This window comes from Manis javanica, chromosome 6 (genome assembly GCF_040802235.1).
Source record: "Manis javanica isolate MJ-LG chromosome 6, MJ_LKY, whole genome shotgun sequence".
Lineage (NCBI taxonomy): Eukaryota > Metazoa > Chordata > Mammalia > Pholidota > Manidae > Manis > Manis javanica.
Window position 1 is genome coordinate 49671966 of NC_133161.1, and position 72089 is coordinate 49744054.

Here is a 72089-nt window from a genome sequence, read left to right on the forward strand (position 1 = left end):
TTGGTTTTCAGTCTGGGTGGGTGACATTTTAACAACTGCCCTTCAACCTTTTCTCTCTGTCAATCTTGGTCATGTCCTACATCATAGAACAGCGAGAGGGCAACGGTGGCAGCCTGACAGAGGAATGCAGCAGGCATGCAGCCAGGGACCATACGTCACTGAAGTCAGCGATTTCTCTGATGCATGAGCCTTTCACTTGCCAATCAAACCTGATTAAGCTTTTACCTTAGAGTTATGCATGACTCTACCCAAGACACTAAATCATTTCTAAAGTCTTGTTTCTTACTTTCTGCAAACCTGTCCTCCCCAATTTTCAGGTCTATGGACACTGTTCACTCTAATAGTAATAAACATAACACTGTGGTTCAGAAAAGCTGGTGGCTGGGACAGGGCAGATGTGTCACTTCTTTTGAACTAATGAAAGCAATGCACTTTTAAAAATCAGGGCTAGTTACAGAAGAGAAAGGCTTCTATATTATTACCTACTGGCAAAAGTCTCAAATTGCCAGTTTGAAAGAAGCTGCTAACAATTATAGCTGCCCAGTAATAGATCTGAATAACATGAGCCATGGAAAGGTGTTTGAGCAAAGACTGGATGGTTATACGTCAGGAATATCACAGACGTCATTTCTGCATGGACTGTGAAGTTGTACTAATTTACTTCCAAACCTCACCAGTCTTCTTTTAATATTAATTTTATGTTAGAAAGAAATACATGCACAAAATTTTAAAAATTAAAGGAATTATCCAAGGCTTATAGTGACTGTATCCCTATTTTACAGGGACAGTTCTAATTTATGCTTATTACCCCAGTGTAATTTTAATAGTGCCCCCCTTTCACCCTTAAAAGTGTCCCAGTTGGATGAAAGCCTGCTGTCCCAAGCCCAGGAATAACTATGTTCAATTTATTTAAGATTTTTTTCTATATGGCTTCAAATTTCTAAACAAAAACAAAAAACATTATTCTACTACTTGCATCAGTTAAAAATTGCCTTTGAATTCAAAGATGGGAAGAGAGGGTGGAGGACCACTGACTTAGAGAAAAGGAGATGCCTAGAAGGTACATTGTTTGAAGACTTACTCATCTGAAAATTACTTTTCCTCCTTCACACTTTGGTGGGATTTTATAAGCATCCAAATTCTCCACAAAATATAGGGGTAGGAAAAGTAATGTCATTGTTAAGACAAGCTACCTAAATCTCCCTTCAAAACAGGATTTGGTGCCCAAGCTGTCAGCTCTGTCAGGGACTGCCTCAGCTGCAGAGAGCCTCACCTGGCCCCCCGTAACATCCTTCCCAGACCGAAGGCATCCAACATCTGACCAAGGCAGGGCTATAAAAGCCATTTCCACCCAAACTGGGACCACTCTGATATGTGCTTCAGAGCTCCCCAGAAGATTAGCCAAGGTTTTATCGGGCTCATATCACAAATGGACTTCTGCCTCTCCCAATCCTGCATCCTTTCTTTCCTTCCACAAGTGATCATCTTTAATCAACATCTTATACCCCAAATTCCATCTTAGCATCTGCTTCCAGAAAACATGTCATCCCTGCCTTTCCCTGAAGCCCCCATGCTCCAATCTGCAACAAATAGATAATATGGTTCAAAATTCAAAAGGTGCAAAGAATATGGTAAAATACCTCCCTCCCTCCACTGAGTTCCAGTTACTATGCACATATAAGAAAGGCACTTCTTTCATTTGCTACACAAACGGTAGCATACCCTTACCACTGTTCTGGACCTTGAGTTTTTTCCCTTCAGAGGTCTCTCAGAGGTTGTTTTAAGGCAGTAAATAAAAAGTACCATCATTCTTTCTAATGGCTGCGTGGTATTCTTCTGCATGGATGTAATATAATTTACTTGGTGGGCATTTGAGTCATATCAATTCTTTTCCTATTAATACAATGGGGTACTGAATCATCTTTGTGTATGCTTGAGCCCTATGTGTGCAGGTATATAGGAAAAATTCCTGGAAGGTATTTCCAGGTCAAAATGCAATCTGGTCATAATTTTGATAGATGTTGGTAAATTGCCTTACATTTAGATTGTACCAGGTTTGCACTCCCTTGAAAAATATATGAGTGCCTCTTTCCCTATACCTTTCCTTTATGTGTATCACTAAACTAATAAAATCCAGGATAAAATATAAACAAAAATAGAAATCTTAAACTTTAGGATAAAAAAGTATATGAGTTCTAATACTTTTTTCATGCCCTATTGGATAATTTTGTGCTGTCCTGGTGATGCTTTGCCCCGCTTTGGAAACCCATGGTTTACTCAATTGTAGGATTTTCTAAGATCATCAGACATTTTATATCCCCTCTGTTGGACACACCGTTTTTCAATTAACATACATGTAATGAATAAGGAACGTGGTTCACACTCATTTCTTGGCCGAGGCAGGAAGAGCAGAGGGAGAGGCGGGGTAAGGCGTTGGTAACTGAGGAAATTAAAGTGGGGCTAGGTCCCTGGGGTCCGGGTAGGGCAACCGCAGGCTGGCCGCCGGTCCATCACGTTTCACCACGCAGGGGAGAAGGAGCAGGGCTCTAACAGGGCGCAATCCCGGGGGCTGCGCTTGCAGAGTCCTGCGGAAGCCACCCTCGACCCGGCCGCACTGCCCCCCACTCCAGCGAGGGAGGCGCAGGGGGAGTACAGGTCTCAGGCTCTCGCCTCACCAAGGTCTCCGCGGCCCGTCTCCCCGGGCCCTGCGCTGTTCCCCCGCCCAGTCCACAGGAGAGAACGCCCCGGCCAGGGGACGGCCTGGAACCTGCCGCCCGACCGGGAGAAAGGTCGCCGCCGGGCGGAGCCGCGGGTGGAGGTGCCTGCGCACGCGGAGGCGCCCGTTGAGCCGCAGGACTGGGCTGTGGTCCTGCCTCACCGCTTCCGATCCTTATAGGGCCCTAGAGCTCCTGGCCGGGCTTCCTCCGAAACGCGGGAGAGCCGCCCACCGCCCCGCAAGAGTGCGTCACCGAGCGCCACGGTCACTGTCGCCGTCACAGGCACCCTCGGCCCCACCCCAGACCCGCTCGCGGTCCCTCTCTCTCCCTCACCCGCACCTGCCGGAAGCTCCGCGGGCCGCAGGTGCGGACCACGGCGGGATTCCACGCCCCGCGGAGGCCCGTCAGCCCCAGGGAGGGAAGGGGAGGCGCGGGCCGGAGCCGCCCCCAAGCTGATGCCCCGGGAGCGCCCGAACCCCGAGGCGCCGCCGAGCTGGGCGCCCTGGAAGCTCGGCCTTGGCTCCCGGGGCCCGCGGCCCTACATACGGCTCCTCCTTGGCTTCCCCCTCCGAGTCCGACGGAGGGGTGAACTCTCGCCCTTGGGGTCCTGACTCTCCCACCCCTCTGCAAAGGACCTTCTCTCATTCCGGACCTCCGAAGCCCTCAGAAGCGTAGTTGTTGGTTCTGTTGGATAATGAGTCTCCTGCTTTTTAAAAGATACAGGGTGGGAGTTGGGGTGGCAGCTGGGGTGAGTGAGTGTTAATCAGCTGAGCTTTCTTGAAATTTTCTATTACATTTAAGGAAGAATTATATTTCAGTCGATGCCCGCAAAGTAGTGCCTTGTATGGGCCTATATGTCCAGGTGGTGATCCCACTCTACGCAGGAACATCTGTCACTTTGTGGATTTGTTTCAGATGAAACTTATTTCCATAAAACTTAAGTTGCTGTTTATTACTGATATGACATCTGAGGGTCCACAGACAAGCTCTTGGTGAGGGCGGAGGCCCCTGATTTCTGTGCAGCACTGGACTGAATAATTTAGCAGCAGAAAGCATGTTTCCTGTCTGCCCTGAGGGAGAGGCAGTGTGATGGTGACCAAGTCTGTTAACTAAGCAACCATGTAGGCCTCCCTTTCTTTTCCAGATTGTCTTTAGCCTGCAAGCATGGAGGTCACTCACCGCAGGCCCTACTGTTGCAGGGAGCTTGAAGGAGCTGACATACTGTCAGACACCTTCTACTCTAATGAAGTGCACACTCCGCTACAAACAACTGCCCGTCCAACTGCCTCAGAGGACAGGTAACACAAAACCTAGAGCAAGCGGTGCAAAAGGGTGTATGTTTATATGTGAGAAAAAAACATTTACAGTTAATGGGCTCTTCATTTATCACATGATAAAGAAAGCATAACATGACAATTAACTAAACCTTAAACTGTCCACATTTGTTAGGAACTTGTTAAAAGTAAGTTGGTGTGTATTTCTAAAAGGCAGACATCAGATTTATCCACTTCATTGTAGAACTCTAGAATGATCACTTCCTTCGTTTGAAAATTTGTCCATTTCGATCAAATATTACTTTATAAACATAAGTGTAGTGGTTCCTTATTATCCCCACCTGCTCAAAAATACAGAATCTGTTGTTCATATCTGCTCTGTAAATTTTGCTTTACCAAATTCCCTGTTACATATGAATTACAGATTATGATTTAAATTGCATCTAACATACATTGAGTGATTACTATGTGTAGACACTATACCAAATGCTTTGTATATAGTAATTCTTTTAATTCTCACAAGAACCCTATGAGATAAGGATTATTATTATCCCATTTTATATATGAAATAACAGGTATAAATAAGGAGTTTTCCAAAATCTTAGTGCCAGCTTTTCTGTGTTGTTTTACTTGAATCATTTCAAGGAAAAAAATCTCAAAACACTTGGACAGTGAAAAAATATCTTATGTGGTTGTTTTCTTGTTTTTGTTTTAAAAAAAATTTCACTTGGTCTAATCTCTCATTGAAGTATTCTTTAAGAAATCAAACAAGAAGTCACCTAGCCTCAACTTAAACACTTCCAAAATGGGATATCAGTACCATTCCAACCTTGAATGCTCTTGATAGAGAATTTTCTTTCTACTGAGAATGTTTTCTACTGAGGAATGTCTTCCTTCCTTCCTTTCCTGCGATCCTGGACCTTCCCTCCAAAGGCATGCAAAATAAGCATAATCCATTATCTCCATAATAGCTGCCCTTCAAGGGTTGAAAGATTCTTCTGATTCTCTAAGAGTTCTCTTCTCCAGACTAAATACTGGCTCAGACTTTACTCTTCTTTCCTCTTGCACCTAGGCTTTCACTCTCTTGACCAGATGTCCGTGGGTCTACTACAGTTTGTAAATATGCTCTTTATATGAAAAAAGAAAGTTTTTTTCCTAATTATAAAACTAACATGTTCCTTATAAATAATTTAGAAATCATGGAAATCCATAAAGAAAACAAATTTTCCATTTTCCAACAGAAAGACAAACTATGAAATTAAACCTCAAGAAGAAAACCTCTGTACTTCCTTTTTCCAGAAATACTAACCACTAAAAAGTATAATTAATGTGTCCTTTCCATTTTTTTTAATTTAAAGATCAAATTCAACATCTGTTTTGTAAACTACTATTTTAACTTAATGAAAAGGAATGTTTTCATATTTGTAAGAAAAAGGACACAGCTCACGTCTATTGAGCCAATCCTTGCTACACCTGCTCTTCTGTTACCTGATTCCCAAAGGTGGCTTGTCAGTCCTAAACTTCTGCGCAGCTCCCAGAGCCATCAGATTAGGCAGAGCTAAACCTTCAGCAGATCATATGTGACCAGGGGATGAGCAACTGTCCCTGGCTCAAAAGCAGCAATGTGAGGTTTTACATTTGGCCAAAAGGGATCTGAGCAGGAATTTAGGACTGCCATGGCTGATTAAATTCATTATCCCCTCAAAAGCACTCCTCTAAGAATTTTCACTGAAATTTCTATCCCTTCTACCCAAATGGTCCTATGGTTGATTAGTAATTCACCCCCAAAACTGTTTAATTGACATTAAATTTAAGAGTAGCATCTGTGAGAAAATACTGCTTTTCATTAACTGACTATAAAATTAAACACGAGTATGTTGTAGTCACACATAAACTACAATAATGTATTATTTGAAGCAGTATCTAGGTCCAAGCATGTTCCTGATTCCTAATAACTAAAACCTGATTTCTCCCTTTTGTTTCATGTGAATTCTTTCTTTTCATATTCCCCAAATGGGAAAGCCAGAATGATCAGGTATTCTCAGAACCCTTCATTTTGACTCCCTCTTAAAAAGCAGTTGGGCAACAGGAAAAGAAGTTCTCTTTTTTCTCAGTGTTAATTCTCCTGAACTGCTCTGGAAAGTATCACCAGGGTGACACTGGGACCTCTGCTCTATCACTGCTGAGGCTGAACTTCTTCAGACTAGGTTCAGGATTTAAGGCACCCAACTCAAAACCTCAGGGTACCTCAAAAGCAAAACAAAACTAAAAGCTCCTGGCTTTTAGGGACTACCTTCATAATGGTAAGGATGAACATGTTTTAATATTTTAATATTAATTTATTAATAATGAATCCTAGCATAGGTTAGCTCTCAGCAGCTTAATTTTCTACACATGGATATATTTAAGGGGGTGCCTTTTTTAAATATCATAATGTATTTTGAACTAACCTGGCAATTTTAATAGCAATGCAAAATGATTTCCTCACAAGGTCCTATGTTTTTTCTTTTCAGAATAGGTAATGCAGTCTAGCTCCATTGTTACCCAGCATTGGTATACAGACAGGAACCATCAAAATCACCTGAGAAGCTCTCTAAAAATACACATTCCCATCTATGTGAAACTCATAGATAATTCTGACTTGGTGAGTCTAGGAAATCTGCATTTCTAGAAGTTTCTCAGCTCATTTTTAGAGCCACAGGACTAGCAGAAAGCAATAAAAGCAGACAGAAAACCAGGATTGTGGTTCTGGCTGACCCACTGACCAGGGGCAAGTTAATCTTTCTCCTTCAGTTACTTCCTTATTGGTATATTTTGGAGCAATTACAGAAGTCACAGTTATATATCTGACTTGATCTCCTTTGAAATTATTAATCAACAGTTGGTATTCTTTTTGTATTTCCTTCACTGAAAAATAAGAATGGCAGGTACAGCTCTGCAGAACCATCACTGATGCCTATCTCCCTTCCCATTCAGGTGGTGTCTCCTTAACTCTTGCAAATTCTGTAGCTCATTAGGCAAAAAAACATATCAGTTCAGGAAGTGCTTTGAGAATTGCTTCAGATTTCATTATACAGCCCAATTTTATTTATGGATGCATTCCATTGCTTTCTAATTCCTGCATTTTTTACTTAACTATTAGCTTTCTACCAACTAACAATGAGATTATGTTTGTTCTGAGCTTTCCTTTAATCATGACGTCTAATAATTACTGGCTAAGTTCAGCCCCCCACATTTAGAATGTAATGCTCAAAATTCTGTAAAGTGACTCCCAAGTGAGATGTTGGTTTATCCGTAGGGAACATATCTTTCTCAAAAACAAGTAAGCACTTAATTTTATATGGCTACAGATACAGCACTAATAATTTACTGTTTCTTTGTTATGGAAACATGTATTATTTAAGCTTTAAAATGATTTAATACTAAAACTCAATATTTATCTTAATTCCTTCTATAAAATGATGTTAGTATTAAAGTTAAGGGAGGGGGGAATGAGAGACCCGAAAATAAAAGAGAAATATGACTTATTTTTGCCTTGCCTTTTATTTTAAATGGTTTCCTGTAACTTACTGGCTTTTGATGGATGCCAACCCAAATGATTGATTAACATTTTCTACTGGCTCATCTTCCTGGGACAATGTAATATATGGGTGTCAGATATTGACAAATTGACTCATCTGATTTAAATGTAACTTTTAAAAACTTAGGTATTAAAGCTTAGGTTGTCATTAATCAAATATGTTTAAATATTTTTCGCTTGTCATGCCCCCAAACTGTGTCTGTTGATCATAGTCACAGAGCAGGTGAAGGTCTCAGAGGTCTCAGAGCTGAATACCACCATCCCTTCGATAGCACCCCAGATTCTCCTTGACTAGCTAGAGAACGGGTCTACAAGCTTCTGTAAAGGACCAGATGGTAATTATTTTAGGATTTACTGTCTCTGACAAACTATTGTTGCTGTGGAGCAAAAATAGCCATAGACAATAGATACACATGATGAATGATCATAACTGCATTCCAATAAAGCTTCACTTAGGAAAACAAGAAGTAGGTTGGATGTGTCCTATGGGCAGTAGTTTACCAACCCCTTTCTGGTGACTTTATGAGATAAAGCATTCCATGTATAAGACAGTCCTGAATGTTAGTTCTTAATTCCATTCAGCAAATACTTACAGGGGGACTTTAAGTCAAGCACTGTAGTGCCACAAAGAAGGAAGGAGTTCCCCGTCCAAACCTCCCTCTGATCTCCTCTCCCATGTTTCTAACGAGCTCCACATCGCTCAGACGATGCAGTCCAAAGGGCCTTTAAGGCCCCGCAGGATATTGTTCTTGTTTCCCTCTCTTGCTTTACTTCTCACAATAGCTCTTCTCTACTGGGCCTCAAATTCCTGAATTCTGTATCTACTGATTTGGCCCAAAATTCAACTCTATTTTCTCAGCCCTTAAGATCTAGATAAGTTCTACCAGAATCTTTATTCCATACCTCTGTAACTCCAAAGCCTCCCTCAGATTCCCAGGATAGAGGTGGGAGGTGGCCATTACTGACTTGGGGTTCCTGGTTCCACTTAGGCTGCTTCTGTTCAACTCTTTAACCCAGATGTGAAACTCAGTCATTCTTTAATTTCCTCTAAAGACCTCATGCACACAGTATTTGTGAACCTAGTAAACTTCACTGATCCTTTAGTTAGGGGTCAAGAGGAAGAAATCACATCACACAATACAACGTATAACTTAGAGCCCCTTCCAAACCCCTCCCATTGCAGAGCAGCATAATCAGTCTTAGGTTGCTTGATCTTTTACCAGCACCCATACTTGCAAAGTCTGTCTCTACACCAAGTGACCTGACAAAATATTTTATCAAACAAAGTAGATGCTTCCCTGAGAAAGATTCTGGAGCCAACATTGTTGGAATTTTCAATTCCATAACCTTTCTAACCTTTAGGCCATTATATGCTATTCCACCTACCTAGACTATTCCCTTTTTTTCACTTGGTGTACTATTCATCCTTTAGATGATTCCTCCAGGAACCCTTCCTCCAGAAATGAATCCTGCTGGTCCTGCAAAGTGCCTGGAGATATACTGTGTATCCTGGGCCACTTAAATCCAAGGTCAAATCCTGAGCAGCTATAAACTTGGGCAGAAGGCAACAAGAGAGCTGGTTTACTTCTATCTCACTCTTAACATGAAAGAGTAGCCTCTTAAGGTCCCAGCTTATTGTTCAGATAGCCTCCTTTGGATTCCTCACCTAGCTGATTTCTATACCCTTCACCATGCAAAGTCCTTAAAATGAAAATGAAATTTGTCAGAATTAGCACTGTCCTAAGGGCTTCTGTGCTGGTTTACCTCTGGATTCCCATTTTCCCTCTTACAGAGTCCTAGTATCCTTTCTGCCTTGTTAACAATTAGTTGCTTTTACACTTTTTCTTTTCAGCATTTTTGTTGTTTTATTTTATTTTGTCTTTCCAGGCAAGTTAATAAGGTTAAATAGAGAATTCAAATTCTCTAAGAAAACTTTACCTGAAGTACAGTTGGTTCCCTTTTTAAGATTTTCCTGTCATTGTCTACCCTCAAGGAAAAACAACTAGCCAATAAATATTTGTTGAACATCATGTATTTGTAAGACTCTATGCTATGCCCTGAGGGTTCAGCAGTAAGTGTAGCAGAGTCCTTGTCTACAGTGACTTGTCCTCTTTTTGCTGTGCTGTGTAAATTGTGATGAGTCAGTGTTCTTTGCTCACCAGAGCATTATAGTGTTCATCTTTTGGTGACAGGCTACCAGTTTATTATAAAAGGCTTATAATTCAGAAACATCCACATGGGCGAGATACATAGGGCAAGGTATGTGGGAAGGGGCATGGAGCTCCCAGGCTCTCAGAGCACACCATTCTCCCTGCATTGCCATGTGTTCACCAACCCAGAAGCTCCCTTTCCAGGATTTTTAATTGCTTTCAGTGGGAAAGTTAATCAAAATAATCTTGACTGCCATTACTGGGAACTGGAAGTCATTAAATCTTTCCTAATTAGGAAGCAGATCTTTTACCAGACATTCCTAAATATTTTGTGAGGCCTGAAGCTTTCATTCCTGTGTCCAGGAAACAAACCCATCTCTTTGGGCCTTGCTCATTCACTCATGTATGCATTCGTTCAATAGACATCCACTGAGTACGCCCATGAAGCATGCTTACAGCAGTGAACAAAATATCAGAGTCCCTGCCCATCACTCCCTAGTTAGCCAAAAGCAGAAAAAAGTCATCTGAACTACCAGTTTTCAAGATCACACTAAGCCCTACCAGCCAATTTAAGAAATTTCCATGTCTCTAGGCCATGGAATGGTACAGATGTTAGGGGTGGCACTATGGAGACACTATTTCTGTGAAAGGACACTGTTGAATAGGGCAATGCTTCTAAAATTTTGGCACGTAAAAGAATCATCTGGAGGACTTGTTAAAACAGATTATTGGGCCTTCCCCACAAAACCTCTGATTCCTAGGTCTGTGGTAAAGCCTGAGAATGTGTACAGAGATGCTGATGCTAGTCCACACTCTGAGAACCACTATTAAAGGAGCTCTAGAGAGAACCGAACAGCAAGTGGTTCTGCTCTTTTACACTACTCTCCATTTTTAAAAAGCAAACAATAATCTGTAGCTAAGACCATTCAGTGGGGGAAGAATAGTCTTTTCAGCAAATGGTTCTGGGGCAACAGGATATCCTTATGCAAAAGAATTAAGTACCTTATTCTTGTATCCTTATCTCACAACATGTTTAAAAACTAACTCAATATGGATCAGAGAACTAAGTATAAGAGCTAAAACTATAAATAGAAAATGGGTAAATTTTCATGATCTTGGATTGGCAATGTATTCTTAGATATGACACTAAGGACACAAAAAAGAAAAAAAGATAAATTGGACATCATCAAAACTTCATTAAAAACCGCTTAAAAGGACACTGTCAAAATTAAAAGACAATATGCAGAATAGGAGAAAATATTTGCAAATCATGTATCTGACAAGGGATTTGTATCTAGAATATATGAAGAACACTTACACCTCAATAATAAAAAGACAACCCAATTTAAAAATGGCCAAGTATCTGAATAGACTTTCCTCCAAAGAACATACACAAATGGCCAATAAAGCACATGAAAAGATGTTCAACTGCATTTGTCATTTGGTAATTGCAAATCAAAACCACAAAGAGAGACCACTTCACATGTACTAGAAGACTATTAAAAAAAAGAAAGAAAATAAGTGTTGGCAAAGATGTGGAGGGGAAACTGGAACCCTTGTACATTGCTGGTAGGAATGTAAATTGGTACAGCCACTGTGGAAAACAGTTTGACAGTTTCTCAAAAAAGTAAACATAAAATTACTGTATGACCCAGGATACCCAAAAGAACTGAAAGTAAGTATTCAAACAAAAACTTTGCCATGAGTGTTCGTAGGTGCACTATTCACAACAGCCACAAGGTGGAAACAACCCAAATGTCCATCAACTAATGAATGGATAAACAAAATGTATCATACCTATACTGTGGAATATTATTCAGCTGTAAGAATTTTAGTTATTTGTCCTAGTCCATTCGGACTTCTATAACAAATACCACAGGCTGGGAAGCTTACAAACAACGATTCTGGAGACTGAATGTCCAGGATCACAGAACCAGCATGGTCGCGCTCTGGTGAGAGCCTGCTCTCCCGTCACAGCTGGCGCCTTCTCACTGGGTCCTCACAGGATGGAAGGGGCTGGCAAGCCCTCTGGGGCCTCTGTCACCAGAGCTTAGTCCCGTTCATGAGGGCTCCACCCTTGTGCCCTGGGCACCTCCTAAAGGCCCCACCTTCTTACACCATCACCTCGGGCATTAGGATTTCAACATCTGGGGGACACAGACCTTCAGCCTATAGCATTCTGTGCTGAAGCTGCTTCAAAAGTTTCTCTTTTTTCACAGGTATCAGGAATTAAGGGAGTCACTCCCACAATGTAGGCTTCTATGGGGCGCTGAAAGGGAATATGGAGGGATGATACCCACTTAACTCCCCGAGGAACACAGGCCAAAGTGTGAGCCTCCTCGTGTCAGGGGCAAAGGACATCAGCATTACGGATTTGGTGGAGACATCTGGCCAAGGTAAACAGACCTTCTGCACTTCACAGAGAGTTCTTTATTATTCATTTCTCTTTATTTCTATTGTGCAGTCCTCTGTTAACTAAAATCTACCTCCAAATTTGTTTATTTTACTGTTTATGGAAAACTATATAATTTCTAATTGTGAAGTCAGTAAAAAATCTGTTTATGGATGTATTTGCCATCCTTGGAGATGTTCAAGTATTATGATTAGAGATTTTGATTAATTTAATTCCCTTGCTAATCACATTTTATCTAAAACTAAGTGGGAATATTTCAGAGAGGGTTAAATAAAAAATGTTTTTGCTTGAGCAAATAGCTGGCCTAATTTGTACAAATATCCTTGATTTGGGGAACTTCTGATTTCTAATCTGTTCATCAATTTATAGTCATTAGGATCTATTGGGCATTGTTCTCAAGTATTAAAATAGTTCCATAATCATTTATAAACCTTAAAATCACTCTTTCAGCCACATAATTTGAAACATATAAGAACTGAAGAGAAAGCAAAAATCAAAATCTGCGCAGCCAATTAAATGTCACATTAAATATTTACTAAAAATTATGACATTTACTCAAAGCAAAATCCATCAAACCTTCCCACAGAGCCTACTTACTTCTGCTGTAAGTAACAGTCCTAGTTACCGAATTACTAACAATCTAGCTAACTAGTTTTTTGTTCTAAAGCAGTTAAAATAAAGCAATTTGGAAAGGCAGCTGCAGCTAGAGAGAAACAGTAACAATAGGGACACATAGTAGCCGATGACCTTACTGAAGCCTCAGTAAAACAATAAAAAGCAAATGAAAAGGCCTGTCAGTCCAAATGGAAAAATGCAAGTATAAACACATTATAGATAGTGAGGGCCTCAAGTTCATTAATTAACCCAAAAGATTTTCTTAAATCCTCTTATGGAACTTACTTTCTAATACAGATTTACAGTGTGTTTTTAAAATGGATATTGTTTCCCTGGTTTTATAATAAACAGAGACCCAAGAGATTCAGCATTTTTCCTCAGGTCAAACAGTTATGAAGTCGTGAAACAGATGACTCCATGCTTATTTGATTCCAAAGCCCAAGTTCTTTGCATCTGTTCATTCACTCATTTACCCCAGCTATTTGTTTATCAGTTCAGAAAACTGAGTGTAGCAAGCACTGTTTTAGAGACTAGAGATAGAGCTCTTTGTGGAGCTTACAGCTGTTGTCCCCAAAATCTGTATATTAAAAAGAAAAGCACAATAGTCCACAAGATTTAGAATTATACTCACAGAACCCAAGTGTGTATAAAGAAAGCACAAAGACTGATTTCTTAAGGGAAATCTAGCTTGAAATCAGAGGTTTATGTTTGGGGCCTCATGGAATTCAGCACCAGACACTGGGAAAATAAATACTTGTTCCAGTTAGAATGCCAGTAATCCCTGACTCAGAAATGACAGGAGTAGAAGTCCAAATATGAAATGGCTGAGCATTAAACAGTAAGCATTGCATCCATTCATGATTGGGAAAATTATTACTGTAGAACCAGGTAAATGTTATAAACCCTGGCAAAGCAGAGATTATATAAACAACCAAAATGGAAAGACCAGGGATAGAAAGCAGAAACAAGCAAAATAAGGTTTATCATCTTAATCTTTCATGCCTGAGTCAGTATTATCCAAAAAATAATATTGACTCCAACATTTTAAATTTTTCAAAAACTTTTTCTTAATTCTACACAGATCTCTTAGAAATTTATATCTGTGTAATGAAGAGATACATATTCAAGAGTTCCTTCAGTTTATTTTTTATCTGTTAAATAGCAATAAAATTTTTAATTTTTAATTTTCCTTCAAAAATTGCATGAACTATGATCCTATTCTTGATATTTTAGTACTGACTAAAGCTGTCCATCTCTCCATTCTTACTTGTTACATGTTTTTTAGAGAAAGATCTCTAAATCATGGCAGTATTTATATATAATTTTTTGTAATTATCAAACTTTTATAATGAGGATGTGCCATTTCCGTAAAAATAAGAAAACAATCTCTTTTTTAAGCAATAGCATTAATCAAGTACTTCTATATGATATGTATTGTGCTGAGTGCTTAGTAGACATTATCTCACTAAATTAAATTACATTTGCTTTTTATAGAGTTCATTTTTTCAGTTAAACTACTTTTATTCTTTTTTAAGTTAAATTTTAACTCCACAAATTACTCATTTATATGCATTAGGTAGCTTAGTTGCAGATGACAGAACCCATTCTGGCTAGTTGAAGAAGAGGATTCATTAGAGGATATCAGATTAACTCAAAAAACTATGGGAAGGCTAAAGAAATATGCTCCCTGCTAAGCTTCCAGGAATAATAGCCAGACTCATTCCCAGGCCTGGCCTCATCCGGGGTTCTGCTAAAATGGACACCTGCCCTACTACCTTATTAGCAATGTGGATGCCCACTTGCGGCCTGTGTTCTAAGGTTACTACATCCAAATCCAAATCTAGTACGATATGGAAGACTGGCAGAACTTGGTGCCCACGTTTAGATTCCACCTGCTAGGGAGGCCAGGAGATGGATTTTCTAGATTCTACCTGGGGAAGTGGAGTCTTCAAAATGTAGTAAACTAGCAAAATGTAGAGAGGATATTGTAAAGATGTTAGATAGCCATCAGTGCACGTAGACTGTCCTTCTAAATAATAACATGTTTTTCTATTCAATATGTGGTCCATGGGCCAGCAGTATAGAATCACCTAGGAAATGGTGAATGCAAAATCTTGGATCCTACCCCAGATTTGCTGAAACAAAATCTGTATATTAACAAAATCCCTCAAGTAATTCAAACATGCAGCAAAGTTTGAGACCTGCTGCTCCAAAGTAAGAAAATGCCACATTTTTTCAAGCAAATGAGAGTGTACTCACCTCCCAAAAAGGGGAGACTCAAAGTCTCATCAGGCCCACATCCAGGGTGATGATCACTCCCTTTTAGGTCAGTCATCATCCCGTCCTGAGAGTCCACACCTTGCACTTGATAAAGTAAACCATCGCCAATACACCCTATATGAATAATAAGGATAAAGAAAGGGAAAAAAAGATTACAGTTTATATATATATAAGCATATGGGACATACCAAGAAAAAAAAAGTGGGAAGTGTCTACAGTCCTCATTTCTACCACTGATCATGAAGCTATTGTTGGTGTTATATTCTCTTTCCTCCACTACCCACTCCATTTGCCTACCAGTACTTAAGCTTGTAGGAGTTCATTACCTGATGGGGCAACCCCAGATTTTGTACCTGGGAGATCTAAGCTCTGAATGATTCTGGCTATGTGTGGCTGCTACAGTGTTGCATTAACTTTATGCTATTGGAAGCAGTCCTAGGAGGCATCTAAAAGATGCTTTAGGTTATGGAAATACTCCTTTTCCCCGTCCTTGCAGAGCAGCAATTGCTCTTGACCTTCATATAATCATCATTTGTATAATCCTTTCTTGCCTCAGTTGCAGAGTCCACACAATAAGTTCTGTCCCTGCCCCTGTGATAACTTGTTTATGAAGCCATTGAGCAAGCATTGGGGTGCCTGGAGAAAGCCTGCCTGACACCCCCATAGTTTGTCAGTTTATCTACCTAATTTTTAAGAACATCCTCAATTGTGGGGTTCTCTTGGTAAGTATTCTTGTGGGCTACAAATAACCCTCAAATTTTGGTTCACTCTCAGAGGCTAAGAAAGTAAATTTTTTGCAATCTACACTGAATAGATGAGCTATAGGGTGGGTGTTCAAGATAATCAGTAGCCATGAGGAACAGTTGAGCATTACAACATATATTAAAACATAAGCACCAAATTATTGACTTAAGGTGACAATGGCGTGTCTGTGTAGTTCATCAGTTATAGCAAATGTATCACTCTGATGGGAGATATTGATAATGGGGAGAGGCTAAGCATGTGTGGAGGTAAAGGATGTTTGGGAAATCTCTCTACCTTCCTCCCAACTTCGCTATGAACCTAGAACTGCTCTAAAAAAAAAAATTAAGTCTTCTTAAAAATATCAAAGATAAGGTCCAGTCTCCTTTGACCATCACTCCACCAATCCATTTCCTTCCTAGAGGGAACAAGTGTTACCACTTTGGTGTGTCTCCTTTCACATCTTTTGTTAGACATTTACATCATTACACACGTACCCATTGAAAACGTATGGTATTATTTTATGTGTGGAATCATCTGATATATAGTATTAGGCAACTTGGTTCTTTTTGCTCTCTACAATCTAGAGATTGTAAATATAGATCTGTCTCGTTCTTTTTAATTTCTCATAGTGTTCCACAATATGCATTATAGATTATTTTGGACATTCCCTAATTGTTTCCTGTTTTGTTTTGTTTTTTTGCCTGCTTGAACTCATACATAAATGTTTCTCTAGGGAAAATCCTAAGTGAAAGTTATAGGTCACAATACGTGAGTATTATTTTAGGATATGAGTATTGGGTATTTTTAAGTTTAATTTTCCAGCATTGTTTATTGAAAAGGAAATCCTCTTCCACTGATTTAAAATGCCACCTTTTAATATACTGAATTTCCATATACATGGTTGTATTAGTCTAATTGTCTTTTACTCTCACCATCACAGTGTTAATTTGAAAAGATGTTCAGTTTGATTTTTCTTTCTTTTCAGAACGCTTCCTATTGAACAATTCTATTATTTGACGCAGAACAAAAAAAGCAATGTCTATGGAAATGATTCTTCGTAAGTTTGGAGTTTCTTTTCCTTATCCTTATATGAGCTCAAGTAACATTGTCAAATGGAAATGAATTATATGAGTAATTTTAAAAAACCCCAAATGGGAACTTTTAGAAAAACAAAAGTATTCCTTTTTTTCAATGGAGATTATTAATAATAGAAACCAAGACCAAAGAAATAACAAAAATAAAACACATAAACCAAAATCTATTACTAGTTTGTAGCATTTGAACAAGCAAACTGAAAATAAGAAATACAGCATAGTAATCCTAAAAGGGATTCATCCAGATAATCTTTGATCCATTTTCCTGCCTTTGACCTAGTTACTCACACGAATTAGAATCTGTTACATTTCTTAAAAGGCTCAGAGAAAAATGCCTCAGCACCCTCAACAAAATTTTAATCAGAATTTTATGAGGAGAGAGGTTCATTATGACACTCTACCAATAACTCAATAAAATTAAAATTACACCCTTAGTCTTTTTTGGATAAGGAATCCTTAATTTACCCATTGCTTACAGGAATTATTTTCCAGTATGTTAACTTATTTTTTACTCTTTGATATAGTCTGATGTATCTGTTACAAAAGCATACTTAATTTTCAGATAAAAATAAACACACCATTGAAGAAAATGAAAATATCACCTCTTTACCTTTTAATTTTTTAACTGTTAGGAATTTCTTTGTAGGTAAGAAGTTAATATACAGGTCAGCCACAAGAGGGAGCTAAAGAGACATGAAATTTGTAGTTGGTAGGGCCTGTTTATCCCTTTGGGATTAGTAAACTGAAAAGTAGATGCAGTATGTGGCAGTATGGACTGGTTCAGGTCAAGGAACTGATGTGTCTGAGAATTTTTAATTTTTATTTTATCCTTTCAAACTTTTAATTTTTTTAAAAAGCTTTCCTTTGTTTTACATTTTTAATCAAATCAATTTTAGAAATATACTTGTCAATATCAGAAATTTGTCATGAGAAAAATTGTAGATGTTGATGATGTTTCATATATAATAACCAATATAGGAACTCCAGAGCCCTTGCTTTCTTATTGTCCCTCATTCTCCAACTCAACCAGAATATAACTGTAAAACAAGACATGCTTTCTCTTAGTTCCAAGTCCACAGACTTGGAGTCCAAATAAACAAAGATATAAACCTCTTATGTTTCACATGAATTATGTGTTTATAATGCATTATAGAATAATAAAATTTTATTGCTCATGTGCACTTTCTAAGTACAGAAATATATTTTAAAAATTAAACAGTATACTCCACTTTTCTCATCTTTACTATCAACTGATAACATTTTGTTCATTTTTCATGCCTGGAGTATTCCAGAAATATTCGCAGAGGCTGAAACTAATTGTTGAAAACCAATGGAAGTGGATGATAACACTTCCCTAGTGTGGACTTTATTCCTGACTGCAATATTATTTCTTGGTATGCAGGACTCAGAGTAATTAGTAAATACACAACCTTCAAAATAACTGAGTCAGAAAAGACACACCTCCAAGAACTTGTTCAGTTTTTTTCTAGCCTCTCGGTCAACTGGGCAACATCTACTGTCACGACAGATCAGCAATCATGGACAAAGGAACTTAGCACACACAGTACTTACATGTCTTCAGCCAGGCCACACTCAGTTCATGTTAGTTCATATAATTGTACCACATGCCTTAGAGCACATTGGCTGCTGCCTATGAGGGTGAATGTCAGTAAGAACCAGAGGTCTATTATCATTAGAAGTTGTTAGTCTTGTGTCTACCTTGCAAATGAGAAATGCCAAACAGGTGGTGAGTAGGACTGAGGTTAGAATAAGCATGATGGAAAAAAACTGGTCAGTAAACAACTGAGATGTAATGGTATCCTATCTCTCTGCCTGGTCAATATTCAGTGGTCCAAAAAGTCAGTCAAGAATAATATCTTAGAGACACTTTAGTTTGAGAATGGAATACATCTTTATTCTTAAGTTCATTTTTAACAGTTTGAAAAAACCCTTAATATAAATTAAATTTTATTTCCTTTTTTTATTCTAGGATGCCCAAACCACCTAATTCTACAGTAGGGTAAGTGTACAACTTATATTTTCTTTCCCTCTTATTATCAAGAAAAAAATATTTGCAATCCATATAACTTGGACAGTGTGAGAACAAATCACACTTTTCAAGAAAGATTTTTTTTTTAAAACAAGTAAAAGGAGAAGCTGGTACAAATCCAAGGTAGCAGTATTCCTAATTCCCCCAATTAGCCCCTGGTGATCTTTAATAAACTTTTTAATTTAGTAGTTTAGATTTACAAAATTAATGGGAAACTAGTACAGAGAGTTCCTATATACCTCATACCCAGTTTTCCCAATTAACATCTTAAATTAGTATGGTACATCTATCACAATTAATGAGCCAATATTGGTACATTACTATTAACTGAAGTCTATACTTTACTCAGATTTCCTCAGGTTTTTCCTAATGTCCTCCTTCTGTTCCAGGATCCCATCCAGATATCATATTACATCTAGTGATCATGTCTTCTTAGCTTCCTTTGGCTGACAGTTTCTCAGACTTTCCCTTTTATTTTTTTCTTTTAATGACATGGATTGTTTTGAAAATTATTGGTCAGATATTTTGTAGAAAGTTGGGATCTGTCTGATGTTTTTCTAATGATTAGCCTGGGGGAGTATGTTCTGGGGAGGAACACAACAGAGGTCAAGTGCCAGTTTTATCACATCCTATCAAGAGTATGTGTTTCAACGGAACTTATCACTGTTGACATTAACCTTGATTGCCTGGCTGAGGTAGTGTTCATCAAGTTTCCCCACTCTACAGCTCATCTTTTTTTTCCCCCTTTCCATTCTGTACTCTTTAGAAGAAAGTCACTGTGTGCAACCCACACTTAAGGAGTCTGGAATTATGCTTCCAGAGTACAGAGCACCTACATAAATTATTTGGCACTGATCTGCATGGGAAATTTGTGCTCCCCCATTTATTATTTATTCAATCACTTGTTTATATCCATATGGACTCATGGATATTTATTTTGTACGTTGGTACTTTAATAACAATCCTGTATTACTTATTTTGTTACTCAAGTTGGCCATTGGGAGCCCTTTCAGTTGACTCCTTTATCCATACCCCTATAACTGTGGGGGTTTTTTGAGGGGTGAGGGTTGAGTACTTCATCATTTATCTTTGGTTTTTTGTTTTTTGTTTTTTTTCCCTTTTAACACTTCCTTTCTAACACAACAAGATGATGCAAGCTCCTCTCGGATAGTTCCTTGCCCCACTCCTAGAATCATCCATCTCTCCCAGTAGCCTAGTTGCCTCTATTGGAGAATAGTTTAACAAACCAAGATCTGAATATTAAGTACTCTTGGCGCTACTGGAATAACTATCAATTTTAACTGAATATTAAGCTGACATTTAAAAATTGTGCTTCAATTAAAGCAAAGATGTGCTCAAAAGTTATTAAATTTTGTTTTGGGTTTTGTTTTTTTAAAAACAACTTTGTGAAGACCCTTATTTTAGACTTTTCTTCATAGCAATGTGAAAAGTAAAGCCCTTTTTGTTGGTTTCATTTTCTCCGGTCACCTTTCTACTTGTAGTCTAAGTTCCAAAGTCCCTTCCTTTGACCTGACCTCCTCAACATCCTCCTGGGAGAACTATGTAACACCTTCATAAGCATCTTAGTAGAACTTGCTCAGCAGGGCAGCCTGAGTCCAGAGAATAGCCCATGCCTCTAAATGAATGATTCAGAGAAGAGAAACAATTCTTTTATTTAAATGTGTATGTGGCTAAGTGTTTGATGTTCTGTCTTTTCCTTATTACTTCTTCTCTATTTAGGGGCTCAAAACTAAATGAAAAGTGACCTTTATAAGTCATTTAATGTAATAGAAATATAATTATTTTCTACATAGTCTTGATTTAAAGGAATAAATGTACATTATTGCCATTTAATACAGTTGTACTCCTAAGTTGAATGGGATCCAACTTGAAAATTTAGTTGAAGGTATAATTTTGCAATTTTTTAATAAACAAAAATAAACTGCAGTATATACAAGATACTGAATGAAATCTTATAACATATATAGACTCAAGATATACAGAGTCCAAAGCTCTCAGGTCTTAGAGTAAAGTATGTTTTCCTAAATCATTACCAGATATAACTTAATACTGTTAGCTAGGAAATAATACATTTCTAGAATCTGAAATGAAAGAAAATTATGCCTCAATTCCAAGTGATCAGAATTAACTGAGGCCACTCCATGACTTCTTAGCTCCCACCTTTTACCCCTTCTTCATGAAGCCAAAATCTACAAAAACCAGAAGATCCTGAGGACTACATAGATAACATTTTGTGAATTCCTATCAGGAGAACCAATTCTCAGAAAGAAATAAATGGGTTTGGGAATTCTTGTGATTATTTTTTTATGATTTAACATGCTCTTGGCCTTTGTAACCTACTTTCTAAATTAACAATTTAATCTCTACTTTCTGGTCATATCTTTGTAATAAAACATGATATTAAGAAAACAAATGTAATGGCATTTGTTCAGGAAATCCTTACCAACATCAGATTAGGATCAGTAGAAAATGGAGTCACCTTGCCCTGGCCTCTGGCCTCGTGCTAAATGCATATTAGCTTTTACTATGTTGAATGATTCTCAGAAAAAGAATATAGATAAAGCAGTTAGCACAGGGCCTGGCACTTAGGTGCTTTGTTATTGTTATAGTTATTGTTGTGGCTTTAAACAACATTTAAAGGCAATGTCCTCTCAGTATAATTCCTTCTCATGCAGCGATTAGTGTCTCAGAACTCCACACCCCCAACCATCCCCCACCAAGATTATCTACTGAGATACTTTCTAGGGAGTGTGATCAGACATGACCATTTTATGAAATAGTCATACCACCTTTCCTTAAACGGCTTCAGGTCTGTGGGAGACGGTATCAGAAGTTCAAAAATTAATCCCACTGATTTCACATTCCACTGACTTTTAAATGTTAGCTCAACCTGGCACTATGGAGAAGAACCCAAGAGAATCAAAATAAATTGTCTATCCAGATAAGTTCATTGGCGCATATTAGACAATCAATTTACTCCATTAGCCAATGTTTCTAGTACAGTTTGTGACTAAATGTCTGCTGGCTGTTGGACAATATATGAGCCCCAGCCTTTCTCATTTCATTCCTTGCCATCCAAGGCTCTCCTTTTTGTCCAGGTCCTCCGCTTCCTGCCTTCTCCACCTGAAAGCGAATGAGGCAAACCCCCAAAGCCTTGAACATGCAGGAACCTCCCTTAGAACATGGGCTTTTTACTAGGTCACAGCCAACTCCATCCTTTCCTGACTCAAGTCAGGACACCCTCTCCATAAGCACAAATATGTTCCTTCCTGCTTTATTCACACAAAGTTTGCTCAAACCATACCTCATTTGTTTTCAGATTTATAAGGGGAAATTAATTCAAGTGGGATAGCTCACTATAGAATCCACTGAATTGGACACTGGAAATATTTATTTAGAACAACAAACAATGTGTAGTACATAAATGAAGTACAGTATGTATTGCTTCATTGAAAGAGCAGTTCCTATACTAGTGTTTCCATGACTCCAAGGGATATCAAGTCAGCTGGGATTCAGGAAAGCCTTGATTCTGTGTTCCCAAGACGTCACAGAACCAAACCACTTAGTAGTTGATGTGCCACTTTTTAAACAAAGTAAATGGTTGGAAAATGTTTAATAATTAACAATAAAATGCTGCCATACTCAATTCAAAAAGAGTTCAAGTGAGAGAGTTTGTGACAAGGCGAGAAGATGGAATACTTTGAACAAAAACAGGAAGAGCTGACTGGCCTCATAAATGACTTTTGCCTGGAATCCAGACTTTTACTGTTACAAATTAATCTTAACTTCTTGTGAGATCTACAGAAGACCAGGAACTTGCTAAGACTCTTGAACTTCTGGGTATTTCAGAAAGCCCAACAAGGTGCCAAGGCTGTTGAATTCAGTACAGAGTTCCTTAAAGTGTGCTGCGGAAGTGGTCTGGATCTGGGGCTTCTTGTCTACCATAACAATAACTACCCACACCAGTCAGTTGGGTGAGATCTGGGTTTGAAATAGCAGTTTCATGATACAACTTATAATACCCTAATACATTTGCCATTTTAAAAATGTTTCTTACAGAAGATGTTCTCATTATTTCACAGTCATGTCATCCATAGTGACTAGCAAAAGTTTTAAGTCTGCCAGTACCTAGTTAGACAATAGTGACAGGAAAAATTCTGTAACAAGACTCTAACACTAACAGGCATGGCATTATCTGTACACTTATTTTGACCTGCCAAATGTAGATATGAAACAGCTTTCCCATAGATTCTGTGGGTTATAATTGTTAGCACTATAAAGCAAGCTAATCTTTTAAACTCTTTAGCTGTTCTGTGCGAACCCAGAGCATTCATCCTCCTGTCACGTGTACTTATCACTGCTTGCATGTGCTGTATTGGAAGTCTCCCTGGTTATATTTGCTGGAAAAACACCCAGTACTTTACTACCTCACAGTTACAGAGACCAGAAGTCTGAGATCAGAGTTTTAGCAGAGTTGGTTCCTTTTGAGAGCTGTGAGACTGTTTCATGTCTGACTCCTACTTCTAGAGGTTTGCTGGCACTGATGTTCCTTGACTTGTAGATGTGTCACCCCAGTCTGCCTTCACCTTCACGTGGCCTTCACCCTGTGTGTGTGTCTAAGTTTCCCTTTTCTATAGAGATGCCAGTCATATTGGCTTAGGGGCTCACCCCACTCCAGTATAACCCTATCCTAACTAATTATATCCGCAGTGATCCTACTTCCAAATAAGGTCACATTCTGAGGTACTTTGTGTTAGGACTTAAACTTACAGATTTTGGGGGAGCACAATTCAACCACTAATAATGGTCCTCCTTTTTTAAACTTTATGGTCTAATTATATATAACATCTCTCTAATCCATAGACTTCCTAATCTCAATTTTCTTATCTCTTTTCTTCAATTTTCTTTCTACTCCTTGCTTTCTTCTTCTCTAATAGAGAAAGTGCTTGTACAATTTTTATTAAACCTCTGTGAATTCTTTTAGGAGCTCTGCTTCTTCAAAGATAGAAAAAGTATATCCCCATGGCCTTTTTAACTTGTTGGGTTTTTTTTCCTTCAATGTACTAGCTATTTTTGGCTTTTTATTTCCAAACAGTATTGTGTACATAAACAGGCGCTATATTTTGCTGATTGACTGCATAAAGAAAAAGATGGCCTGGGTTGAAAGTTCATTCCAAGATGTCTAGAGGTCCGAGATGATTTGCACACTGAAGCTCAATGCCGAAAATAATTCCATAAAATACAGTAGTGGGATCCTCTTAAAACAAGATGCAGGAATTGAAAGCAACTAGAAATTCTTCCTGTAGCAGTCTTAAAATTACAAAACTCATATCTTCTTTATATTTTATATCAGTTGTGAAAGTTACTCACTGGTACAGAATTCAGTATGATTTGCTTTTAAAATAAAATTCATTTTTTATTTGCCTAGAAAAATTAAGAAAATTTATTACCTTTTATAGTATATATTCTATGGTATATATGGTATATATTTTATGGTATATATTCTACCAGGAGGCTGACTCTCTGAATATAGGGACTTTGGCACGCTGCCATATCCACAGGGACTAGAACAGTCCCTGCCACAAAGAAGGGTTCCCATTAAATATTTCATGATTAATTTGTTTTCAATTTCATTTCTTTCTACTCTGTTTTCTTTGCCCACTAAATCTCAGAGAAATCTGCTCCCCGTACCCAACTGAACACCCCTACCACACACACATCTCTCGGGGTGCCAGGTTCCCAACCTTTACCTCACCTCAGGACCTCTACACCAGCAGCAAAGCTGGGAGCCAGCAGCCGTTCCCTCCCACTGTGCCAGTAAAGGCTTATGACACAACAAATTGGAAGATAAGAGGTAAAGTGTGATATGAAATCAGAATAGTATTGATTCTTCTTGTATTTGGAGTTTATTTAGTAATAAAATTAAGGGAGGTCACAAAAGTGTGATGCATCAGTAGATGTGGGAAGTTGTTCACAGCTGTGGCTGCACTTTAGAGTCAGGTGGGACCCCACCACAGACCAGTTAAATCAGGTTCTCTGCAGATGCACTTGACTTTTCTTCTTTATATAGAGTCTCCCATGGTAGAATTGGAAACCAAACTCTGTATAATTGGTTGTTTTTATTCTACCTATATTTTCTATTTTTATTTCCCTCCTGCTCTCTCTTATGGTTTAGCTTTTAAAAAATCCATATTGGCTCAGGTGATCAGCATGAGGGGCAAGGTTTGGTTCAGAGCATCAGAGTCTAGACAAGGATGCAGCAGTTGTGATGAAATTGAAAGATCATCATTAAAATAAGACTCACAAAGTAATGGGAGCAGTGTGTTCAGTTCCAGCTTAACACCTTGGAGCGTCTTCTCAGAGATACAAACCTGGGGTCTCCCGGATGTGGTTCATTAGGATGGTAAACCCACGCACCAGTCATTAAGTCTCTCCCACACTAGACACCTCAAAACAGTGAAGTAACCTATGGAAAAGACTGAATATACTAAAGAGAAGGTAACTGGACGTGACAGAAAAGGTACCTGGTAGGCAGAGATAAATATTTGTTAAGTGAATTTAGGCTGTGAGGTAAGTAAGATCCCAGAACTATCCTATAATGCAGTTCCTCCTCACATGAATATTTGGACTCAAATGTAAGAACAGAATACTGCCATAATCAATATCAACCTCAGTCCCTTATTAGGTAGGAGACAGTGTCATTTTGGGAGACACGATAGTGGAGTGTGTTTGGAGTCAGAAATACATGGGTAGGATTCTGGCTATGCCACTCAATCACCATGGACCATAGGAAAGTTTCTTAATTCTCTGTCTTCATTTCCCAATCTAAAGTGGGAATATTATTACCTACTTCATAGATGACAGAGCTTAAGTGTTAGTACTTATTATTTTTATTACTCCATGACTGTAATAATGATTCCAGTATATGTGCAGCATGCTGAACTTTCCATTACCTCTCAGTCCAGTCAGCACTGACAACAGGTAGTGAAAGTCAAATTAATTATAGAGATTCATATACATGTATACATGTATACACTCAGCACCAAGTGATGCATTTAATGTTGAGTGCTATGACTAGTTATACTGGTGAATTGGGTTGGGGGGGGGTGTTGTGCAAAAGAACTATAAGACAGGATACCTAAGCAATTGAAATTGTTGTGATCTCATTAGGTAAACTCAAATTTTTCAATCTCTGAATTAGATAATTTCTGAAATTATATGAAGTACATATAGTTAGCAAGAAATCACAGAAATGTGTGTTAAGTTTCTAAAAACACTTCAGTGCAGTTATGGATTAGGGACTGAAGAAGTAAGTTACCACCTTAATTTTCTGCTTTTCTGAGCTCTACCTATCCCTGACCAGTTAGTCACTCCTAAGGGATTTTAAATCATGAGAATATTCTCATAGCCCTTATAAAGTACCTTTCTAGGATCTAGTGCTGCACTAGGTTTTCTACTGTTCCACTTACTCCAACTCTATTTGAAATAAGTAGCATATAGGTTAAGAGCACAGGCTGTAGAACCACACAGCCCAGGTTTGAACTATTCTACTTAATAGCCGTGTGATCTTGGGCAAATTGCTTATTTATTTTGTGCCTCAGCTTCCTCATTCATTAAGGTGGAAATAATAGTACCTTCCTCATACTAATATGATGATAAAACAGTGCAGTATTGACACACAGTAAATGTTCAATAAATGCCAGTACTTTTTCTTATTACATCTGAGAATGGTTGTTTCGGGCACTCTTGTTAACATGGTCCTTATCACAGGACCAGAGAAAGCCATGCTGTGTTTGGTAAAGCTTATCAGACTACCACCAATACCTAAAAAGATGTATTTTTTTTTTGCTTTTTTTTATTAAGGTATAATTGATATACACTCTTATGAAGGTTTCACATGAAAAAAACAATGTGGTTACTACATTTACCCATATTATCAAGTCCCACCCATACCCCAATGCAATCACTGTCCATCAGTGCAAAGCTATATTCTTTAAAATGTTCTCTTTCAATACTTTTTTGTTAGCAAACACTAATTCTATTTCTTGATATTTAGGCAGGGAAAACCCAAAACAGGTTGTATAGAACTGTATTTGCTGAGCCTTCAGAGGCCAGAAAGAAGATCCAGGAAAATTTATGATTTACCAAAGAATCACTTTCATTAACAAGAATGGTCCAGACTAATGCCCCTTCCTACTGCTGACAGCATTGGGGTTACAGACTCATTCTCACTCTCTGTGGCCTACACTCTGCTCATTCAGGGGAGCAATTCAAACAAAGCTGTAACTGTGTAACTAAAATGATCACTCACACCCTCATCACGTCATTCAGGGAGAAGAGAATCTCTTTGGATAGCTGAATGGAAAAAGCTGCTTGTTTTCCTGAGGCCAGAGCAAGCACCCCCATATCCTATTGGCTATGATTTGATTATGTTCCCAACCAAGCCAGTAACTCTAGCCAGTGATACATGGCTCAGGTCAATCAGAACCCACCCTGAAACTATGAGCGGTCAATCCCACCCAAACCACATGGCTGAGGATGGGAAAGGGGTCATCTCTACAGAGGGCAATCTGGGGGAGCTCAGAGGAGCTAGGGTGGGCAAAGGGCAGTAAGGAGGCTGTCACAATGATCCAGGTGAGCACTGTTTGGGACTAGCCTGGTGCTGGGCTAGAGGCAGCAAGAAGAAAGAGGGTTCAGGAGAAATTTTTTTTAATTAAACATTAAAATTTATTGATGTTTCAATGTATAATCATATTCCTCTCTATCTCCTATTATCTTTCTATTTATTGAACCCACAAATCCTATTAGTTAGAAGACTGTTTTTGCATATTCAGTGTAACAGTGCTTTTCCTGAAAATTTCAGGTAATCCTTACAGATACGAACTGCTTAATTTTCCCATGGATTCAAAGAAGAAAGCCTTGAGTTGGCCAGGGCAGGGTGTATATTATGATGTAAGTATCTTTTAAAATATGTGCTTAAAACAAAGTAAAAAAATGTTTTTACTCTATATGTCTATAAAAATCCATAAGATGGATTGTTTTCATTTTTTATCTGGGTGAAAAATTGGAGATTTTGACCATGACTCACATTTTTTTTGCTTTCTTAGCTGATTTCATATACTTTTGGCAGTTATATAACAATTCCAGTAACATAAAAGGTTCCTCCCTGAAAGAAGGTGGAGGAGGACTTTTACTCTCTGTGTATTTCACTATGTGTCCCCCTAACCCATATATCAAGTAACTCCAAATACACTACATTGGCAGACTTTCAGGAAGATTTGAAATTTACTGTCCCAGCCATTGTGTGTAAGTGTCAAATCAAAGATAAGGTAAAATAGCCACTGTTTGAGGAATTGCTGCACTAACCACTTTAGATCATTTAGCTGTTACAAGAACTCCAACAGGTTAGTCTCACCATCCCCATTTTTTTTTTTTTTTTTTGAGAGGGCATCTCTCATATTTATTGATCAAATGGTTGTTAACAACAATAAAATTCAGTATAGGGGGGTCAATGCTCAATGTACAGTCATTAATCCATCTCAAGCCTAATTCTCGTCAGTCTCCAATCTTCTGAAGTATAACGAACAAGTTCTTACATGGTGAACGAATTCTTACAGAGTGAATAAATTCTTACATGGTGAACAGTACAAGGGCATTCATCACAGAAACTTTCGGTTTTGATCATGCAATATGACCTATAAACCATCAGGTCAAATATGAATATTCATTTGATTTTTGTACTTGATTTATATGTTGATCCCACATTTCTCCTACTATTATTATTATTTTTATTTTTAATAAAATGCTGAAGTGGTAGGTAGATGCAAGATAAAGGTAGAAAACATAGTTTAGTGCTGTAAGAAGGCAAATGTAGATGATCAGATGATCAGGTGTGTGCCTATGGACTAAGTATTAATCCAGGCTAGACAAGGGCAGCAAGACATCCACGGATGCAGAAGATTTCTCTCAAAGCAGGGGGGGTGAGGTTCTGAGCCTCACCTCTGTTGATCCCCAAATTCTCACCTGATGGCCCCCCTGCGACTGTGCCTGTCTTAGGTTGTTCCTCCCTTGAGGAATCTTACCCGTCTCTGGCTAACCAGTCATCTTCCGGGGCCATACAGGGAAATGTAAAGTTGGTAAGTGAGAGAGAAGCCATATTGTTTGCAAAGGTTAGCTTTTTACTTCTTTGCAGATTTATGCCCTGTGGCTTCTATGCCCAGCACTTGTCTCGAGGTATCTTTACCACCTGGAGGAATTATGATACTCGGTAAATTCGATATGAGGCACGAATTCTATTTAAGGTTTGTAATTAGGAAGGAAGAAGAAAAGCTATAGATGTAGCATATGAAGGAAACGTGGGAGGATTGATTATTTCTTTGACATATCTTCTTGCAGAGTACCTTAAGTATGTATAGGTTTTAAACTACTAACTAATTTGCACACACATATTAACATAATAGGAATACGGTGACATAAACAAAGCAAATCTATAATTACCAGCCATCTCCAGTGAAGCCAAGAAAACCATTTAGGCACCCTAGGCATTTGTGAAAATTTATCTATGATATGATGGATATTTTCCAACTGTACTTGAACCATCAGACAAATTAAAGCAGCCCATTTCTGGGATCTGTTCACATCCCATATGTTCTTTTAACCATAGATAGTCTATAGTCATGAGATTTTGGGGTGCTACAACTTGCACCCCTCCCAACTCCTAGTTGAGTTCCAACAGTACAGATCCAGTCAAATTCGTTGTCTCACTGTATGCACATGCCAGCCTAGACATCTCCCTCCTCCTTCTTATGGCAAGTCCAGGAGACGGTGGGCTGGATGCAGCCACAACCGCAGCATCGTCCGGATCCCTGTGGAGGCTTTTTGATGATCATCCCCCGGCACGAGTCCTCCAGAGAGTGCTGATGCCGGAAGCTCCTCCTCATATCGTATCTTAGTTCATTTTCTGGGTATCCAAGCTAGGCCTTGATCTTCTGCGTAGAAACAAACAGACCCTTTGCCCACACTTTGACATGCCCTCTATACCACTGTGCAGAACTCATTGGAGGTCAGCACACAGTAACTGCTTTTTTTTTTTTTTTTTAATTAAGAGAAAGGAATATTATCAGAAAAGAGTACCTCCATAGCTGATCATCTGACACCCTTTAAGTGATCAACATTAAGGATATTTAAAGCATGCGTTGATCTTTGATTTACCAATAGTTTTATCCTGTTAAGGAGTAATCCCCCTTTTCTTTCTTTCTTTCTTTTTTTTTTTAAATTTTTAATCTACACTTACCTGAAGAATACTATGTTTACTATGCTCTCCCCTATATCAGGTCCCCCCTAACAACCACATTACGGTTACTGTCCATCAGCTTAGCAAAATGTGGTAGAGTCACTACTTGTCCTCTCTGTGTTGTGCAGCCCACCCTCCCCTTTCTCCCTCCCCCCCATGCATGCTAATCTTAATACCCCCCTTCTTCTTCCCCCCCCTTATCCCTCCCTGCCCACCCATCCTCCCCAGTTCCTTTCCCTTTGGTACCTGTTAGTCCATTTTTGGGTTCTGTAATTCTGCTGCTGTTTTGTTCCTTCAGTTTTTCCTTTGTTCCTATACTCCTCAGATGAGTGAAATCATTTGGTATTTCTCTTTCTCCGCTTGGCTTATTTCACTGAGCATAATACTCTCCAGCTCCATCCATGTTGCTGCAAATGGTTGGATTTTTCCACTTCTTATGGCTGAGTAGTATTCCATTGTGTATATGTACCACATCTTCTTTATCCATTCATCTACAGATGGACATTTAGGTTGCTTCCAATTCTTGGCTATTGTAAATAGTGCTGCGATAAACATAGGAGTGCATCTGTCTTTCTCAAACTTGATTGCTGCGTTCTTAGGGTAAATTCCTAGGAGTGGAATTCCTGGGTCAAATGGTAGGTCTGTTTTGAGCATTTTGATGCACCTCCATACTGCTTTCCACAATGGTTGAACTAATTTACATTCCCACCAGCAGTGTAGGAGGGTTCCCCTTTCTCCACAGCCTCGCCAACATTTGTTGTTGTTTGTCTTTTGGATGGCAGCTATCCTTACTGGTGTGAGGTGATACCTCATTGTAGTTTTAATTTGCATTTCTCTGATAATTAGCGATGTGGAGCATCTTTTCATGTGTCTCTTGGCCATCTGTATTTCTTTTTTGGAGAACTGTCTGTTCAGTTCCTCTGCCCATTTTTTAATTGGGTTATTTGTTTTTTGTTTGTTGAGGCGTGTGAGCTCTTTATATATTCTGGACGTCAAGCCTTTATCAGATCTGTCATTTTCAAATATATTCTCCCATACTGTAGGGTTCCTTTTTGTTCTATTGATGGTGTCTTTCGCTGTACAGAAGCTTTTCAGCTTAATGTAGTCCCACTTGCTCATTTTTGCTGTTGTTTTCCTTGCCCGGGGAGATATGTTCAAGAAGAGATCACTCATGTTTATGTCTAAGAGGTTTTTGCCTATGTTTTTTTCCAAGAGTTTAATGGTTTCATGCCTTACATTCAGGTCTTTGATCCATTTTGAGTTTACCTTTGTATATGGGGTTAGACAATGGTCCAGTTTCATTCTCCTACATGTAGCTGTCCAGTTTTGCCAGCACCATCTGTTGAAGAGACTGTCATTTTGCCATTGTATGTCCATGGCTCCTTTATCAAATATTAATTGACCATATATGTTTGGGTTAATTTCTGGGGTCTCTAATCTGTTCCACTGGTCTGTGGCTCTGTTCTTGTGCCAGTACCAAATTCTCTTGATTACTATGGCTTTGTAGTAGAGCTTGAAGTTGGGGAGTGAGATCCCCCCTACTTTATTCTTCTTTTTCAGGATTGCTTTGGCTATTCGGGGTCTTTGGTGTTTCCATATGAATTTTTGAATTATTTGTTCCAATTCATTGAAGAATGTTGCTGGTAATTTGAGAGGGATTGCATCAAATTTGTATATTGCTTTCGGCAGGATGGCCATTTTGACGATATTAATTCTTCCTAGCCATGAGCATGGGATGAGTTTCCATTTATTAGTGTCCCCTTTAATTTCTCTTAAGAGTGACTTGTAGTTTTCAGAGTATAAGTCTTTCACTTCCTTGGTTAGGTTTATTCCTAGGTATTTTATTCTTTTTGATGCAATGGTGAATGGAATTGTTTTCCTGATTTCTCTTTCTATTGATTCGTTGTTAGTGTATAGGAAAGCTACAGATTTCTGTGTGTTGATTTTGTATCCTGCAACTTTGCTGTATTCCGATATCAGTTCTAGTAGTTTTGGAGTGGAGTCTTTAGGGTTTTTTATGTACAGTATCATATCATCTGCAAATAGTGACAGTTTAACTTCTTCTTTACCAATCTGGATTCCTTGTATTTCTTTGTTTTGTCTGATTGCCGTGGCTAGGACCTCCAGTACTATGTTAAATAACAGTGGGGAGAGTGGGCATCCCTGTCTGGTTCCCGATCTCAGTGGAAATGCTTTCAGCTTCTCGCTGTTCAGTATAATGCTGGCTGTGGGTTTATCATACATGGCCTTTATTATGTTGAGGTACTTGCCCTCTATTCCCATTTTGCTGAGAGTTTTTATCATGAATGGATGTTGAATTTTGTCAAATGCTTTTTCAGCATCTATGGAGATGATCATGTGGTTTTTGTCTTTCTTTTTGTTGATGTGGTGGATGATGTTGATGGATTTTCGAATGTTGTACCATCCTTGCATCCCTGGGATGAACCCCACTTGGTCATGGTGTATGATCCTTTTGATATACTGTTGAATTCTGTTTGCTAATATTTTATTGAGTATTTTTGCATCTACATTCATCAGGGATATTGGTCTGTAATTTTCTTTTTTGGTGGGGTCTTTGCCTGGTTTTGGTATTAGGGTGATGTTGGCTTCATAGAATGAGTTTGGGAGTATTCCCTCTTCTTCTATTTTGTGGAACACTTTAAGGAGAATGGGTATTATGTCTTCTCTGTGTGTCTGATAAAATTCCGAGGTAAATCCGTCCGGCCCTGGGGTTTTGTTCTTGGGTAGTTTTTTGATTACTGTTTCAATTTCTTTGCTTGTAATTGGTTTGTTTAACTTTTGTGTTTCTTCCTTGGTCAGTCTTGGGAGGTTGTATTTTTCTAGGAAGTTGTCCATTTCTTCTAGGTTTTCCAGCTTGTTGGCATATAGGTTTTCATAGTAGTCTTTAATAATTCTTTGTATTTCTGTGGAGTCTGTCGTGATTTTTCCATTGTCATTTCTGATTATGTTGATTTGTGTTGACTCTCTTTTTCTCTTAATAAGTTGGGCTAGAGGCTTATCTATTTTGTTTATTTTCTCAAAGAACCAGCTCTTGGTTTCGTTGATTTTTGCTATTGTTTTATTCTTCTCAATTTTGTTTATTTCTTCTCTGATCTTTATTATGTCCCTCCTTCTGCTGACTTTAGGCCTCATTTGTTCTTCTTTTTCCAGTTTTAATAATTGTGATATTAGACTATTCATTTGGGATTGTTCTTCCTTCTTCAAGTGTGCCTGGATTGCTATATACTTTCCTCTTAAGACTGCTTTCGCTGCATCCCACAGAAGTTGGGGCTTAGTGTTGTTGTTGTCATTTGTTTCTATATATTCCTTGATCTCTATTTTGATTTGTTCATTGATCCATTGATTATTTAGTAGCATGTTGTTAAGCCTCCATGTGTTTGTGAGCCTTTTTGTTTTCTTTGTAGAATTTATTTCTACTTTCATACCTTTGTGGTCTGAAAAATTGGTTGGTAGAATTTCAATATTGTGGAATTTACTGAGGCTCTTTTTGTGAGCTAGTATGTGGTCTATTCTGGAGAATGTTCCATGTGCACTTGAGAAGAATGTATATCCTGTTGCTTTTGGATGTAAAGTTCTATAGATGTCTATTAGGTCCATCTGTTCTAGTGTGTTGTTCAGTGCCTGTGTGTCTTTACTTATTTTCTGCCCGGTGGATCTATCCTTTGGGGTGAGTGGTGTGTTGAAGTCTCCTACAATGAATGCATTGCAGTCTATTTCCCTCTTTAGTTCTGTTAGTATTTGCTTCACATATGCTTCACCATCCCCATTTTTATAGGTGAGGAAACAGGCTCAGACAGTTTGTGACTATCTCATAATCACGGAACTCAGGCTGGTGGGACTCCAGTCTCTGCTCTTTGCCTCTGTACCATGACTCCTCATGGGTATAAAGAGAAAATTTTAAATCACAAAGGAAAACATCTAGACATTTGAAATTAATAATAGCCAACATTCCTGGCCAGTCAGTTTGTGAGAGGCAGTGCCAAATGTTTTCCATATATCATCTCCTTGCAAATAACAGTCTGTGAGGTGCACAGGAAATAATAACGGAAGGCTAGAGACCCTTGAAGTTTACCGGGAAGACCATTGTGACAGTCCAGAGTGTGGTCATTGCAATGCCACACAGTCATCTATGAAGGAAGCAATTTCCTGTTTGTTTGTTTTTAAGTTATACATGAAAGAAAAGTCCTGAAAGAATCGTCTATTTTACTGGATCTCTTTCATTCTTTCAAAATCTGTATCTAAGCAACCCAGAAATATGAGCAGTTATTCTAGAGACGATTCCATAGTTACTCTTCTTACAGCCAGAGTCTCCAGCTCTGTTTTAGTTTCTTCTTCCAAATTCCCTCACTTCACGCCCATTAAAAGTTGCTGTCCTCACACCACACCCCTTGACAGCAGTCTTGACTCTCTCCCCTTTACCTAACCGTGAATCCCAACACATTACCTGAGCTATGAGGGCCCTTTGGATCTGGCCTTGCTTCCTTCCTACACCGTGGCTCGGCTTACGGTCCTCAAACAGGTTCCTGGCCACCTCCTATTCCTGGAAGCTCACCTCCGGCCTCCCAGGGCCTCTCTGCCCATCTAAAACTTGCTCATTCTTCCAGGCTCATCTCCATTCTCATTGTTTCTGTTGCATAGCAGAAAATGAGCCAAATCAGGAGACCTATGTTCTCTATTTGCCCTCTGTCTCTAAGTGATATTAGGCACAGTTTTTCTTCTCTGAACTTTCATCAATAAAGTGGATCTGTATAATTTCAGTAAAATCTGTTCTACAAACTTCACAGGCTATGAAGATTATAAGAAAGATATGAAAAAATAGAATATACTGTAACTGATACAGCCTTATTATTCCAACAGAAGTGGTTTCTCCCTCTCCTGACATTCTACAACACTACTGTAACCAATGACTTTTCCTGTCTCTCATATCTTGTCAACTAAATTACAAGCTCTTTGAAAACAGAGCTTTTTACATGTTTATTCCCCACAGCACTTTGTACATATTTTTGACTGATTTCTTTAACTCTCCTAATGGATCCCACTTCTTAATCTGTCCTGACTGATCTTAATTTTCAACCTTTCAGTCATTCTTCTTGGCTTACCCCCTAACTCTAATCAAGTTTAGTACTTCCCAGGACAAAGAAATCAAGATTAAGTTGGTACTGAGCACTTCACAACTCATCTTTTTTTTTTCTTTAAGATAATACCTGTACTTGTCCTGCCCTACCTTTCTACTTGTGATTGGGGGAGGTTGGTCAAGGAGTCTTCAGCTTTATCTACAATATTCCATTTTTGTTAAAGGAGGATTTTTTTTTATAGTATTTACCTTTCCTATTGCAAGAGCAGCAGTTCTCAACCTTGGATGCACATTAGAATCACCTAGGGTGCTTTCAGAAATCCCAGTTCCCAGGCTGTACCCCACCCACATCGTAATTGATTACAAAATTGTAATCATCATTCTCCAAGGGTGGGAGCTTTAGTAAAAATGCCTTGTTCAAGAAATTGTAACTTATATTTATGGGTTAATTGTCTTTCCTCTCCTCCTACTCCACCCTATAACCCAATACAAACAGGAGAAAGGACACAATAACTTGATAAGTAGTTCTAAAAATGTGTCTCCTAGCTGTAAAAGAGAAAACTCTAGGAGCCATATTTTAGTGTTTTCCATCCAAGCCAATGAGAAAATATATATAACATATTGGTAAGTAGTGTGAATTTAAAGTGGCTTAGCTCCTGGGTCTAAAACATCTCATCTGTGTGACCCTAGATGGGTAGTTAACCCTTCAATACCTTGCCTTCCTCATAGATAAAATAAAATAGTAAAATCTACCTGTTGCCTTGAGAATGAAATGAAGGTAAAAGCACTCAGCAGCACATTAGCAGATAATCTTATAATAAGTGTTGGCTTCCTTCAGTATTCTTATTCCAATTATGGTAACACTGTTGACCTAGCAGCATTACAAAATGAGTAGTCCTGGAAAGGAGAACATTTCAAGTAAAAGTCCTGGGGCTTAATTTTAACAGAGTGTTTTTGTTTTGCCCTTCATCTTCTATATTACATGTATATGAAGCCTGTATCTTCAAGAGTGACAGAAATCTAGGTATCTCTTTACCACATAGAACCCAGAGCTGCCCTGCCCTTTTTGTCTCTCTGGCACACTCTGCTCCCTCTGCTCCACTTTTCCCAACCAGAGTTGTTAGGTAAAGCCTCTCCTGTTACCTCTGCCTGGCCATGTCCAGCCACTACCAAGCCAATCAGAACCTTCCTTTTCCCTGTTTAACTGACAAACAAATAATGTTAGAATATCTGATTCTTTGGGGCAGTTTTTGTCAATTAGCTCAAGTGGCCAAAGACCTTTTGTCCTTTCTTTTTCTCAAGAACTCAAGCATCTGGTCTGAACTTTTATAATACAGCAGTCTCCTTTAAAACAAACTCTATCTTGTAATCATCTTTTGAGTAGGAATAATATATAATCACAGAAGTCAAATGCCATAAACCCCCCTAACCTTGGACTGTTCGAAATTTTTTAACAAACCATTTTCAAGGCCTAACTGAACCTACTACCTGATTTTCCTTAACTCTAAATATTTTAAAGACCTTTAACTTACCTTGGAAAGAACACTCACTCTTTCAAAGGAGTGTGGTTTTTCCTTCTTAAGCCATCTGCCATCTTTCCATTCTGGGGCAGCCATCCCCCTCCTGGATATCCATTCCTCATTCCTAGTATGGTTCTGTCCCTCCATAATAGCACAATCCACACTCATCCTCAAATAATGACAGTAAAGTTGGTGAGTGTGCAGGAACCTCATTTAGAAATGTGTCATCTTATCAAATAACTGGTTGTCCACAATGCATCTCTCCATTGCTGCCACCTCCCTGAACCCCACCTTCCCACCTGTTCATCCCCAGCAACAACCAGGGTATCCAAAATGGGAAGCAAACTGGCACAGTCTCTCTCCCCTACCACGCATGCCCCCCATTTACTGTCTGGCCATATCCCCGTTTCCTCCATTCTGTCTCAGGCATCCTTTTCCTCCCATTGTGCACACTCTGCTCCCTTCAACTCGGTCTAAGTTCTAACTAGATAACCAAAGAAAAATCTCTGCCAGTCTCTTATTTTCACGCACTCTCGCTCTTTCTCTCTCCATTTCGTATGTAAATGAACAAAGTTTCTTAATCAAAAATGAGGCTGATACATGAATTAAGTTAAATACAATCTATTAAGGAACCAATGTACCCAATGTCAAAGTTATCTCCACAGTAAACCTTTTCTTACTCCCTTATTAAACCTGGTTAAGCCCCATCATTCAAGACTAAAACAAAACAAAAAACTATATTTAATTTTTTGTTTTATTTAATGTGTTACAACAGTATTAATTCCTGTTATTTTATGGCAATTTATGGAGTTTTGGTGCCTATGTAGTTTGGCTTGTAATAGGTATTTAGTAAATGTTTATTAAATAGCCTTTGAGTTACATGGACTTTCAGGGCTGGGAATTTAACCACAACTCATATAGTACTATTCCTCCTAGAAGGCAGTCAAAATTCAAACTAACATCACTCCTTTGTAAACTGGAGTGTCTGCCTAGATAGTAACATCTCAGGAATTGAATCTCTTCCTGCTTTGTACCTACCTTCCATTATCAGATTCAGACATTACCCTGTGAATAGTATGTTTAACTAATGAATACCTATTGAGTGACTGATCACCAGCAGCACCCAACTCTCTGTCCTCAGAATAAAACTGCCTTGCCACACTGAAAACTGGCCGGCTTTCCACTCTCAAATGTTTCCTTATTCCTTAAACTCTTTCCAAGACACCATGGACAACAGTAAAATTTCACATCCCCTATTTTCTTCCTTTGTGCCCTTAACTGCTTTTCAGATTAATCACCAGATTAAGACACAGAGTTAATCCAGCCCCTAGGAACAGTATTTGAAAAGTTCTTATTTCTAAGTTGGCTTTGCAAATCATAATAAATAAGGAGAACAAAGGCAGCTTTCTTTATCCCTGAATAAGTAAGCCACATTTTTGTTGAAGGTTTATAGAGGTGGTTATTTAATACTTCTCAAGACAGTCTTTTACCAAGAGCCTTTTACCGTGACTACTCTATATATATAAAATGGGGATCACTGCAACCTCATAGGGATACTATGAGCAGCATCACCCTTAGGCCCAGGAACCTTAGAAGTCCCCATGCTTTATAGGGCCCAACTTTGGCCTTCCTCTGGCTGTGCCCCTCCCTATGGGGCAGGAAGTTTATGGAATAAGAGGATAGGTCCATCTGGAGCCCATATTCCCCAGTCTCCTGCCCCAAACTGATGTTGGACTTCAGAATTCCCTAACAAAATAGCTCTGAACCCAGTCCCAGGGCCTTCATGGGGTCTCACCCTCAAGACTGTCCTCCCAAAGTAGTATATACCTCTAGGCCAGAGGGATGGCCAAGAGATAGCTGTTTGCTGGAAGCAGTGGTGATAAGTATACAAAGCTTGAACCTGAGAGATAGGATGCCCTTATATACGAGGCACCTCATAGTTTGGAATGGGAGTAATGTTGTAAAGGGTGCTGAGGCCAGGAGCCAGTGGCTGGCTCTCTCTAAACCATGTGCCAGTGCAGATTTGGGATCAGTTTAAGAAGGCAAAATTTGAATATGGTCCTCCAGGTTGTTTGGAAATTATGTTGTCAAAGTAGGAGAACAGAACTCTTTTATTTAATAGTCTATCTGCTTGATATATAAATTAAATTATTTAGACTAATAGAATGTGGCTTCTCATTGTACTCTAGCCCCCAAACCTGCAAACTTTAAGGGTGGGCCTGACTGTGAGGACAAGTGCAAAGTGTTCAAGAAATATTAATTCCACCCTTTCCAATACCATTCATACCTCTTCTCTCTCCGTTCCCTTGGCCTCCCTACTTCTACATGTCATTCAAGGCCTACTTTCTATGGTATGACAGTATATGGCCTCTTGTTTCCTCCCTCTCTGCTCCCAGCCCAGCTCCCTGGTCAGCTTAAATCACTCCCTCCCTCCTCTGAACTTCCAAATAATTTTGTCTGAGCCTCTTTTATAACAAAGAATTACTTTTCCCTTAAAGTCATTTGTGTTCTCACACCTTGTCTCCCCTTCTAGACAATATACTCCTCAATGGCAAGGTTTGTTTCTGATCCATCCTTGTTTCCTGCCCCTATGTGCACATGTAGGTGCTCAGGGAATATTTATTGAATATCATCAATCTGAGAAATATTTCTAAGTAACAAAAACATTACAGTGAAAGCAATTCATTCTTTCACTTTTACATGCGTAACTCCTTTTGAAAATAAAAAATAAAGCATAGTAAGCAGTTATGTCTACAGAATGAAAATTTTTATTTTAATTTTTGGTCATCTTAACTACCAGAAATTAATAAAAAATATAGAATGGTGCCTTTTCAGGCAAGGAAGAAGTGAGAGGCACACAGTTTTGACTCAACTTACCCAAAGGAGCACCTCAGAGTCCTTTATAACTCTTAATAAAAGTTCACTAGAGGTAGAATACTTCCAGGGCCATTTCCCCAATGTACATTATCGGAATCCCTGCCAAACAAAAGATTTTTAGAAAAGACCTCACCCATTCTTTAATAAAATATTGTGTTTAAGTCTAAATATGGTTATAGTTACAGAATATCAGTAATTAATGAAGAAAAAAATAGCATCTAACTTCAGCCTGGAATTTCCTTTACCCTCAACTCCTGCTGAGATAGTGAGTCAGCCCTTATTCTACAAGGTGACATTAACAACAATAATCTTTTATGCTCACATTTTAGTTTACTAAATGTGTTGAGGAAAAAAAGCCAATGTTCTACCCAAAACCTTCTAAAACCTTCGCTCCTAACCCTTCTTTGAATTTACAGGACTCTATTTAAAGGGTCTAAAAGAAGCCAACATACGAAGAAATCTTGAGAGGTCCCACTGGATCACTTCTTACACTCATGATTTTACAGGTGTGAGTTCGCTTTAATGCAAGTATAAAGAACAGAATTGGATTATTTGACAAATGCTGTTACAAGTTTTCATATTTTAATATTTTCCCCTGTTTCTTAAAGTACTGATAGAAATTAAGGTTGGTAGGAGTTAAAGTTGGTTTCATTTTATTGGTTCTTATTACAAAAGAGAATGGGTAAGTTTTTCTATAAAAGCTCATTTAAGTGACATGTGTTTACTCTTAACAAAATAATATGTGATGTTTACATTAAGGTCTGGGGCCCATGAACCCCCTTGAACTGGATGATTACCATGAAAAGGAGGTAGCAGACTTAACTGGACAAATAGGATTTGACCCAGAGCCTGTAAGTAATTACAGTCAACTCTCAGTTATTTAGGGAGAAAGTACCCAGGTGTTGGGCTCCTTTCTGGTTTGCCCACTTTTTATTTGCTTTATAAGTACTTTTAACCAAGCTAGCAGAGAGAAAATTTAACCGATTTTAGAAGTTAATTCTGAATTGATTTGAACTGGTTTGAATACCCCATCCACTATTTTGAAGAACAAGCAAGGTTTCTTTTCCTCTCACAGGACTTTTTTTTGGTTTGCAGATTTTCTACTATGCTACTATTACTAAAATTTACAAGGGAACTGGTTTACAAATGCTCACGTACTAATATAATGAGATTCCTAGTATATTTTGTGCATCTTTGCATGTTTGTGTATCTTGTACAGTCCCACTGCTTTCAGAGAGATAAAGGCTTCTTCCTAATATCCACAATAATTGAGAGTTGGCTGAATTACAATCAAAAGCCAATAAATTATCTGCAAGTATCAACAGAGATTAACTGATTATGTGAAATGCTGTGAAAGAGATGATTAAACCCTTTAGTGATAGAAATTATAAACTGTTGGCTTAATGTAAATGAAATAAACTGACCTAATAGTATACAAATATGTTGTATTATTTGGGACCACAATTTTATCCCCTGAAACTGCAAAGTTTTTAAAACAAAAATCAGTATTTTCAAAGATGTAAACTGTGGAAAGACACATAAAAAACAACTAAGATATTAAAGCATGAACTCCTTAAAGTGAAAGGAACACATTCATTTTATATTAGCTTCAATATTTCCCAAGGTAATAAAAAAATCATCATACCAGTACCGCCATAGGCTGCACTTTATCATTCACTGAAGAGTTTTTAATTTTCTATATTTTTCACTTGCGATGAGCATTCTCTTGTGTGTTTAGCAACTGTCCAGATTTCCACAGATTTAACCCTGTACGGTCCAGCCCCTCAGGAAGCACCTTTATCATTTTTACAAAATAATGCATGTACAGCTATACAAGGATGCTTATCAAGTATATTACATGTATAACTACTTTGCAAGTAAATCAACACCTACATTTTAATTGGTTAGATTAAAATATGCCTTAAAAGAAAGTTTCAGTGAATCTTTCTAATTTCTAACTAAAATGTAAATAATGGACTCTGGGAAGGCTTGTTGTAGTGGTAATAAAGATGTTTATGAAATATTTTGTTATAGTAGAATAAAATAAAGATACTAAAAACCATATCTTGCACAAAGGGATACTGTTAAGGTAGGATATGATACACTCTACACTTTTTCCTCATGACAAATTTATTTCATTTAAAGCATTTCAAAAAGCTGGGGGTTTTTTTCTTTCTTTCATAGTATGTACTCAAGCCTGATTAGCTAAAGATTGTAACAGATTTGTTAATAACAGTATGAACTTCCTCCAAATATGAACAAATTAGGTTCCAAAAGGATGTTCCTAAGTCCATTTTTTTAATACCAAACTAGTTATTTTCTCATAAGTTTCATTTTTATCTGTTATCAATTCCACCTTTGTCATAGATCCAATCATCTTTATTTTATTTCAACATATTATAAAAATTTTCAAACACACAGAAAAGCTGAAATAACTGTATAGTTAATACCCATATGCCCATCACTTAGTTTTACCATTAGCCTTTTACTGTCCTTGTCACACAGCCTATCCAACTTTCCTCCCTCCAACCACACTATTACTTTTATGCATTTCAGTTTCATTTGCAGACATTAGTATATTTGCACTCTAAACATTCAACATGCATATCATTAACAAGAGTTCAATTTGTCTGGTTTTCTTCTTCTTTTTTTTTTTTATTAATCTACAATTACATGAAGAACATTATGTTTACTAGGCTCCCCCTTTCACCAAGTCCCCCGACATACCCCTTCACAGTCACTGTCCATCTGCATAGTAAGATGCTGTAAAATCACTACTTGTCTCCTCTGTGTTGCACAGCCCTCCCCATGCCCCCCATGCACTATACATGCTAATTGTAATGCCCTCTTTCTTTTTCCTCACCCTTATCCCTCCCTTCCCACCCATCCTCCCCAGTGCCTTTCCCTTTGGTAACTGTTAGTCCATTCTTGGGTTCTGTGATTCTGCTGCTGTTTTGTTCCTTCAGTTTTCCTTTGTTCTTATACTCCACATATGAGTGACATCATTTGGTACTTCTCTTTCTCTGCCTGGCTTATTTCACTGAGCATAATACCCTCTAGCTCCATCCATGTTGTTGCGAATGGTAGGATCTGTTTTTTTCTTATGGCTGAGTAATATTTCATTGTGTATATGTACCACATCTTCTTTATCCATTCATCTACTGATGGACATTTAGGTTGCTTCCATATCTTGGCTATTGTAAATAGTGCAGCGATAAACATAGGGGTGCATCTGTCTTTTTCAAACTGGAGTGCTGCATTCTTAGGGTAAATTCCTAGAAGTGGAATTCCTGGGTCAAATTGTATTTCTATTTTGAGCATTCTGAGGAACCTCCAAACTGCTTTCCACAATGGTTGAACTAATTTACATTCCCACCAGCAGTGTAGGAGCATTCCCCTTTCTCCACAACCTCGCCAATATTTGTTGTTGTTTGTCTTTTCGATGATGGCGATCCTTACTGGTGTGAGGTAATATCTCATTGTGGTTTTAATTTGCATTTGTCTGATGACAAACGATGTGGAGCATCTTTTCATGTGTCTGTTGGCCATCTGAATTTCTTCTTTAGAGAACTGTCTATTCAGTTCCTCTGCCCATTTTTTAATTGGATTATTTGCTTTCTGTTTGTTGAGGTATGAGAGCTCTTTATATATTTTGGATGTCAATCCTTTATCAGATCTGTCATTTATGAATATATTCTCCCATACTGTAGGATACCTTTTTGTTCTATTGATGGTATCCTTTGCTGTACAGAAGCTTTTCAGCTTGATATAGTCCCACTTGTTCATTTTTGCTTTTGTTTCCCTTGCCCGGGGAGATATGTTCATGAGGAAGTCACTCATGTTTATGTCCATGAGATTTTTGCCTATGTTTTTTTCTAAGAGTTTTATGGTTTCATGACTTACTTTCAGGTCTTTGATCCATTTCAAATTTATTTTTGTGTATGGGATTAGACAATGGTCCAGTTTCATTCTCTTACATGCAGCTGTCCAGTTTTGCCAGCACCATCTGTTGAAGAGACTGTCATTTCCCCATTCTATGTCCATGGCTCTTTTATTGTATATTAATTGACCATATATGTTTGGGTTAATGTTTGGAGTCTCCAATCTGTTCCACTGGTCTGTGGCTCTGTTCTTGTGCCAGTACCAAATTGTCTTGATTACTGTGGCTTTGTAGTAGAGCTTGAAGTTGGGGAGTGAGATACCCCCCACTTTATTCTTCTTTCTCAGGATTGCTTTGGCTATTCGGGGTCTTTGGTGTTTACATATGAATTTTTGAACTATTTGTTCCAGTTCACTGAAGAATGCTGTTGGTAATTTGATAGGGAAAGCATTGAATCTGTATATTGCTTTGGGCAGGATGGCCATTTTGACAATATTAATTCTTCATAGCCAAGAGCATCGGATGAGTTTCCATTTGTTAGTGTCCTCTTTAATTTCTCTTAAGAGTGTCTTGTAGTTTTCAGGGTACAGGTCTTTCACTTCCTTGGTTAGGTTTATTCCTAGGTATTTTATTCTTTCTGATGCAATTGTGAATGTAATTGTTTTCCTGATTTCTCTTTCTATTAGTTCATTGTTAGTGTATAGGAAAGTCACAGATTTCTGTGCATTAATTTTGTATCCTGCAACTTTGCTGACTTCCAATATTAGCTCTAGTAGTTTTGGAGTGGAGTCTTTAGGATTTTTTTATGTACAATATCATGTCATCTGCAAATAGTGACAGTTTGACTTCTTCTTTACCCATCTGGATTCCTTGTATTTCTTTGTTTCGTCTGATTGCCGTGGCTAGGACCTCCAGTACTATGTTTAATAACAGTGGGGAGAGTGGGCATCCCTGTCTTGTTCCCAATCTCAGAGGAAAAGCTTTCAGCCTCTCGCTGTTCAGTATGATGTTAGCTGTGGGTTTATCATATGTGGCCTTTATTATGTTGAGGTACTTGCCCTCTATGCCCATTTTGTTGAGAGTTTTTATCATGAATGGATGTTGAACTTTGTCAAATGCTTTTTCAGCATCTATGGAGATGATCATGTGGTTTTTGTCCTTCTTTTTGTTGATGTGGTGGATGATGTTGATGGATTTTTGAATGTTGCACCATACTAGCATCCCTGGGATGAATCCCATTTGGTCATGGTTTATGATCCTCTTGATGTATTTTTGAATTTGGTTTGCTAATATTTTGTTGAGTATTTTTGCATCTATGTTCATCAGGGATATTGGTCTGTAGTTTTCTTTTTTGGTGGGGTCTTTGCCTGGCTTTGGTATTAGGGTGATGTTGGCTTCATAAAATGAGTTTGGGAGTATTCCCTCCTCTTCTATTTTTTGGAAAACTTTAAGGAGAATGGGTATTATGTCTTCTCTGTATGTCTGATAAAATTCCGAGGTAAATCCATCTGGCTCGGGGGTTTTGTTCTTGGGTAGTTTTTTGATTACTGATTCAATTTTGTTGCTGGTAATTAGTCTGTTTACATTTTGTTTCTTTCTGGGTCAGTCTTGGAAGGTTGTATTTTTCCAGGAAGTTGTCCATTTCTCCTACGTTTTCCAGCTTGTTAGCATATAGGTTTTCATAGTATTCTCTAATAATTCTTTGTATTTCTGTCGGGTCCATCTTAATTTTTCCTTTCTCGTTTCTGATTCTGTTGATGTGTGTTGACTCTCCTTTTCTCTTAATAAGTATGGCTAGAGGCTCATCTATTTTGTTTATTTTCTCGAAGAACCAGCTCTTGGTTTCATTGATTTTTTCTATTGTTTTATTCTTCTCAATTTTATTTATTTCTTCTCTGATCTTTATTATGTCCCTCCATCTGCTGACCTTAGGCCTCATTTGTTCTTCTTTTTCCAATTTCGATAATTCATTTGGGATTGTTCTTCCTTCTTTAAATATGCCTGGATTGCAATATACTTTCCTCTTAAGACTGCTTTTGCTGCATCCCACAGAAGTTGGGGCTTTATGTTGTTGTTGTCATTTGTTTCCATATATTGCTGGATCACCATTTTAATTTGGTCGTTGATCCATTGATTATTTAGGAGCATGTTGTTAAGCCTCCATGTGTTTGTGAGCCTTTTTGCTTTCTTTGTACAATTTATTTCTAGTTTTATACCTTTGTGGTCTGAAAAGTTGGTAGGATTTCAATCTTTTGGAATTTACTGAGGCTCTTTTTGTGGCCTAGTATATGGTCTATTTTGGAGAATGTTCCATGTGCTCTTGAGAAGAATGTGTATCCTGTTGCTTTTGGATGTAGAGTTCTATAGATTTCTGTTAGGTCCATCTGTTCTAGTGTGTTGTTCAATGCCTCTGTGTCCTTAGTTATTTTCTGTCTGGTGGATCTGTCCTTTGGAGTGAGTGGTGTGTTGAAGTCTCCCCAAATGAATGCATTGCATTCTACTTCCTCCTTTAATTCTGTTAGTATTTGTTTCACATATATTGGTGCCCCTGTATTGGGTGCATATATGTTTATAATAGTTATATCCTCTTGTTGGACTGAGCCCTTTAACATTATGTAATGTCCTTCTTTATCTCTTGTTACTTTCTTATTTTCAAGTCTATTTTGTCTGATACTAGTATTGCAACACCTGCTTTTCTGTCCCTGTTGTTTGCATGAAATATCTTTTTCCATCCCTTGACTTTTAATCTGTGCGTGTCTTTGGGTTTGAGGTGAGTCTCTTGTAAGCAGCATATAGATGGGTCTTGCTTTTTTATCCATTCTGTCACTCTGTGTCTTTTGATTGGTGCATTCAGTCCATTTACATTTAGGGTGATTATTGAAAGATATGTACTTATTGCCATTGCCGGTTTTAGATTCGTGGTTACCAAAGGTTCAAGGTTAGCTTCTTTACTACCTTACTGTCTAACTTAACTCGCTTTCTGCGCTATTATTAACACAGTCTGATGATTATTTCTCTCCCTTCTTATTCCTCCTCCTCCCTTCTTCATATGTTGGGTGTTTTGTTCTGTGCTCTTTTTAGGAGTGCTCCCATCTAGAGCAGTCCCTCTAAGATACCCTGTAGAGGTGGTTTGTGGGAGGCAAATTCCCTCAACTTTTGCTCATCTGGGAATTGTTTAATCCCTCCTTCATATTTAAATGATAATCGTGCTGAATACAGTATCCTTGGTTCAAGGCCCTTCTGTTTCATTGCACTGAATATATCATGCCATTCTCTTCTGGCCTGTAAGGTTTCTGTTGAGAAGTCTGATGATAGCCTGATGGGTTTTCCTTTGTAGGTGACCTTTTTTCTCTCTCTGGCTGCCTTTAATACTCTGTCCTTGTCCTTGATCTTTGCCATTTTAATTATTATGTGTCTTGGTGTTGTCCTCTTTGGATCCGTCTCTCGGGAGTTCTCTGTGCCTCCGTAGTCTGAGCAACTATTTCCTCCCCCAGTTTGGGGAAGTTCTCAGCAATTATTTCTTCAAAGACACTTACTATCCCTTTTTCTCTCTCTTCTTCTTCTGGTACCCCTATAATGCAGATATTGTTCCTTTTGGATTGGTCACACAGTTCTCTTAATATTGTTTCATTCCTGAAGATCCTTTTATCTCTCTCTGCGTCAGCTTCTATGCGTTCCTGTTCTCTGGTTTCTATTCCATCAATGGCCTCTTGCATCTAATCCATTCTGCTTATAAATCCTTCTCACTTCTGTAATATCCCTCTGGACATCATCCCTTAGCTCTTGTATATTTCTCTGCAGCTCTGTCAGCATGTTTATGATTTTTATTTTGAATTCTTTTTCAGGGAGACTGGTTAGGTCTGTCTCTGCAGATCCTCTCTCAGATGTTGTCTGAACTATCTTGCACTGGACTAAATTTTTTTGCCTTTTCATAGTGACAGCGGTGGCTGTAGGCAGGTTGCGGGTGTGTCAGCTGGGAAAAGAAAGTCCTTTCCTGCTTGCTGGATGCCTTGCCCTTCTCCACTGCCTGTGTCGGTTACCCACACTCCTGGAACAGCCACCGGGTTAATCCCCTAAGCTGCTGTTGGCGGGGTCTCCGTCAGAGCAGCGCGGAGCCATGCAGGGAGTGGCAGGCATGCCAGGTGCACTCCTCTGCAATAGCAGCGCCCCTGCCGGGCAGCTGTGTGCTAGCTGCGGCCTTTGGGTCTGGCCCGGGCGGCTGTGCATTGGGCCGGGATTCTGGTCAGCTGCTGGGAGCACAGCTGCTCCCTCTGGCACCGCTGCAGGTGCACGCAGGCCTCTCCCGCATGGACCTCTTCTGGGCTCCTCTGGCACCACTGCCACCAGTGCGTGTGGGCCGCACCCAGGTTGTTCAGTTGCCTCCGCTGCAGGCTCACACGAGCTGCTCCTCTGGCACCATGAGCGCACACGATCCGCTCTCAGTCCCCCAGCGCCGCCGCCCCCAAGCGCGCGCTGCCACTCTCCCACTACTGGGCCTGTGTGTCAAGGTCTGTGCCAGTTGGAGGAACGACTGGCAGGCTGCTTAGTGCCATGAGGGGCTTCAGAGCTGCGCTGCCACCCCGGGGTTTAGGAGACCTAAAGTCTCCCGGGATTCCCAGCTGCTGGGTAAGTGTGCTGGAACGACTTCGTCCAGCTGTGAGGTCCCTGTCTCTTTAAGACTTGCAGAAAGCACTCGCTTTTCTTTTGTCTCAGGGATGCTGGTTGCAGGGACCTGCCCACAGGTTTTGCTTTTCCGTTTCTCTAATATCCAGCACCCCGTGCACCTTGTGTCTCCACTCTTGGTGCGGATTTCTAGAGCTGGTTGTTTAGCAGTCCTGGGCTTTAACTCCCTCTCCATTCTGACTCCTTTCTTCCAGCCGGGTTCTGGGGTGTGGGAGTGTTCGGGTCCCACCTGGCCGCGGCTTGTATCTTACCCCCTTCGTGTAATGTTGAATTCTCGCAGATGTAGATGTATCCTGGCTGTTGTACTGCATCCACTGGTGTCTCTTTTAGGAATAGTTGTATTTGTTGTATTTTCATAAATATATATGTTTTGGGGAGGAGATTTCCACTGAACTACTCATGCCACCATCTTCCCGTGATTCTCTGGTTTTCTTTTAAGGGAAAATATATTGAATGAAACTGCACAAATCTTAAGTGTACTTTCAAAGAGTTTTGACTAATGCATACAACTTTGTGTAATCCAAACCCCTATCAATATACTGAACTTTACCCATCATCCCAGAAAGTTCCATCATGTCCCTTCCAAGTCAACTCCTTCCTTCTCCTCCTGTCCCCCACTAGACATCTTTATAATAATAAACTTTAAATATGCTCACTACTTTCACAGTTACCAGACATGATTGAATTCACAGAATTTATAAAATACCTCAAAGAGCAGCACAGATATGACTCCCCTCAGACCAGTCTTGCTCTAAGCACAGAACATCAGTGGCCTCAGCATCACCTGAGATGTTTGTTAAAAAAGCAGATTCTGAGCCCCACTGCAGACCTTATGAATCTCAATTTCAGAGGATCAAGGTTAGGTATATCATCTGCTGGCTCCAAAGCCAATTCTGACTCAACCAAGGATTAAGAACCCTTGCTTTGGCCTAACAAAGAAAGCTTTTGCTGAGATTTAAATAACTGCACATAACATTAATATCATCTGTTGGCTGAAGTCTTATTCCAGTAATTCTCTTATATCTTTGGATGTCTGAAAATAAAGAAGTCATACATAGAGAAATTTCTCTATAGCCAACTAAAAATATGCCCTTTCTATATTAGCAAAAACCAGTAGAGAAAAATGTGTTTATTAGGACCCAAAGTTCTATGTCTTATGTCAAAGAACACTGCAGTGTTCACTCCTCACCCATCCTATGTTTACTCAGTGAAAAATGGATATGACTTTTAACCTGCCATTTGTGGAAATATCCTTATAATGCCAGATTTATTAATTGATTTTCTCCTTTTTAATCCCATCACTACAGCAAGAAAAATTCCATGCTGTCTTAAAACCTTCTAGACCCTTGGAAGGACGAATTGCCTGACTGATTCAGAACCGACAACCTCTGGAGGCTATTGTCCAGCAAAGACCACCTCCCTGTCCAGATTGTACCCCTAGAGTTTTATGTACTTTTCATACCTTTGTACCCAGTTCTACAGAAATGATGGCACTTAGCAATAACATACTGGCAGGTGTCACCCATAAAAAACAGGAAATTGAGGACAAAATTAAGGAAGAACAAAGTTTGCTATCTACCTATGCAGTCCCACCTTGTTACCCAACAAAAGATCTGACTGACATCTATGACATAAAACAATTTCCAAAAATTACAGATACTAAAAACACAGAAGATTTGTATTGGAGACAGCTGTCATTAAAACCCCAATCTATACCTTACTGTAACCCAAAACATTACATTCAGTATGAACATCTGAAATCTCCCTTATGTGACCAGTATAGTATATATCAAAACCCTGTTGGCCTTAGTAAGCCTAGTATTTTACAGAGTAAACCAGACTTGTAAACTTCTGATTTAGAACACTTCTTAAGCAAGTCAGAAGAACAGTTCAACTTGAACATAGAGAACAGTGAGGAAACAAGACCTATTCTGGGTTGGATTCCTCGAGCTGGTGTGGCCAAGCCTCAGACTGACCTGCTGGAGCTTAGGAACTCTTTTACAAAAACTGGTGCACAAAAACGTTTCCATAAATCAATTTTAGAAGACCATAAGGACCTCAGGGATAAAGAGTATTCAGGAATGAAACACCAATTCTATGGCCATAATTCCTATTATTTCTATAATTGAGATATTCATCCTTCCCTTCAAAACCCAGCCTCTTGCAAGAAAATAAAAAATAGAATTTCTTCCTTGTTGCTGGATTCTGTTTTCTACAGGAGCCATAGTGCCTTGTTAATGAGGTTTATATTTTCAGGAACTTAAGTTAGGATCTGGTCAGAGAAACCCAGAAAAGGTGATATTCTTACTTCTTGAAAAGTTTAACAATTTGGCAATAAAATATTAGAACAAGAAAAACTTGTAGTCTTTAATCTCATTTTCAAAGTATACTGCAAGGAATTTTTTCAAAAGCATCATTTTACAAAAATGAATATTTGAAAAAACTCAAATGCCCAATAACTGACAGATGTTTATACAAACTATAGTATCTTAATAAATATGTGAACACTGTCCCTTTTTGTAAATGTTTGTACAAAATGACATTAGGTACAAAAGACAAAACTCAAAAAATGCCCAGTTAACTGAGGGATGGACAACCAGCTCTACAAACTGCATTACCTTAATAAAGTACGTATGTGTGGGCCCTATTCCTTTATGTAAGTGTGGGGACAAAAATAAGCCAGTGGAAAAGATGAAACCCAAAATGCTCTGCACGCACGCATTCTAAGTTGGATGCTTCTTTTCCTTTAACCTTTGGATAAAGAAACATAAACATTTCTTTTATACAGAATAAATGACTTTGTTGTGGAAATCTAACAATGGCTTCAATTAGTAACTGATGCGTTTGAATTGTGGCAAGAAAGGATGGTGCCTTAGTTCATTTGGGCTGCTACAACAAAATACCATAAACTAGGTTATTTCTCACAATTCTGGAGAATGGGAAGTCCAGGATCAAGGTACCAGCAGATTTGGTGTCTGGTAAAAATCCACTTCCTCACTGACAGCTATTCTCACTGCAAACTCACTTAGTGGAAGGGGTGAGGGATCTCTTTGAGGACCCTTTTATGAAGGCACAAATACCATTCTTAAGGGCTCTGCCTTAATGAACTAATCACTTCCCAAAGGATTTCAACATATGAATTTTCGATGGACAAAAAAATTCAGACCATAGCAGATGGCTTTATATCAATTATTCTAAGGTCAAATATCATCACTTTAAACCCAAAGATACACACAGACTAAAAGTGAAGATATGGAAAAAGATATTTTATGCAACTAATAGGGAGAAAAAAGCAGGAGTTGCAGTACTTGTATCAGACAAAATAGACTTCAAAGAAAGTCACAAGAGACAAAGAAGGACATTACATAATGATAAAAGGGTCAATCCAACAAGAAGATATAACCATCATAAATATCTATGTGCCCAACACTGGAGCACCTACATATGTGAAACAAATACTAACAGAATTAAAAGGGGAAATAGAATGCAATGCATTCATTTTAGGAGACTTCAACACTCCACTCACTCCAAAGGACAGATCAACCAGACAGAAAACAAGTAAGGAGACAGAGGTACTGAACAACACATTAGAAAAGATGGACCTAACAGACATCTACAGAACTCTACACCCAAAAGCAGTAGAATACACATTCTTCTCAAGTGCACATGGAACATTTTCAAGAATAGATCATATACTAGGTGACAAAAAGAGCCTTGGTAAATTAAAAAAGATTGAAATTGTACCAACCAGTTTCTCAGACCACAAAGGTATGAAACTAGAAATAAATTACACAAAGAAAATGAAAAAGCCCACAAACACATGGAGGCTTCACAACATGCTTATAAATAACCAATGGATCAATGACCAAATAAAAACAGAGATCAAGCAATATATGGAGACAATAAATGACAACAGTAATTCAACACCGCAAAACCTGTGAGGCACAGCAAAGTCTGTGCTAAGAGGAAAGTATATTGCAATACAAGCCTACCTCAGGAAAGAAGAACAACCCCATATGAGCAGTCTAACCTCACAATTAATGAAACTAGAAAAAGAAGAACAAATGAGGCCCAAAGTTAGTAGAAGGAAGGACATAATAAAGATTAGAGCAGAAATAATAAAATTGAAAAGAATAAAACAATAGAAAGAATCAATGAAAGCAATAGCTGAATCTTTGAGAAAATAAACAAAATAGATAAACACCTAGCCAGACTTATCAAGAAAAAAAGAGTCTACTCACATAAACAGAATCAAAATGAGAAAGGAAAAATCGCTATGGACACCACAGAAATACAAAGAATTATTAGAGAATACTATGAAAAATTATACACTAACAAACTGGATAACCTAGAAGAAATGGACAACTTTCTAGAAAAATACAACCTTCCTAGGCTGACCGAGAAAGAAACAGAAAATCTGAACAGACTAATTACCAGCAATGAAATTGAACTGGTAATCAAAAACTTACCTAAGAACAAAACACCTGGATTAGATGGCTTCACCGCTAATTTTATCAAACATTTAGTGAAGACCTAATACCCATCCTCCTTAAAGTTTTCCAAAGAGTAGAAGAAGAGGGAATACTTCCAAACTCATTCTATGAGGCAGGCATCACTCTAATACCAAAACCAGGCGAAGACACCACAAAAAAAGAAAATTACAGACAAATATTGCTGATGAACATAGATGCAAAAATACTCAACAAATTTTTAGCAAACCAAATTCAAAAATACATAAAAAAGATCATCCCTCATGATCAAGTAGGATTTATTCCAGAGATGCAAGGATGGTGCAACATTCAAAAATCCATTAACATCATCCACCACATCAACAAAAAGGACAAAAACCACATGATCATCTCCATAGATGCTGAAAAAGCATTTGACAAAATTTAACATCCATTCATGATAAAAACTCTCAACAAAATGGGTATAGAGGGCAAGTACCTCAATAAAGGCCATATATGACAGACCCACAGCCAACATCATACTTAACAGTGAGAAGCTGAAAGCTTTTCCTCTAAGATTGGGAACAAGACAAGGATGCCCAGCCCACTCTCCCCACTTCTATTCAACATAGTACTGGAGGTCCTAACCATGGCAATCAGACAACACAAAGAAATAAAAGGCATCCAGATGGCAAGGAAGAAGTTAAACTGTCACTATTTGCAGATGACATGACATTGTACATAAAAAACCCTAAAGAATCCACTCTGAAACTACTATATATAATATCTGAATTCAGCAAAGTTTGCAGGATACAAAATACACTGAAATCTGCAGCATTCCTATATACCAACAATGAACTAGCAGAGAGAGAAATCAGGAAAACAATTCCATTCACAGTTGCATCAAAAAGAATAAAATACCTAGGAATAAACCTAACCAAAGAAGTGAAAGACCTATACTCTGAAATCTACAAGGTACTCATGAGAGAAAAGTAAAGAAGATACCAATAAATGGAAACACATCCCATGCTCATGGATAGGAAGAATTAATATTGTCAAAATGGCCATCCTGCCTAAAGCAAAGCACAGATTCAATGCAATTCCTATCAAAATCCCAACAGCATTCTTCAGTGAACTAAAGCAAATAGTTCTAAAATTCATATGGAGCCACAAAAGACCCCAAATAGTCAAAGCAATCCTAAGAAGGAAGAATAAAGCTAGGGGGATTATCCCAACTTCAAGCTCTACTACAAAGCCACAGTAGTCAAGACAATTTAGTAATTGGACCAGACTAGAGACCAACCAATGGAACAGACTAGAGAGACCTGATATAAACCCAACCACATATGGTCAATTAATATATGATAAAGGAGCCATGGACATACAATGGGGAAATGACAGCATCTTCAACAGCTGGTGTTTGCAAAACTGGACAGCTAAATGCAAGAGAATGAAACTGGATTATTGTTTAACCCCATACATAAAAGTAAACTCAAAATGGATCAAAGACCTAAATGTAAGTCATGAAACCGTAAAACTCTTAGAGGAAAACATAGGCAAAATCTCCTGAATAGAAGCATGAGCAACTTCTTCCTGAATGCAGCTCCTTGAGCAAGGGAAACAAAAGCAAAAATGCACTCATGGGACTACATAAAACTAAAAACTTTCTGTACAGCAAAGGACACCATTAACAAAACAAAAAGGCATCCTACAGTATGGGAGAATATATTTGTAAGTGACAAATCCAACAAGGGGTTAATATTCAAAATACATAAAGAACTTACACTCCTCAACACCCAAAAAGCAAATAATCCAATTAACAAATGGGCAGAGGATATGAAGAGACAGTTCTCCCAAGAAGAAATTCAGATGGCCAACAGACACAGAAAAGATGCTCCACATCATTAATCATCAGGAAAATGCAAATTAAAACCACAATGAGATATCACCTCACACCAGTAAGGATGGCCAGCATCAAAAAGACTAAGCACAACAAATGCTGGCAAGGATGTGGAGAAAGGGGAACCCTCCTACACTGCTGGTGGCAATGTAAGCTTGTTCAACCATTGTGGAAAGCAATATGGAGGTTCCTCAAAAAACTAAAAATAGAAATATCATTTGACCCAGGAATCCCACTCCTTGGAATTTACCCAAAGAATACAACTTCTCAGATTCAAAAAGACATATGCACTCCTATGTTTATAGCAGCACTATTTACAATAGCCAAGATATGGAAGCAACCTAAGTGTCCATAAGTAGATGAATGGATAAAGATGTGGTACATATACATAATGGAATACTATTCAGCCATAAGAAAGAAACAAAGCCTACCATTTGCAACAACATGGATGGAGCTGGAGGACATTTTGCTCAGTGAATAAGCCAGGTGGGGAAAGACAAGTGCCAAATGATTTCCCTCAATTGTGGAGTATAACAACAAAGCAAAACTGATGGAACAAAATAGCAGCAGACTCAGAGACTCCAAGAAGGAACTAGTGGTTACCAAAGGGAGGGGTTTAGGAGGGCAGGTGGGGAGGGAGGCATAAGGGGATTGAGGGGTATTATGTTTAGTATACATGGTGTGGGGGATCTCAGGGAAAACAGTGTAGCACAGAGAAGGGAAACAGTGAATCTGTGGCATCTTGCTACACTGATGGACAGTTGACTGCATTGGGGTATGGGTGGGGACTTGATAATATGGGTAAATGTAGTAACCACATTGTTTTTTTCATGTGAAACCTTCATAAGAGTGTATATCAATAACCTTAATAAAAATAAAAAATCTATAGTATGGGAGAATATATTTGTAAATGACAAATCCAACAAGGGGTTAACATCCAAAATACATAAAGAACTTACACTCCTCAACACCCAAAAAGCAAATAACCCAATTAACAAATGGGCAGAGGATATGAAGAGACAGTTCTTCTTTTTTTTTGACATCCAAAAGCAAAAAAAAAAAAGGAATAAAATGCCCAGGAATAAGCATAACCAAGGACGTAAAAGACCTATACTTTGAAAACTGTACAACACTCATGAGAGAAATTAAAGAAGAAACAAATAAATGGAAATCTATCCCGTGCTCATGGATAGGAAGAATTAATATTGTCAAAATGGTCATCCTGCCCAAAGCAGTGTACAGATTCAATGCATTTTCTATCAAAATACCAGCAGCATTTTTCAACAAACTAGAACAGTTCTAAAATTAATGTAGAACCACAAAAGACCCCCAAATAGCCAAAGCAATCCTGAGAAAAAAGAACAAAGCTGGGGGGACTCCACTCCCTCACTTCAAGCTTTACTACAAAGCTACAGTAATGAAAACAGTTTGGTACTGACACAAGAATAGATCAATGGAACAGAATAGACAGCCCAGATATAAACTCACACATATATGGTCAATTAACATAAGATAAAGGAGTCATGATTATACAGTGGGAAAAAGACAGCCTCTTCAACAACTGGTGTTGGGAAAACTGAACAGCTACATGTAAGAGAAAGAAACTGGATTATTGTCTAAGTCCAGACACAAAAGTAAACTCGAAATGGATCAAAGATGTGAATGTAAGTCATGAAACCATAAAACTCTTAGAAGAAAACATAAGCAAAAATCTCCTGAATATAAACATGAGCAGATTTTTCCTGAATGCATCTCCTCAGGCAAGGGAAACAAAATAAAAAATGAACAAATGGGACTACATCAAGCTAAAAAGCTTCTGTACAGCAAAGGACACCATCAGCAGAACAAAAATTTCTGTTGCCATTTGCAACAACATGGATGGACCTAGGGGGTATTATGCTCAGTGAAATAAGCGAGGTGGAGAAAGACAAGTACCATATGATTTCACTTATTTGTGGAATATAAAAAAAATAAACAAAATAGCAGTAGACTTAGATGCTGGGAAGTGACTGGTGGTCACCATGGGGGAGGGTTGGGGTGGGTGGGTGGTGAGGAGAATGAGGGGGGTAATATAAGTTGGTCACAGGGATGGCAGCACAGCAAGGAAAATATAACCAATGACTGTAACATCTTCCCATGTTGACAGATAGTAACTGAACTAGTAGGGGTGAACCACTGTGTTATATACTTGAAACCAATATAAGATTGTATATCAGTGATACTTCAATAAAAAAATATGGTAATCACTAATAGTTGAAGCCCTAAAAAAAAAGAGAGATGAAAAACTATGCTATGGACTGGGAGAAAATATTTTTCAGACCACATATCTGACAAAGAACTAATATTTAGAATACATAAACAACTTTAAAAACACAACAAAATAAACAATTAGAAAATGGGTAAAAGACATGAACAGACATTCCACTAAAGAGGATATGCAGATAGCAAGCAAGAAAAAATGTTCAATATCATTAGCCATTAGGGAAAGGCAAATTAAAACTACAATGAGACATCACTACACACCTATAGAATGGCTAAATATTGAGTACACCAAATCCCAGCAAGAATGTGCAGGAACTAGATCACTCATACATTGCTTGTAAGCACTGGAAAAGTTGGCAGTTTCATAAAAACTAAACATGCAACTTCCATATGATCCATAATTTGCACTCCTAGACATTTATCCCAGAGAAATAAAGACATGTTCACACAAAAACCTTTACATGAATATTCATAGCTTTAGTCATAAAAGCTACTATATACAATAAATCAGTAGCTTTATTCATAATATTCAATTAGAAACAACCCAAATACCCTTCAATGGATGAAATATGGTATACCAATACACAGGAAAAAGGAATGAAGTTCTGATACATGCTACAACACAGAGGAATCTTGAAGACATACTAAGTGAAGGAAGCCACAAAAGACTACATACTATATGATTCCATTCATATGAAAATCCAGGATAAGGAAATATATAGAGACAGAAAGTATATTAGTAGTTGCTCAGGGCTGGGGCAGGGGAATAGAAGAGTGGTATCTAAAGACACGGGTTTTTTTTCTTATGTGATGAAAATGTTTCGAAATAACTGTTGTGATGGTTGCACACTATCTGTGCCCATACTAAAAACCACTGAATTGTACATTTAAAGTGGGTAAATAGTATGGTATGTGAATTACAGCTCAATAAAGAAGTTAACTAAATTTGTGAAAGGAATATAAACTTGTTTAAAACACAGTAAAATAACCTCTGGAGGGGGATACTGCATTAAAATGGGCCCCATCATTTTAAAGTGGGTAAGGGAATACCTGGCTTCAAAGGCCAAAGCTCATCCCTAACTGTAGGGGCAAAGTGTGAATGGTTACTATAATAGGCAGCAGGACAGAAGGGTAATCAGAGCAGTTTGATCCCGAGGGATATTTGGCAGTGGCTAATTGCTCTTAGGGTACCTAGGATTGAAACAGATAAGCAGCACACTAGGTCTACATGATCTGCATAACAACAACAAAAAAAGGTTATAGCTGAAAAGGATGGAGAGTCATAATCCCTTGCCAAAATTCAGACCAGATTTAGGTCACAATTCTTGAGCACAGTTGAGGATGAAACTGATTAAGTAAGTAAGGAAAGACCCTGCAAGCCACAAGTATCTATTCTAAATCTCCCAACTAGCCTTTATCAAAGGGAGCCAAAGGATAACAACGCCCTGCACAAAGGGAAGTACCATGAAAGCACTGGTGCTGAGCTAACACTAATCCCTGGCACCCAGAAGACCACCGTGATCCACCAGTCAGTAGGAGTCTTAGAGGATTTTACCCAAGGTGCCTTTTGGTAGAGGAACGATAGAGTCCGATAAGAACAAAGACATGCTGTGGTTATTTTCCCATTCTTGAGTGTGTCTCTTGAATAGACATACTTAGCATTTGGTGAATCCTGCTTTGGCTCCCTCACCTATAAAGTAAGAAAAAGCCCAGTGGAAGTATCTGAGTGCCTCTCCCTGCAAAATAAAGTCAGTACCACATCTGGAAGAAAGAGGTAAAGAAAGCATGCAAGTATTAGTGCTACAATTGAAGACCTGAAAAATCCAGGGGTGATTTTTCCTTCATATCTCATTATATCACCTATTTAGTCTATTCACAAATTAGGTGGATTTGGAAGAATGAGAATATATTATTTAAAATTTAATAAGATAATAATATTAATTGAGGCTGCTAGTCCCTATATAGTAAAAGTATATTATTTTTCTGTCCTTTGAAAATTTTACTGAAGTTACTGGGATTATTCCTTCCTTAAATATTTGGTATAGTTTACCATTGGAGCCATCTGGGCCTCGAGTTTCTTTGCATGAAGGCTTTAAACTATGGATTCCATTTCTTTAACAGCTGCAGTACTATTCAAGTTTGCTCTTTATTCCTATGTTCTGTAAGTTGTATTCTTCAAGGGGTTTTTCATTTGATCTAAATTTTCACTAAAATAATACTTATTATCTTTTCAGTGTCTACAAGATTTGTCATTTTTCATATGGATTTTTAGTGCTTTTTTCTTGGTTTTTCTTACAAGATGTTTGTGTTTATTAGTCCATTCTTTCACTTTCAAACATTATGTATCCTTATGTTTTAGATGTACCATTTGTAAAGAGCATATGTTTTTGAAAAATCCAATCTGAAAATAGGTGTTTTATAACTACAGAATTTAGTTCATTTAATGTAATAACTGATGTGCGTTTTATTCTATCATTTCATAATATTTTTTCTCTGCCTGCTTACTTTTCCCTCTCCTTCCCTCTTTAAAAAAAACCACTCCATTTTTTTCCATTACTTTAGAAAATACACACAATTTTTCTGTTATGTTACTAGTTTCCCTAGAAACTAAAATATACCCTCTTCCTGGATAATACAAGGATCTTAGAATATTTTAACTCTACTTTTCTACTGACTATATGCTGCTATTGTCATGTATATATTTCAACTACAAAAGACATGATTATTTGAACAGTGTTCATTTGAATTCAACCATATATTTACCTATTTTGTTGCTCCATTTCTTCTTTCAGCCCTGATCTCTCAATCTGTAATCTTTCTCCTTTTATCTAAAGAACACCCTTTAGAATTTCCTTCAGTAAGGATATGCTGGTGATAAACTCATTTTTTGATTGAAATGTCTTTCTCTTTCATTCCTAAGATATTTTGCCAAATAAAGAATTAATTTGGCAGTTATTTTCTTTCAGTACATGAAAACTATCCAATGTAGTCCTCTGGCTTCCATTGTTGCTGTAGAGAACTCAACTGTCAGTCTAATAATAATTCTTTGAATGTTATTGTTTTTCTTATTTTGCTTTTACATTTTTTCTTTGCCTTTGATTTTTTTCAGTATTGGGAATCACCAGATTTCTTGAATCTATGGACTGATACCTTTCACTCAAATACTGCTTATATCCCATTCTTTCTACTCTCCTCTGGGACTCCACTTAAAGTGATAAGGAAAATATTCAGCACAGCCATCAAGGTCAGCAAACCGCTTTCTTCCTCCAGTTGGCAAAGCACCCCCAGTTCCCTTCTCCCCTCCTCCGGGCTCCTCTTTTGCCCTGCGCATGCCAAAATGCCACATATCAAAATAATATAAATTGCTCCCCTTGCTTGTGCTCAGGGCTAAGACATTGGGAGATTACCCCCCTCAAGGCCCGCTGGTGTAAAATAAACCTCAAAACTCCAAGACCTCCGAGTGCCGCTTGGTTCTTCCATCAGCGATCCAGTCCAGGTTTTCCAGTATTTTCCATAACGAAAGTACATTATACATTATCGCTGTTCGTCTTAATTTTCATTGTTTTTCAGTTACAGAATTTCTATCTGATCCATTTTCAAATATGTTATGCCATTTTTTTTACATATACTTCCCAGTTCCCTTCTAAAGTTTACAAGCCTGGCCCTAATTTTAAAACATAATAAACATTTTACAGTCTGTCTGATAATACCAACATCTGGAGACCCATTTATCTCTTTCTGGCTTCTGCTGGTTCTTACTCATATTGTGTATCTAATTATCTTTCTTTCTTTGCTTAACAGTTCATTTGAAAGTTTTATTTATAGAAATACTTTGAGAACTAGGCTAATATTATCCTTTTCATAGAGAATTTTCATTTGGTTCTGCCAAGTGCCTGTAGGTAACAGGATTCCTTACTCCATGTTCAAATTTTGCTTGGCCAACCCCAAGAGAAGTCAGGCTGCAGACCTTGGAAAATCTGTTTGTCTTCCAGTTCACCCTCACTCTGTGGGTATAGCCCTTTGAAATGTTGACCTAAAGCAAGGGTTGTTTACCATGTACCAGCTTCTACAACGTTTGCAAGCCCTGAATTGATATTTATAGATAAATGGAAATACATACATTTCTATATGTAAGAGCAAGTAATCTATGTACCTATAGATGAATAGATATGTAGATATATCATCCAGTGTGCCCAATAAGCTCTGCATCTTAGTATTTACACCCTTGTGAAGGACCCTCCTACACTGTACCAGGTTTAGTCTATGTGACCAACAGCAGAAGTGATGGTTTGTTACTTCCAAAATTATAAAAGGTTGTAAAAGACTGGCTTCTGTCTTGAGTTCTTTATTTCCCAGTTTGGGGAAACGAGCTTCCATGTTGTAAGCAGTCCCATCCAGAGGCCTCCAGCCAGAACAGAACTTAGGGCTGACAACCATGTGAGCAAACTTGGAATTGAATTCTCCAGTCCTATTTGAGCCTTCAGATAACTGTATCTATGTTCAACAGTTTAACTGCAAACTCATAAGAGACTCTAGCCAGAACCAGAACCCACTTTAGCTGCTTCCAGATTTCTGACCTTTAGAAATCGTAACCTAATAAATATCTGTGTTTGGAGCTGCAGTGGTAAACTCTCACCTTTTTTTCTGTAAATATTTTTGCCCCCATTCTTGAATGGAAATTTAACTAGACTGTAAATTTTGACTTGACAACTACTTTTTCAACCACTGAGGATGCTAATGACTTCTATTTTTACTGTTTTAATTTATTGTACTCTACTGTTCAGTTACTCTACTGACTTCGTTTTCATTGTTGATTAAAAAAAATATGCAGAGTCAATTAGAGATCTTTTTTAGTAGATAATTGCTTTTATATTTGGTTATTTTAAATACTTCTCTTTGTCACATGGATTCTGATGTTCCAACATGTATCTTAATGTCAATTTTGTTTATCCTATTTGGCATTCATTGTGCTTACCAAATCTGATACTTAAATATATCAGTTCTGGTAAATTCTCAGACTTTTTTTCAAATGCAGGCCTCTCCCCAGTTTTTTCCATTTTATCTTTCTGAAACTCTCAATAGGTTTATGCTTACCTCCTTATTCTCCTAACTTCTCTAATATTTCTTTTATATATTCTACCACTTTTTTCTTTATATTGTATTGATTAATTTCTTCAAATCTACCTTCCAGTTCATTAATTTTTCAGTGTCTTTTTTAACTTGTTTTTCAATCTGTTTTATGGCCCATTCTTTTAAATCTTTAATGTGAAAATGTCAGCCATATTTTATTTACCTATGTTACATATTTTAAAACCAATAAATCTATAATCCAATCACTAAAATATTATCAAGTATATCTACTTATATATTTCTCCTCATTCAATTCCCTTGCCTGCCCTCTTAAAATTACAGTATGCATTTTATAGCTACGGCACTCCCTCTCTCTCTATATATATATGTATATATTTATGGCTTAGTTGTGTGCATGTATATGTATTACATACATGTTTTCTATGTGTGTGTATATATATATACACACACACACACACACTTCTATCTATATGGCTTGGTTTCGCTTGTCCTCAAGCTTATAAAAAAATTTATCATATTATATGTACTTTGTTTTAATGATTATAATTTTCATTTCTAGAAGTTATCTTTGGCTCTTTTTAAAATCCATCTGTTTGTTTTTGGTAGTCCATGTTCATTGCAAATGCTTTTGTTTCCTGCATTTCTTTATCTAAATGTTTTAAACATCATTTCATATATACATTGTGAAGGTAAATAAGAATTACTTTTCCAGTTTAAAAGGCCAAACAAGACCATTTCCCCCTTTCCTACTTTTAATAGGAAAACTCTTAAAAGGGCAGAGTCCTCACTCTAACCTTTCAGAATGTAAATAAATCTCTCAGAGATCTGGGCTTCATCCCTTCTGAAATACAAACACCTAGGAAAACAGAGCTTCACCTTGGGAGATTAATGTAGGCATAACCATTTTGTTCTCAGGAAAATAAGTTTTATTATGTGTTTGGATGAGGGCAACTAATTAAGCAAACGACTATCCCAAGGTGAACTTAGGGTGAAGGAATGTGCAAAAACAAAGACCAAACCATAAAGGATCTGGCCACAAACTGTGACGTCAAGTCCTCCTATGGAAAACAGGTTACCATTAAGCCAAATAACAAGTGATAACCATGCTGTGAAACAGGAAATAGGACACTCTCAATCCTAAAGCCTAGCTACAGACAGCATGGTAGAAAATGATCATAATTAGCTATGTTAACTGTGAGATTTTATTCTGATTTGGTAGTTTCTTGTGGATTACCTATATACAACTATGTCTTTGTGCTTACTCAATAATGAACAAGTTTCCTTTCTTAATATAGCAGCAAGAAGCAGTCTCTGTTGGTAAGACTTTTACTTCCCCAATGATATCTAATAATTGCAATACCTACAGCCCTTTAGAGGTATAATTGGTCCTTTGTTGTCTTCCACTATGATTGCATGCTTGGTGTTTCTTGAGAGTGTGGGAATCCTAAGGAGCCGGGTTGAGATACTCCTCTGGAGACCTGTGTTTGTCTCTACCAGACACCAGAACACATTGCCCATTCACAACTACTTGGTTAAGTTTTTCAGCCAGAGGTTACTCAGACAATGCAGGCAGAGTAAAATCAAACCCTAACCCTGCATGAGGGTAGGTCTTTGGTATGACTTCTCAGGGGAACTTCTTCCTCCCATCCAATACCGAAGGCCAAGCCAGTCAAGACTAACCCAGTTTTTCGCCTTGCCAGGGAGCAGCCTGCATTTTACACTTTAGATTTAAGTGTTCCAGCATTATACAGGGGCCTCAGCCAACCTTCCCTTTCTACCTACCCCTAGACTCCCACCCTGTGTGAGCTTTACTTACAGCTGAGCTGCTCTTAAAGCCTAAAGCTTTTACTTTAGCAGAAGTTCCTAAAGTGGCCCTAGAGTCAGCTCATGCTTATCACATTCATTTTCAGTTCTAGTTCGCCATCTCACTCCTGCCTCCAACCAGATTTCCTTTACTTTCTTATGACCTCATTACATGTTTTGATTTGGGTGGGGTAGGGGGTATCTTACTAAAGTTTTTTCATGAGGAGGATCTTTTTTAATATCTCATCCATTATGTTGCTAGAAGAAGAAATTTGAGGCATTTGTTTTTTAACAATACCTATACGTGCCTTACCAGCTACTATCCATCCAACGGGATAAGATGGAGGTAGAGGGAACAAATATATGAATATGAAACAAAACAACCTGCAGAATATTATTTTCTCAACTCATTTTCTCAAGTACTGTGAATCTCTTTTGAACTTGAATACACAGATATTGTAACTCCTAATTTACGGTATCTGCTTTACTACAGTAAAGTGCCAAGTGTCCACTTTGTTATTCTTTCTTTCTCCTCATCTTCCCATTACTTTCAATAACAAGACTCTATCCACAATTTCCTTAGTTAAAAGTACTAAGAACTTTCCATTTGCTATTCTCCTCTCATGGGAATAAACCTGAAATACGTCAATCAATTTGTTTGGCCAATTGATTTATTGTTACATCTACATGATCTGCAATATCAGCCCATCGCTGATACACATCTTAAGTTAACTCCTTTATGAAAGATAACTAATAACTTTGATACCACAAACACATAAGATTTTGAGAGAACAATTACCTATTTAAGGACCATACATTCTTTGGATATGGATGACATCAGTACTTAGCTTCAAAATTACAGGTTGAATTTGTATGGTGTTGCTAAGTTTGGTCTTAAAAACTTGGTTAGCCAAATAAGCCTACTTCAGGAGTACAGCTAAATGCTCACTATCTGGTCCCTTCCTAAAGCCACATCAGGTCTTAAGTACGTCTTACGACAAATTCTGCTCTGTCTTGTAGCACACTTTCGTGGTAGTAGTATATGAGACTAGAGAGAGGGGAACTGGACGTCAGGACACAGAAGACGCTAGAAATAATCCAGTCATATCAGGAGATGAGTGGTCTTGAGCAGAAGTCACAGGACCAGTGGTTTAGAAGGGGTCTAAGGCAATCTAGGTCAGCCTCCCAGTATCTATATTTAAATTGGGGGCGGGAGGACGGTTGCTAGTATGTAAACTCCACCTGTGTCCTCACTGATTTACTCCAGGTACATAATATGCGTTAAAGAAATACCTGACTGAATGAATACGGCAGTGCTTACTAGCACACTATTTCCACCTAGGTTAGATGGAGTGCAAATCCTCTCTAGATTTCCAAAAGATGTAAAAATGTTTCTTCATAGATGCTACTTGCAAACTCTCCTTGTTCTTTCTGCGCACAAGCGCGAGGGAGAGACGGGTGCTGGCAGAAAAGCAGTAGGCTGGTGAGGTGCCAGAGCTATAACCCAGTCTCTGCCGCCACTGCAGCACCTTCCCCAGTCTTGAGGTGTCCATCAAGGGAAGATTTTTAAGATAATGACTTAAACAAGGTGGAGGCGAAACAAGTACAAGGCTAGGTGTTCCGGTCCAACTCTTGTAACTCCTGGTTCCAGGCTATCCCTCCGGGGTGCAGCTGGCACCAGCTGAGGACGTACGACCCAGTCCGGGTAAAGTTCGTCAGCTGAAGCGCTGGTAGCCAGTCCTGTAGGTGCGTCAAGGTTGGGGCGTCTCCCATCAAGTAGACGGAACATCCCTCTGACAGCGTATTACGCGAAAGAACTCAATAGCTGTTACCTTTGCAGGGTAACACACTAGATGCACCACGCGACTCCTCTCCACCCTCCTCGTCAGCGTACGCATGCACACAAAGTCCGGAGGCTGATGTCAGCTTCTCCCGGCACCACCTCGACGTCGTACGTCCAACGGCCTGTCGTAACTGCGGGGCAAGAAAGGCCTCTAGGGGAAGGGCATCCACGCAGCACACCCTACACTGCTAGCGGGGATGCGCGCGCAGGTCGCTGACCCAGACCCTGGAAGTTGGAGCCAATGAGGCGCAGAAACGTCACTGCTTATCAGTCGGCGTGGTTTCATGTCGGCGGCAAAAGGGCGGAGCGAGTTCGGTTGCACTAACACCGGTACATAGGCGCGGGCCGGTGTGTCCTTGGGACTTAGAGAGTGGGACGTCCGGTTTGCGAGTGGGAACATTCGTATCGCGCGCGAAGAAAGCGGTGAGTATAAGGTGCGGAAACTGCCGCAGGCGGGAGGCTGAGCCATAGGGGCACGCACCTGCCGGTGGGGCGCACGAAGAGCTGAGGCCGCGCCGGGGGTCTCCACGTGGCGCCCACCGGGGCATGCAGGGCCGGGAGACCGGCCAGCCAGAACCCGGTGGGCTGCGGCTTGAAATGAGGCGGAACCCAACTAGACAGAGGCATGGACTCGGGTAGGGCCTCCAAAGCTCGGAGGCGACTGAGATGTGGCTCTCCCATTGTCGGGGCTGAAGGGCTGTGGAAATGACACACAAGACTTCCCCGGGTGAGGGCGGGAGCGGGAAAGACGCTGCGCAGCACTTCATTCCTTCTCAAAGAAAGTACACCTGCTGCTCCTCCAATAAGGGGTCATTACTTTTCCTGGTCACCTGTCGCTTCCTCTCTTAACCTGCTCAGGCATCTCAGGAAGGTAGGTTTCATCACAGTCTCCTTGAAACCGGCCTGGATGGGTGACCTCATGGTCGACCCCAGAGATGGCAGAGCTGGAAGATGTGGGTACCTGGACGCCCTCGCAGCCTGCTACTTCCTTACCACCCACTGCAAGGCAGTCTAAAGTGACGTAACCAGGATGAGTCACCCAAGACCTTTATCTTTTTTTTTTAAATATATTTTACGCTGTTGGATGTGGCTTTAAACTGTAGTATAAATAAATAATTAGACATTACATTGAGATTTTGGTGGTTTTGGTTTAATGTGATAGCGGTTTGTGACTTTTTGTGACCTTGACCTTATCTTGAAACAGTTTTGAGCTTAGGGTTCCCACTGCTTACTTGCTCTTTAACCGTCTTTAAGGCAGCTCTCCTTCCACACAGTGTTTTGGGGATTAAAGACTCTACTGCATGTGTACTAAGTGAAACCTGATACTTGTCATAGATTTGCAATTAATTAGTAATTGACTAGAGAAATAATTGATACTGGTTTGCACTGTATTTTTACTTTAAGGAAGAAATTAATAAATTCAGTGTTTCGTTTTTAGGTTTAAAAATGGGTGACGTTGAGAAGGGCAAGAAGATTTTTGTTCAGAAATGTGCCCAGTGCCATACTGTGGAAAAGGGAGGCAAGCACAAGACTGGGCCAAACCTCCATGGTCTGTTTGGGCGAAAGACAGGTCAGGCCCCTGGATTTTCTTACACAGATGCCAACAAGAACAAAGGTAAGAGGGGGACAGTTGTTAAACAACTGAAATAGAAATGACATGAGTGTGACTTATAGTAAAACCTTTTTTGGGAGTGTAAAATACTTAACAGTACATCCCTCCTTGTTTAGGCATCACCTGGGGAGATGAGACACTGATGGAGTATTTGGAGAATCCCAAGAAGTACATCCCTGGAACAAAAATGATCTTCGCTGGCATTAAGAAGTCATCAGAAAGGGCCGACTTGATAGCTTATCTCAAAACAGCTACTAAGGAGTAATAGGTGGCCACTGCCTTATTTATTACAAAACCGAAATGTCTCATGACCTTTTTTATTTACACCATATATTTAAATTGGTCTCATACACCAGAGTTCAGATCATGAATGGTAGAATGTTTCTTTTGGACAGTCCTGACTTAAATAAGATTGGCTTGTGGTTAGATGAATATGATCAGGTTTTTGAACCGTGATAGTAATTCTGGTTCAGCAAGTGTGGTCACAGTTTTCCCCTTCCAAAGATATGATTGGATTTTATTATTAATGTTCAACTTTCACAGGGACAGTGAATACCATCTCAAAGCCTGTAAGAGGTTGGTTTTATATTTAGATTTATATAACTGGTTGTATTAATATATTTAAATACTGAAGAAATACCCTCATTGTCTCAAAGAACAGCAAGACTCACCTGTGTTTCAAGTTGTGTTCATTAGCCTATTAAAGGCAAGGGCTGAAGATAAGTTGACAATGTCCACTATCTTTTTGTCTTTGACTATGCCAATTTAATTAAAATAAGCTGTATCTAAAATGTTGCCTTTTACTTAATGAAAGGCATTTTAGTGTGGTTTATGTATGATATTAAATAAAGAATATTTAACACTTCTCACATTTTAGTCTTAACCAGGTTATATGTTTTTAAAATTGAGTGTGACAGGATATAGCAGCAAACTTTGCTTGTGAACTCTTTATTAAAGTGAGAATACATTATAATTTCAGGATTATCTTTTAAACAGCTATTCAGAACAACTGTAGAGTCACTGTACAAGTATGGTAATGGTGCTTTTGCTAAATCAATAGGATTAGCAGAGATATAGCACAAGTCTGTAAATTATGTGATCATAAGTCTTAAGGTAATTAAAAACAAAATCACAGATAATGATTTTTTAATGTGCTGGATTTAATGACTGATGCCAGAATTTTAGTTGTTAGAAAGTACAGTAACCCTAAATATTGATGGTGCAGTATTACTAGTCATACTACTAGACCGCATTTACCTGGTCCTCTAAGACAGCCCAAATTAGAACACTTGGAGTTTACTTTGGTCAGAGTAAGCACTGTAGCATTTATGCCAAATGTGGACAGAAGAATGTATTTCTGGTCATAGTTTTGTGGTATAAAACAGTGTATAATTTATGTACTAAATTATTTCATACACAGTCCATGCCATAACATTTTTGTTGTCCCTGGAAATTTTAGGGAGGTGGGTAAGAAATTCTTATGAGAAAGGTAAACTATGCTGGTGGTGAGACCCATCTCTAGTAGGACAGTGAGGAGATGGGGAAGAGGCCTTGTTAATGGTTTCAAAGGTGATGGGGATGATTAGATAGGCCTCTAAGACCTGACAAAGCAATTTATAACTTGTGAACCTTATTTTCAGTTATTGGTGAAATCTGAGCAAAAAAGTTAATCTGGAAGCAATTTGGGAAAGCAAAAGAAAGCCTGCTATAATTCAGATGTTAAATCCCAGTCTGAGTGTTGGTGGGAAATTTAAAAATGCATCCTAGAAGTCATTCAGGGGTAAAGCCTTTGTATCAAAGGACTTGATAACTGCATTAGTTGGTTTTCAGAAACAGTGTATCAGTTTAGCTTATATAGTTCAATTCTGGACCAATATGGGAAGATGTAGAAGCTAGGGAATTTAGTTATTTCTGTGTCTCCTACATCAACTAAGGCCTGTGTTGGCAGAGATAAGTACTGAGTACCTGCTGTGTTCTAGGCTGGTTATCATCAATAAGTGCCTCTGTTAGAACAGCACTGTCCAATAGAACTTGGTGATGATGGATTAGAATTGTACCATCCAATATTGTAATCACTAACCACAAGTGGCTGTTAAGCCCTTGAAATAGGGCTAATGTGACTACAGGTCAGGTTTTTATTGTATTCAACTTTATTTGGTTTAAATTTACATAGCCACAAATTGCTAGTGGCTAGTGTCTGACAACACACCTCTAAAACTAGAACCAATGGTCTATAACGAAAAGTCTTCCCCTGGACTCTATTTTCTTAATCTAGGATTCTTGTAAGTCCACTCCAGTGTCCTTGACAGCACTGATTCCAGTTCCTATTTCAAAATCTGCCATGTTCCCCTCTATATTTCTACCATATGTTTTACCTATTCTATTCATTGGTGGGCAGTTTTAGGTAGGTAGCATTCCCATAGATGAAAATGCACCTTCTTGTCCTTTTCCTGCTTTTTTCTCATTTCTTGAGAGACATTTTATTGTACATTTTCACTTTAACTACTGAAGATTGTTGTAAATTGGAAAGGATTATGTAGGAATTCACATGCTGTCTTGGAAGAGGCCTTAGCATGGGTTGGCTTCCCCAGTTGATTAGATTCAGGCTATTTCATGTCAGTTGTGCTCAGACAAGAGTAAACCAAAACCAAGTACTAAAAATGGAGAGTTCATTTCTAGTGATAATGGGGTCTTTTGGCTCCCCTCCATCATATCAGAGTACCTTGGAAGCCAAGTAAGGTGTTGCCAAGCATGGAATAAGAGGCTATTAAGATAAAGTTCATACAAGCAAGGCTGACGCCTAACATATGATTAAACTGCTACAGTGACCAGGAAGTCTGTCTCCCAGATGAACCTCCTATAGGCAGTGCTAGGGTACACACTGAACTGCTGCTTGGGCTAGTTTTTAAGCCCCAGACTGACCATTGTCATGGTATTCACATACTTAAGAGTATAGTACAATATACTAGGTTTCTATTTGCTTAATAACAGTTGGATCCCAGGTTATCTTATTTTGAGTTTGAAGTGTTTGAAAACTGGTCATATCCTCAGGCTTTCTTGGTTTACTCAGAAAGCTAAATAGGTTTACTGTTTTATTAGTTTATATCTCAGAGGGTAATATGACCAGGTTCTTAGGAGAAACTTAACTGGCGTCTACCTATGCATTACCAACCAAGTGTAGTTTTCCATACATAAAAATACACAATGGCAAGAGGGCCAATGTATGATAATTAATGCATCCCTGACAGTTTTTAGAAATGGCCTGGCAAAAAAGACAAGAGAGGACTAGAGCTGTGGTAAAATGGAATATTTTAGTCACATCAGCAAAGTCTTGGAATGTTGGACCTGGAAAACATCTCAGGGATTTTATGATCCACCTGTGCCGTTATACAGATGAGAGGTGAAATCAACCTGAGCTAGTCTCGGAACTGCTCACATTGGATTAGGGTGGGCCACTAACACCACCTGGTTGGTTGTCCAACCTAACTAATCACTGAGAGGAGGGAAGTGCCTAAGGCAGATACCTGGGTTTGGAGAAGGATGGATTTAGCCCAGGCCCCTAATATCCCTATCCTGAGCTGTGAAGCCTTTATCTTGAGGGACTAAGGTAAGCAGCAGACAGGAGCCATGCAGCCTGGGACGAGACAAAGCTTATACTCCTGGGGTGCTCCCCCTCCAATGCTGAGAAGCCCTCCTGCCTGGGACCTTGTTCTTTGGAGTGTGCTATGACCACAGTTGGGAGAGGGAAGCCATGCCCCACCTTTTCCATCCCTCTGGAATTTCTACCATTTTGTACTTAACCATCTGAAAAAAAAAAAATTTACCCTGAAAAAATCTCTAGCTGATGAGCAACATAACTGAAACCACAGCCAAAATACTCTGACTCCGTTTCAGCCTCACTCTAAAGTTCCTTTTCCCAGACATTAAGGAACTACTTTCCTTTTGCTTTTTTTCCCCCTTTTCATTAGAAATGTGGCTGTGTTCCACTTTGGTGCCATTAAATACGTATCTGCAGCTTGACCAGTGTACAAAAAGGGATCCCTAGTCTAGTTACTCTTGTAATGCAGAGAATGCTGGGTTCAGGATTAGAAAAATTGTGTTTAGGGGTTGGTAAACAACCTACAGCCTGAGTCTAGTCAGCTGGGGAGGGCCAGCCCATGGTTAGGCCTCTCTAGCAAGTGAATTCTAAGAATCCTTTCCAGTTTACAGCAATCTTCAGTGGTTAAAGTGAAAATGGATAATAAAATATCTCTGAAGAAATTAGAAAAATGCAAGAAACAGATAGCAAATGTGAAACATGGGCCCAACCTGGTCAGACACCTGTTTTTGTAAATAAAACTATTAGAACACAGCCATGTTCATTTATGTCATCTAGGGCCACGTTTGTGCTAGAAAATCAGAGTTGGGTAGTTGGGACAGACACTGGCCCACAAAGGCTAACACTGACCGGCACTTCACAGAAAAATGTTCTTGACCCTTGGTTTAGAGATTTGCAGTCTTGATTTTGCCATCTGGAGAATAGGAATAATCATTACCTCCTAAGATTGGTCTTGATCATTCACTGAATGACAGCTGTGAAACTTCACTGGTAAGCACTGAATTATTCATTCATTTTATATCCATGTCAAATTTCTTTAAAGTCACATAGTGAAAAATTGCTGTTTCCAAGGTTAGCAGTGACCTAATTGTTATCTAGTGTTCTTTTTTTAATTCTCAGCCTGGACTGTTTTTATTTTTTTTTTACCTCCTTCAGTTTAAGTTAATTTCACACTCAAATGGAATAAAACACATAGGCATCATAAAATCCTTACACGCATGGAGCTGTTGGTAACCCAAATACATAC

General features: G+C 38.6%; 2 protein-coding genes across 3 annotated transcripts; both read left to right on the top strand.

Annotated features, from left to right (window-relative positions):
• The first annotated feature begins 3510 nt into the window (after window positions 1–3510).
• Window positions 3511–51000, top strand: SPMIP4 (sperm microtubule inner protein 4). The gene is given in 10 exon segments (XM_073238682.1): window positions 3511–4015; window positions 11941–12117; window positions 16759–16830; window positions 18858–18887; window positions 24611–24792; window positions 27802–27890; window positions 40053–40145; window positions 40148–40229; window positions 40483–40574; window positions 49594–51000. Coding segments are annotated over 10 exon segments (1773 nt in total). The 5' UTR covers window positions 3511–3881; the 3' UTR covers window positions 50416–51000.
• Window positions 51001–65901: 14901 nt separating this feature from the next.
• On the top strand, window positions 65902–68116 carry CYCS (cytochrome c, somatic). 2 transcript variants are annotated; one of them, XM_036990538.2, is made up of 3 exons: window positions 65902–66056; window positions 67072–67248; window positions 67362–68116. In XM_036990538.2, the coding sequence occupies exons 2-3, from the start codon at window positions 67080–67082 to the stop codon at window positions 67508–67510; spliced, it is 318 nt and encodes a 105-aa protein (XP_036846433.1). In that variant the 5' UTR covers window positions 65902–66056; window positions 67072–67079; the 3' UTR covers window positions 67511–68116. The 2 variants fall into 2 exon arrangements, with proteins under 2 accessions (XP_036846433.1, XP_036846434.1); XM_036990539.2 differs by having other exon boundaries at window positions 65924–66067.
• The last annotated feature ends 3973 nt before the right edge of the window (window positions 68117–72089 follow it).

Bases quoted from the DNA above. Each gene is read 5' to 3' on its own strand.
- CYCS (XM_036990538.2), top strand. From the start codon at position 67,080: ATGGGTGACGTTGAGAAGGGCAAGAAGATTTTTGTTCAGAAATGTGCC. The intron at 67,249-67,361 runs GTAAGAGGGGGA...CTCCTTGTTTAG, and splicing joins AGATGCCAACAAGAACAAAG to GCATCACCTGGGGAGATGAG.